The sequence below is a fragment of the Phoca vitulina genome, unplaced genomic scaffold (assembly GCF_004348235.1).
Source record: "Phoca vitulina isolate PV1807 unplaced genomic scaffold, GSC_HSeal_1.0 scaffold10, whole genome shotgun sequence".
Classification (NCBI taxonomy): domain Eukaryota; kingdom Metazoa; phylum Chordata; class Mammalia; order Carnivora; family Phocidae; genus Phoca; species Phoca vitulina.
In genome coordinates, this window is record NW_022589713.1 from 7,768,651 (window position 1) to 7,840,739 (window position 72,089).

General features: G+C 44.4%; 1 protein-coding gene across 1 annotated transcript; it reads left to right on the forward strand.

Moving 5' to 3' along the window:
• Positions 1-22,817: 22,817 nt before the first annotated feature.
• On the forward strand, positions 22,818-43,344 carry SIAH2 (siah E3 ubiquitin protein ligase 2). Its single transcript, XM_032408452.1, has 2 exons — positions 22,818-23,785; positions 41,136-43,344. The coding sequence occupies exons 1-2, from the start codon at positions 23,357-23,359 to the stop codon at positions 41,691-41,693; spliced, it is 987 nt and encodes a 328-aa protein (XP_032264343.1). The 5' UTR covers positions 22,818-23,356; the 3' UTR covers positions 41,694-43,344.
• Positions 43,345-72,089: the final 28,745 nt, after the last annotated feature.

Consider the following 72,089-nt stretch of genomic DNA (forward strand, 5'->3'; position numbering starts at 1 on the left):
TTCTAAACAACTATAATTCTTCATTTCTGATTCCAGATAGAATATACTGTGCTACGTATCCAGGAAAGAGACCTTTGCCTGCTATTGATTCAGACAGAATGCCAATAGCTTGATGGAAATATAAGAGGCCCAGGAAAGGCCAGCAGAAGACAGAAGTAATAAAAAAGACCACTCACTGACACTAAAAGTCTTCTAAATCAAGACCATTAAATAAATTTTTCTTGACAACAACCCGAAAAGAAAACAGAGACACCAAATGCAATGACTCTTGGCCTCCTCTCCCATTTCTGTGTTTCTCTTCCTCTGTCTCTCTCCCTATACAAACTCAGAGACTCTCATTCTTAGTAAGATATGTGTAAGGGATGATGGGTCTCTTAGATTGAGATGATTATGATCAAGACCCCAAACTTCCTCTTTGCTTGGACTTAGCTATTTCCACAAAGGAAAACACAATCTAAATAGTAAAAGCCTCTTCTCAGTTTGCAAGAAGCAGGATAGGGGCGAGGCCAGTGAACAAATTTAATTGAGAAGTCACATCTAAAAGATCTTTAGTCAGTCACGGAAAATAGTGGGTCCATGTGCTTCAGACCTGAAGAAAACTTGGCAGCAGCCTTTCTCTTGTTTTATTTCTCCTCTTCCATTTGGTGTAGAAGCAACACTTTCTACTGTATGCTTGGTGCCTCTACCACCAAAGAATAAATCTGACTAGGGCAGAAATATATGTTCATAACTGAGGAAAACTTAAGAGGTCTGTCGCTATATGTACATCATAGAGAAAGCTGCTTTAGCTACAGATTCACAAAAGCAATTCAGGAAATAAAAAGAACACAACATGGAGGAATTCCACTCAACACGAATGCCATGATGCAGTTTGTGAGGCTTGGTGCAGAGGGCGGTGGCTACAAAAAGTGAGTAAAATCGAGTTTTGTCCTTAAGGAGGTCAGTCTCGTCTGTCTTGGTTGGCTGCTGAAATCACCAGGGAGCTTTAAGAAAATACTGATGCACTGTTGGTGAGAATGTAAAATGGTACAACCACTATGGAAAATCATACGGTGGTTTCTCAAAAAATTAAAAATAGAATTACCATATGATCCAGCAGATTTCCATCTCTGGATATATACCCAAAAGAACTGAAAATAGGGTCACCCATGTTCATAGAAGCATTAGTCACAGTAGCCAAAAGGAGGACGCAACCCAAGTATTCATTGAAAATGAATGTATAAACAAAATGTGGCATAAAACTACAACGGAATATTATTTGGTCTTAAAAGGGAAGGAAAGTCTGACACATGATGAACCTGCAGGACATGATGCTAAGTGAAAAAAGCTAGTCACAGAAGGACAATTGCTGCATGATTCTCATTATATAAGGTACCTGAAGTCCAATTCATCGAGGCAGAAAAGTAGGATGGCGGTTGCCAAGAGCTGGGGGAAGGAGGTAAGAGGGAGTTTCTGTTCAGTGGGTATATAGTTCTGTTTTGCAAGATGAAAAGAGTTCTGTGGGTGGGTGGCCATGATGGTGGCACAGCAATGTCAACATGCCTTAAGACACTGCATTTTACACTTAAAAATGGCCAATATAGGGAGCCTGGGTGGCTCAGTTGGTTAAGTGACTGCCTTCGGCTCAGGTCATGATCCTGGAGTCCCGGGATCAAGTCCCACATCGGGCTCCCTGCTCAGCAGGGAGTCTGCTTCTCCCTCTGACCCTCCTCCCTCTCATGCTCTCTCTCATTCTCTCTCTCGCAAATAAATAAAATCTTAAAAAAAAAAATGGCCAAGATAGTAAATTTTACGTTATGTGTATTTTACCATAATTAAAAATAAATAAATAAATAATAATTTTTAAAAACCAGAACACAGATGCCTGGGCCCCACCCCCAGAGAGTCTGATTTAATTGGTGCACAGCCTGGGCACGGGGATTTTTAAAACCTCCCAGCAGATTCTAATGTGCAGCCTTGCTTGTGAGCCACTGTTAATGGACCATAAAAAATATTGTAAAAAAAAAACTGGGAAGGAAGTAAACCTGGTGTTAGAATACCTGGTTCTTCATCATGTAAAGCCACATTGAGTGCTTTAAACTTTGCTGAGCCTCAGTTGACACTTGATGTGTAAATTTACATGGCAAACCCAGCCCATGGTGGTGGTGGTGTAAGGGGTCAGTTAAGTTAGACTACAGGAAAGGACTTTATATTTTAACAAGCATAAGATATAATTAGGTGAAAGACGATAGCAGGCACAAACAGAGAGCATCTGCTTTTCTCAAAGACATCTAGATCCCTCGCTTCAACACCCAAAGAGGAATGAGTCTGTCCTTCCCTCCCTCAAAAGTCTCACAGAACCTTGTTAGCATTTTATCATAGCACCAACCGTGTATGCAAGTGACCTGCATATATGTACTGCCCCCAGAAATCTTGGGTCCACAGAGGCGGGCCACGACGGATTCACCCCCCCAGGCCTCACCATGTCTAGCACACAGTGGGCGTTCAATAAACATTTGCTAAATTGAGTTGAATTGCATTATTTAACAGCACGTAAACCTGCGACATTCAGTGCATTTCAAACAACATGTCCCTGTCACCAGCAGACTCTTTACTCCAAGGACAAGCTTTATTTCCATAAATAATAAGATGCATAGGCAAAAAGCAAGAATGGTGGCCCCCCAAAACAAAGAGACACTGTGATACGTATGTAGGATCACAATCCACACAAAGGCCCTGCTGTTCCTGACACCCGAGCCACTCAACCATACTCTTCTGCTCTGGTACAAATATTAGTGCTATTATTGTAAACTTGAAGAGTTAGCCAATACCAGCCTAAAATAACAGCATGTTTTTATAAAATGTAAAGGTATTTTCCCTTTAGGAGACATTAAAGCAATGAACTGGGTCAACCCTCCCAAAACATAAGGCCATCCACTGCTGAAATGTAAGGAGAGACAAAATTCACTGTTCCTTCCTATTATTTAGTTATCCTTCTCTCTTTTTTAAGATTTTATTTATTTACTTTGAGAGAGAGAGAGTGGGGGAAGGGCAGAAGCAGAAGGAAATAGAGAATCTTAAGCAGACTCCACACTGAGCGCAGAGCCCCACGTGGGGCTGGATCCCATAACCCTGGGATCATGACCTGAGCCTAAATCAAGAGTCAGAAGCTTAATGACTGAGCCACCCAGGCACCCCTAGTTATCCTTCTCTTAATCAAGGCATTGGTTCGAAAATATAAGTAGCTCAGAAAGGGCTAACGTTGACATATAATATACACAGATATTGTATCATTTCATCTAGGCTTTCATAAACTCCAACCGGGAAAATTAATTTGGATAGAGATGGGAGGGGCATTACAATTTTTTGAGTGCTTACTATATGCTAGGTCTTTTATTTTCTCATTATATTCTTATGGCAACTATATCAGATAGTAACGTGTTCAATTGTGATTAAGAGAAACATTGAGTTAAGCAAATAGAATTAATTTTTCTCACATATAAAAGTCTGGAAGTAGGAGCTACTGGCACTGGCTCTAGGACTCTCTTGGCCTTTCCTTTATGTCTATCACCTCTTAGCCACAAGATGGGAGCCCTAGATCCAGACATCACAGCGATGCTCTAGGCAAGAAGAAGCGGGAGAGGCCAGGCCTGCTGGATATGTTCCCCTTTCCCTTTTCTTTCGTTCATCCGGAAAGCAAATGCTCTCCCAGAAAGGCACTCCCACTGACTTCTGCTTAGGTCTTTCTTTTTTTTTTTTTTTTTTTTTTTAAAGATTTTATTTATTTGAGAGAGAGAGACTGAGAGAGAGAGCACATGAGAGGGGGGAGGGTCTGGAGGGTCAGAAGGAGAAGGAGACTCCCTGCCGAGCAGGGAGCCCGATGCAGGACTCGATCCAGGGACTCCAGGATCATGACCTGAGCCGAAGGCAGTCGCCTAACCAACTGAGCCACCCAGGTGCCCTGCTTAGGTCTTTCTTAGACTGGGTTCTCCAGAGCCTGAAATGGAGGTTCTTATGTGAGTGACTGACAGGGAGTGTTTTCAGTAAAACTTTTAAGGGAGTAAAGAAAGCAGTTTAAAGCAGAAGGAAGGAGCTAGGCCAAGACATGGATTCTGCTAAAATCTCACCGCAGCCTAGGGTCCGCGGCATACCCTTCTAGTCATTTTGCAGCAAGGAGGCTGCCTTTGGTTGAAGGCAATTCTCAGCAGCTGGATTCACCACTTCAACCTGGACATTGTCCCAGTAGGAACAGCAGGACAGGCCACCAACATCATCTTCTATAATTTTATGTTCCAAAGCTAGGTAACATGGCTGTTTTTGGTTACAGTGGATGTTTGGAAAGTATTTGGTTCTTCAGCTTCTAGAGTGAAATGTGAATAATGCCCAGTTATTGACTGAAGCCAGTCAATGGTGTCTTCCAAAACAACTCCTGAGATAGCCTTCTTTTTGTTAAAGAGGGAAAATTTATTTCCTTCCATGTGAAAGGAATTCCACTAGAATGGCAGCTCTCAAACTTTTTGGTCTCAGGACCCCTTTAAATTCTTAAAAATTATTGAGGATTCCAAAAAGCTTTCAATTATCTGGATTATGCCAATAGCTATTTACCACAGTAGGAGCTAAAACTAATAAATTTTTAAATATGTATATATTAATTCATTTAAAAATAACAATAATAAATCCATCAAATATTAACATAGATAACTTGTTTTTGTCAGAAATAATTATATTTTGGGATGGCTGGGTGGCTCAGTCAGTTAAGTGACTGCCTTCGGCTCAGGTCATGATCCCCGGGTCCTGGGGTCAAGTCCCTCATTGGGCTCCTTGCTCAGCAGGGAGCCTGCTTCTCCTTCTGCCTGCAGCTCCCCCTGCTTGTGTCCCTCCCCTGACAAATAAATAAATAAAATCTTTTAAAAAATGAATAATTATATTTTCTAAAATTAGAAAAAGAGTATAATTGTTACATATTTTTACAACCTTAATATCCGGCTTAATAGAAGAGAGTTGGATTCTCATAGCTGCTTCTGCATTTAGCCTGTTTTGCAATATGTTTTTCTTAAGATTTATTTATTTATATTCAGAGACAGAGAGAGAAAGAGAGCAGGGGGGAGGGCAGAGGAAGAGAGAGAGAGAGAGAGAGAGAATCTCCAGCAGACTCTGTGCTGAGTGTGGACCCAACAGAGGGCTCGATCTTCAACCTGGACATCATGACCTGAGCCAAAACCAAGAGTCGGTCGCTCAACTGACTGAGTCACCCAGGCGCCCTACAGTTAGGTTTTTTTGGTTGAAGTATATCAAGAGAACTCAGCCTCACGGAGATATATAGTTGGGAAAGGGAGGAATATTTTAATATTTTCAGATAATTGTGGATATTCTGCTTTGATACTATACCAAAACTCAACAAGTGGTAGTTTAATTGCAATGTAAAATATAAAACCACATCAATGAACTTTTCAAACTCTGTTACATTATAATTCTCTCACCAATCTTGCAGTTTGAATGGCTGTTGATAACATCATACACTGAATATTTAGGAAGTTTGGGTTAACTGAGTTGAGCAGATCTTCCAAATGTTGCCTCACTTCATTATAGAGTATCCCCAAACCACATTCATTAACATCACCACCAATATCATCAGAAAAGTCTTTAAGTACTGGAAAGCTGTTGAGCCTATGGTGGTGTATACAAGTGTTCTAAACTTCTAATTTTTTGCTTAGAAGCACAAATTGTATTATTAGCAACAAATACTATCAGTTACCTTGAAATGACAGACACTTCCTTAGAGAAAATGTTTGCTGAACGTCCCGGTCCAAATAACCATAATTGTTTGTCAGCAGTGGCTGGTGAGTAAAATGGTGTTCGGGAGGGAAAATCTACTTCAGCTCACAAGGCAAACAACAGCCCAAGTGCTCTTCCTGTGGACGAGGCCTGTGTTCCAGAATGCCACAGCAGTGTACGCAACAGTTGGTGTGATAAAATTAACTGTGTTCATTAAAGATATTCTTAAACTCTGGATTTGGGCTTCTTTTCCCTGAGTGTGGGGCAGGAGAAAACAGTGACTACTAGTGCAGTTTGGTGCTTCCACCCTGATTCATGGGAAGACATAAGCATTTTCACCCCGTCAATGCAAATGTCAACATAGTGGAAAAGTCAAATAGCAACTTAGCGTTGTTACGAAAATACTTTTTTTTTTTTTTAAAGATTTTATTCATTTATTTGAGAGAGAGAATGAGTGAGAGAGAGTATAAGCCCAGGGAAGGGGCAGAGGGAGAGGGAGAAGCAGACTCCCTGCTGAGCAAGGAGCCAGATACGGGGCTCCATCTTAGGACCCTGGGATCACGACCTGAGCTGAAGGCCAATGCTTAACCAACTGAGCCACCCACGTACCCCTGAAACTCCTTTTGACCTTGCTGACTCCCTGAGATGATCTTGGGGACCCCCAGGGTTCTGGAGACTATACCTTAAGAACCTCTGTACTAGAATCCATTGCCAGGTTCATTCAGCTTCCTGCCTACCACTGGCTTCCTTCCAGAGAGAAAGGGGAGGCTGAACTCAGTATGCCTAGCTCCCTCTCAGTCTCAACAATCAGAATCCATGTTTTCTCCCCTCCAGGAGACTGAAACAGGGTTTTTGCCAGTATTGAACATCCTCTCAGTCTATTACTGGTTACCTTGTATATAGCTTTTTAATCACTCCATTTACCTCTCTAGGTAACAAGCCACTTACAGCAGTGACCCTGGACCAAGAGGGGACGTCTGACCTGATCTTAGACACTGGGATGCCCTTCCCTGGAAACCTGACACATGTCTGGTTAAATCCTGTGCCCTAAAACAATAGAGATTTGTCCTAAATGTGCTTAACCAATATGTCTGGGAAAGCAGTTCCTCCTGGAACAAAAGGAAGGTCTGACTCGGGGCAGATGTCTTCTTGGCATTGCGCCCCCATCTCTGGAATCAGCATGAGAATTTGATTTTGACTATCCAGCCCCATGGCAGGCAGTAATGGTGGGAATGCCAATCAAGATGCGCTTGCTCCCAGGCATGAGTAAGAGACATGTTAGCAAATTAAACATTCTTCCCTAGAATCTGAACCTTGAGTTAAGTGACTTTGAGGTTGAAAATGAATGATCATTCATCCTAAAAGCAGACCCAAAAAGACTGTCTGATAGCCCTTGCCATCTGATCCGCAGTTCTATCGAAAACCACAGTTCATCCATTTTTATTCCTGTTCTCTGAGGTAACCCATATCCTCCCAATAAAACCCCTTTTGCTAAAATCAGCCAAAGTCTGTTTCTGTTGCTTGCACCAAATGACTCTGACTGATAGAGCCCTGAAGACAAACTGGCAAACTCTACCTTAGGAAGCATAAACTGCTTACAACTCCCCAAATCATGATTTTCCAGGCTTGAAAATGTTAAGATCCACCAGCTGCCCATTATATTTCACTGAGGTCCAGGATCTGGGACTTGTGCATATTTTCGTGGCTGTTGCACTCATTTCCACGCCACCTACCGTCAAGCCACAGTGGGAAACCTCTCTGCAGCTCTTTCCTGGCAAAGTGATGATAGTTCCAGAACCCCTGAGACATGACCTTTTAATGATTATTTGATAAGGAAACATTGCTCGCTAGATTTTTATATCATGCTTTTAGCACAGAATATGCTGGGTGAAATGAGCATTTATGCCTTGGTGCATGGCCAACTGAAGCCATATCAATCTACTTGGTTATTTAAATATCATGGAAAGCAGCAGCCGGAGGAGTCTGAGACATGACCCTCCTGTTGAATTTACTATGATCCTGATGGCACTGGCTAGCCTCTACGCGGGTGATCCTGTCTCTCCCGATTCTCCAGAGTCAGCATCATGAAGCTTCGTATCACGGAACAGAATCTGATACAGCAGGGGTTGCAAATACACCGCACAGTGTTCAGGGTCAGCGAATATCCTATATGCTAGGGTCACAAATCTGGATGGCTAAGGAATCAGGCAAAACTGAAAGTAGCAGACTCATGGGGCAATGACCATTGTCTCATGTCTCCTATCAAGGGAGGAGTCTGGCGTTCCCCTCCAGACAATTGGAGGCCACCCTCGAAAGGGATTTGTGAACTTCACAACCATAGGCAAGTCTCATTTCCCCACTGCCTATCACTTTTCACATCACAAAGGGGGACAGAAATAGAGTTGCTTTGAAGTTCAAATGATGAAAGTTACCATGGAACTCTGCTCTTTCAACAGAGACCCTCAGAGACTTTGATGGGTAACAAACAATTTAGAAGGTCAAAAGTGTTAACACATCTACATGGAGGCAGGGAGACAGAGGGCCAAGTCTCTAATATGCTGACATCACGTTTAAAAGGGTCCAGTGGCAATGCCTATGACAGTAGCTATCGTAGTAGCTGGCTTGCCGTGTCCTAAGGAGTCTATTATTATTGTTACGTTTCCTTCACACATCACGTGAGTGCTATAGTTACAATGAATTGACATCCTAAAACATAGCCAGATCATGGTGAGCAAAGAAGAGAAGACTGAAATTCCTCTGTGACAAGCTGTCCTGTTCATGCTTAGTCTGAACAAAAAGCAGACTGGTAAAGGGCATGTCAAAACCCAGGGGAGGGGCACCTGGGTGTCTCAGTGGTTAAGCGTCTGCCTTCGGCTTGGGTCATGATCTCACGGTCCTGGAATCAGGCCCCGCATCAGGCTCCCTGCTCAGCGGGGCGTCTGCTTCTCTCTCTCCCTCTGCCCCTTCCCCCCACTCATGCTTTCTCTCTCTCTCACTCTGCTCTTTCTCTCAAATAAGTGAATAAATTCTTAAAAAAAAAAAAAAAAAACCCAGGGGGAAAAAAATCCCCCCACACAGAAGTTTTTTTAAAGGATTTGTCTTAAAAGCGATCATCAGAAGAAAAAAAATTATAACTACATATGGGGATGCATGGATGTGAATTAGACTTACTGTGTTGATCCTTTCACAATACATACACATATCGAATCACTATGTCATACACCTGAAACTAATATAATGTTATATGTCAATTATATCTCAATTTAAAAAAAAAGGGATTTGTGGCTGGATTTGACTGGTGGGCATCCAATTTATAACTGTTGGCCCGAAGGGTATATTGGAAAAGAACAAACACAAGTATTGCATTTATTGAACTAAATGCCCAGTGACAAGGTATGCACGCCTTGTCAAATACCTTCTCTCATTCAACATTCACAGTAACCCTACCAAACACATAAAGACACCCTCATTTGCACATATAAGAAAAATAAGCTTCAGACATCTTAAACACTGACCCAATGTTACATAGCCAGTAGGCGGTTTTGCTGAACTTTGTTCCCAGGTAGGTCTACAGCCCTTGTTTTTTTTTCCATGACAAATCAATGACCTAAATGTCCACATTGCACAAAGAGATGTTTTGTTCGGACGATGAAGCTGTAAAAGGTTGTATTCGTTACAAACATTCCACAATCAATAATTGTCACATAAAAATCTGGATTTCCAACTTGAGGGGAAGACCAAATATTGCCCTCTCTGGCCACTCTGGACCTGCTGCCATAGCTGGTAAAAACGTGGACGTAGACTTGCCAGTGGCACGGTCCCCAGGGGCTGGTTAGTGGCTTCCCCTCTTCAATGGCGCCAGGCCTGCACCATCTTATTCTATGAGCTCGTATCAACTGGCTTCATTTGCTGACTTGCCTTGCCTGGCTCCTGTGGACCCTGCAGTTTGTCCCCTCCACCTTCTGTCCAGCATGTGTTTTCATCCCAGACCAAGGGCAGCTGTTACATTCTCCTCTGCCATCCCTGGGCAGGAAGTCCTAGAAGTACTTCGAACTACACCCCCTCAAAGTATAGCTAATTTGCCTCTGGGGTTTATTTAAATCGTATGCCTGTGGCAATGTTTCAAATTTGAATGCTACTTTCATTAAGGTATATGAAATCGGGATGTTCTTCCCTTTGCATCCTGACCAGAAAGGAATGTGCATCTTTGTTCAGACTTGCATCATGGAAATAGCCATTTTATTCCAAGTGTCCCTAGAGGAAGCACAGAACTTAACTGGTGGGACACATGACTCTTGAGTTTGTAGTTGGCACACTATCGGCCATTGAAGGGCCCATCAACTTCAAGCAAGCAAAACCAACACTCCGCCTCCCCACCAACTACAAATTCTAAAAGCTAACAAGATCACCTCATGTAATATCTAATATCCTAAGTCAGAGTCTTGGAGTGCCAAGAATCATTTTGATCTACGTAGGTCAATGGGCTTACAGGTTAAAATACACACACACACACACACACACACACACACAACGTTCATTACCAATGAAATAACTCATTGGTAACTGGCTTTGCCTTACCTCCCCAAAGTCTTCCTTAACTAATCCAATCCCACCTTCATATCATTTCCTCTGAGCAGTCAAGTGTGATTTCATACTTGTTGAATTATTAGCTCTTGGAATTGAATTGTAGAATTTAAGTGCTAAAGGGAACTTAAAGGATCGTTTAATCCAGGCCTTTCATTTTATAGATGAAGAAACTGAAATCCAGAACACTTAAATGATGTGCTCAAGGTCACAAAGATAGCTGATCAAGGCCACACTTGACCCAGTTCCACGTTCTTTACACTGCAATGTGCATCCATTTATTATGCACCCTCCCAAGCACAAGTCTGAAAATAGTGTGGCCTGGTTATGATGTCTGTAATTTACTTTTAAATACTTTAGCTCAGACAGTGTGATATAAATGTGTTTGTTAGTCTCGATGTACACCCTAGGGACAGTTGGTGGCCCTAATCAAGGATCCACAGCTAGCACTTAATCAAAGTGCCACACACCAAAGAGGAGTCTCACAAGGCTTCGGCTACCTTCAACCAACACCAGAGGTTTGCTAATTATAATAAATGTTATTAATAGGCTTCCATTGGTGAAATTAGTGACTCATTTATTAGCATAATGGATACTATAAATGGACTGCCACTGGTAAAATTGCTGAGGTTCAAGACAAAATGTTTTAGAGACATTCCTCACCCTTTCACAATCAAGGTGAACCCTTCACCTTTGCCCATCCAGGGCTAGAAACAGAAATGGTCCTATGTCCAGCCCTGATTTCAGATTCTGGTTGGCTGATACCACCATAGGGACAACTGAATCCTGCCTCTAGCTGGGGCCTCTGCCTCAGATGAATCCTTCAAACAAGATGTGGTTAGAGCCCCTAAAGAGACGAGAACTGGGACTCCCTAAGATTACAGAACAGATTGTGTGAACTGTTCCTGGGCCTACTTACTAATGCATGCTTATTAAATAAATGCCCATATGCATGTAGAATATGGCTGAATACTCATTTTATATATAAACTAGTTGTAGTGAGATTGTCAGGAAGTATCCACTGTCACTTACCCCTATGATTGGCAGCTACTGACATCAGAAAGAATCTAACAGTTGCAAATGACCATTATGAGTTGAATTGTATCCTTGAAAAATTCACATGTTGAAGTCCCAACTTCTAGTACCTCACAGTGTGACCTCATTTGGAGACAGGATCTTTACAGAGGTAATCAAGTTAAAATGAAGTCATTAGGGTGGGCTCTAATCCAATACGACTGGTGTCCTTACAAAAAGGGGAAATTTGGAAACAGATACAGGCACAGAAAGAACCCATGTGAACTGAAGGCAGAGATCAGGGTGATGTGTTTATAAACCAAGGAATACAAAGACTGCCAGCAAACCACCAGAAGCTAGGAGAAAGGCATGGAACGGATTCTGTCTCACAACCCTCAGAAAGAAGCAGCCCTGCCGATACCTTGATCTTGGACTTCAAGACTCTAGAGTTGTGAGACAACTGTGAAACTGTTGTTTAAGCCACCCAGTGTGTGGTACTTTTTTATAGTAGCCCCTAGCAAATTAATACAATGACCAAATAGGCATAGGTCTGTTTGTAAAAAGACTTCAATAATGGTTTGGACTGATAAGTCCAGTTTCACAAGGGTTGAAAACAGTGACTAACTGTGGAATTCCCAAAACATCCAATTGCATTAACTTGTACCCCTGCTTAAAAATCTACCCAACAAACCTGACTGGGGAAGGATGAGGTTGACACTACCTAAAGCCACGGTCAATGCTCTCTAGCCAAAGTCTGCCAGAAACACACCTGCAGTCAAAGTTATGCCAATATATTGTCTCAATGCAATGAAGGAGAACGCACACCAAAGGGAGCCATGGAGGTCTCAATAAGAGGGTGTTAGAAAGAATTTATGAGATTTGGGCTTGGCGGGGGGCGCCTGGGTGGCTCAGTTGGTTGAGTGTCCGACTCTTGATTTAGGCTCAGGTCATGATCTCTGGGTCGTGAGACTGAGCCCCGCATCTGGCTCCAACCTCAGTGCAGTCTGCTTGAGATTCTCTCCCTCTGCCCCTCCCCCTACCCCCATGTGCTCACGCTCTTTCTCTCAAATAAATAAATAAATCTTTAAAAAACAAAAAAGATTTGGGCTTGGTAATTATTTGGGGAATAGTTCAAGGAGACAGAGCTTTGCCCTTAATTGGATGCTGTCAGAAAGCAGGGTGATTCTATTATTGGATATTTTAACAATTCTCATCTAAAAGGCAGAAAGAACAAAATGAAGCTAAAGCTGTAATTGGTAAAGAAGCAACAGCCACTCATATTAGCCTATAAAGGGGGAGTTTTGTAGTTTAGACTATGTTTTTTTTTTTTTTAAGATTTATTTATTTATTTGAGAGGGAGAGAGAAGAGAGCTGAGCAGGGGGAGGGGCAGAGGCAGAGGGAGAGAGAGAATCTCAAGCAGACTCTAAGCTGAGCACAGAGAGCCCCATGTGGGGCTCAATCCCAGGACCCTGAGATCATGACCTGAGCTGAAACCAAGAGTCAGACACCTAACCGACTGAGCCACCCCAGGCGCCCCAACAATGTTCTTCTTTTTACTCAGATGTGATTATGGAGTGATCATGTTTTTCTCTTGCTCCTTATGGTCACTGAGTGCCTTGAGTGCCTCCCATGATATTGATGTTCTGTAAAATTGTTGATGTTCCCCAGAAGAACACAAAGTTTTAGTTGTGTGTACCAACCAGTCCCACTCCCAACAGAACTTGCTTTTCTCTTTCTCACCACTGATCAGTCTTAACATCATTAAAAGTTAGGGCAGCGGGATAATATGTGTTGTCAGATGCAAAAAGAGGTACAATACATTATCTCAGTATACCACATTATCTTGTCAAAAAAGATAAAAACTGAATCTAAATCTAATTAAGCTCTAAACCAGCACTGTCCAGTGGAAATAGAATACAAGCTACGTATGTGATTTTAAATTTTCTAAAAGCTACATTTAAAAAGGCAACAATAAAGAAGTGAAATTATTATTACTATTACTATTATTTTGAGAGAGAGAGAGCAAGAGAGCGGGGGTTGTGGGGAGGCACACAGAGAGAGGGAGAGAGAGAATCTTAAGCAAGCTCCATGCTCAGCAGAGAGCCTGATGCAGGGCTCGATCCCACCCTGAGATCAGGACCTGAGCTGAAATCAAAAGTCGGATGCCTAACCAACTGAGCCACCCAGGCACCCCAAGAGGTGAAATTAATTTTAAAATACACCCTATTTAGCTAATATATCCAAAATATTATCATTTTAGTATGTAATCAATATAAAAACATTAATAAAATATTCTATTTTTTAATAGTAAGTCTTTGAAATCTGGTATGTATTTTACACTTATAGCACATATCAATTCAACCCACATTTAAAATGTCCAATCACCACATGTAGCTAGTAGTTGCCATATGGGCAGTTTAGCTCTAGACCTGACTTCCAGTTTCATGGAAATATGAGAAATAGAGGAAGGCCTCTCTCCATCAAAGAATACAATTAGCCTAATCTGCAATTTGTGAAATTCTACATGGAGGACTCAATTTCTTCAACAAAGAAATGGTTTAAGGGAAAATAAAAGGCAGGACAAACTCGTATAGATTAAAGGATTCCTGAGAGACATACTAACCAAATGCAATCTTTGGACCCTGTTTGAATTTTGAGTTGAAAAATAAACCTGTATAAAGATATTTTTGTAGTCATTTGGGGAAAGTGAATATAAGAGATTCTCTCCTTTTTTTTTAAGATTTTATTTATTTATTTGCCAGAGAGAGAGAGAGCACAAACAGGGGAAGCGGCAGAGGGAGAAGCAGGCTCCCTGCTGAGCAGGGAGCCCGATGTGGGACTCGATCCCAGGACCGTGGGATCACGACTCGAGCTGATGGCAGACACTTAACCGACTGAGCCACCCAAGTGTCCCAAAAGTTGTCTTTTACATGTTATGAAATGATGATTAATTCTGTTGGATGTGATAATATTATTGTGGTTATATTAAAGAAAAAAGTTCTTATCTTGTAAAGATGTATACTAAAGTATCTATGTGTAAAATTGTATCATATCTAGAATTTGCTTTAAAATAATCCAGAAAAGTAGGGGCGCCTGGTCGGCTCAGTCGGTATAGCATCCAACTCTTGATCTCAGGGTCATAAGTTTGAACCCCATGTTGGGTGTAGAGATTATTAAATAAATAAATAAATAAATAAATAAATAAAAAAAATTCCAGAAGAGTTAAAAAAAAAAAAAAAAGTAGGAGGGTGGTAAATGAAACAACAACGACAGAATGTTGACATGATGGGTGATGGTATGTGAGAGTTTATTATACTCTTTCCTCTACTACTGTGTATGTTTTATATCTCCATAATAAAGTATGAGAGAGTTTATTATACTCTTTCCTCTACTATTAGTATGTTTTAATATCTCCTCCTAATATTTCCTCTACTATTGTGTATGTTTTAATATCTTCATAATAAAATATAGTAGCAACAGGGACCCATGGAGGACTCTCTCTCTCCACAAGTATTAAAGAATGCAGCTGATAAATTCCTCTATAGACGTAATTCTATAGCTTCAGGATCAAGGAGCTCACATGATGCATTTATGACTCTATCTCTGAGCTCTTTTGTCTGCTGTGTTGGCATTACTACTCTCAGACCGACTCTTTTATGTGGTACAATTACCTCTCATTGGCCAGACATGGGTCACTCCCCTTTCCCTGATCTGTGGCCAGGGGTAGACTGCTTTAGTTGGCCAGGATCGGAGCAAGTCCGTATAGCTGGGCAGGTTATGCAGTACGCAGAACACCACATGTAAGGAGGCACCATTCATACCAGATACCATTGATCTATATACAAATTACAACAATTTACGACAGATGGAAGTAAAATGCCCTGAGGAGGGTACTGTATGGTTAGTCCTGGCCAGGGCCACGTGTCTATCCCAAACTGGGAGGTGAGGTCAATCCTACCCAAACTAGAATGTTTACCCAAAGTGACACTGAGGAGCATTTCTCAGTAGTGGGAATGGATGCTGGGCAGACAAAAACAACAGATGCTCACTAGAAGCCAGTACTCGTATCCCTATTTTCTAGATGAGGATACAGAGGAACCTGTCTAAATCACATAAAACTATAAGAAGAGACAGACTCAGAGAGGTGTGTCTGATTCCAGAATACACTGAGTTTCCATTTAACCATCCCAATTCACTGTCCTTAATAGGACAAGTCTAAACCTATTTGGTGTTCAAATTCCTCCAATGAATATCCCCCCCCTTACTCATTTAATCTCAACCCTCACCATTCAAAACTGAATCTACCCCAGGAAGGAGAATTTACCGCTCTCATGCATTCCTGCTAGGAACTAATGATCCTTCTATTCTACTCATCTGAAGTAACCATTCTCTCCAAAACTCAAAGCCTTATGCTTCCTTAGAGTCAAGATCAAAACTTCCATCACAAACTCCAACTTCTTTCCACAAAAGCAAAGATTTTACATTAGTTTGAAGTAACCCCAACTCACCACTCAAATTCCCCAATGGGGCTTACATGCTAAGAAGCTAGAGGTCATGGCTTTCCTTATAACACAGATAGCTTTTAGAACATCTAACTGGCCCTAAACTCCACTTCTTAGAATTCTTTCTCTCCAACACCCCCCCCCCCCCAACAAGAGTGGGCAGCCAGCAGCCATGTTTGCACTGAGGGAGGCTGCCAGCCTGGCCTTAGTGATTGGACAGGACATTTCCAGCCTACCTAAGCTAGGCCAATCAGATTTTCATCTGAGACCTGGACTTAAAGCCAAGATCTGGCAGTGCTTCAGTCCTTAGGGGAATGAGCTGGAATAGAGAGAACCATAAACTCAAAATGAACAGGCTAGCTACATCTGACCCTATGCTCTGGAAAACAGAAAGAGGAAGAAAAATAAATATCCTCTTTATGAGGAAGAATTAAAGAGCACAAGTTGCCTCGTCCTGGAGGCCCCACTGTTCCTGATTCCAATGTCAAGGGCTGCTAGCAACTGCCTACCCTTTTGTCCCATGTGAGACCCCCCAGATTAGTCTGAAGTAAGTTCCATCTTTTGCATTCAAAGAGCCTAGGCATACCTGGCCTAAGGGAGGGCACACAGTAAGCACTTAATTTTACACTTGGTGAATGCCAACAATAAGGTAAACGATTTGCATGTTCTCTCTCATCACATGGTATCCAGTCATTCATCTACCAGGGTTATTTATGTTTGCACTTCAGAGGTGGCAAAAGAGGTGCTGCAGGAAGGCTAGTGGCAGGAGGCAGAGTCCCCAGGTGACTCAGGCAGAGCCTCAGGAACGGCAGGGAAGCAGGGATGGCATGGAGGGGTACGCTGTGGAAGACTGAGGATACAGAACTAGGGAGAGGTGAGCAGGACTCCCCACGTCCCAGCCAGGTAAATAGGGGCAATAACGGGACCACTCACCTAGTCTGACCAAGTAGAAGGGGAAGGAGCTCATCTGCAGGGAAGCGAGGAGAACTAGGGAGGAGATAGGTGCACAGGCTTTTCTACCTTCTCTGAATCTCCAAAGCACAGACAGCTGGAGAAACCAATTTTAAAAAATCACCTGCTTTCCATTATGGAGTCAGATTCTTCCTTTTATTACCATCTCTTTTCTCAGACTCAATGACAGCCTGTTATTGGATTTTTAATCTGATGAAATTGATGTTGAAGGAGAGGAATGTATTATTTGAGGCCTCAAGGTTATGTCAATTTTGCTGGTTCTCAATGATCCACATTCCATGTCAGGCCCCTACATGAATGAGGCTCTCTGGGGAATCTAAATGAGGCTGGGGAGGCAGGGAGAATGGGGAGGGTATTCAGGACTCTCTCTCCCCTCTGCCTTTCTTCACTTCTCACTAAGGACTAAACCTGGTTTGTCTCACTAAGGGAGGGATCCAAGAATAAATAGTCCAGGGAGAGTGCCTAACATGCAACTCTACCTCAATAGCTAGCTCAGAAAGAGGGGGAGAGCAGGGGTCTGATTTGGGGCGGTATGTAAAGGGATAGGACAGAAGCCTCCCCAGGGTAAATAAAAGTTTTAAGAGCTCCATACCTCCCTCTCCCTGGACTGCCTTCTTTACACCCTTCTTTGCTTGTCATATTCCTACTCCTGCTTCAAGACCCAAATGAACAAAACTACCCAATCTTTACATTTTTAGTTGTTACATAAAGATATATAAAGAAAAAAACCACTCAACTGAAATAATGTCCCTTTTTCTTAATATCGTCCTCATACTTATCCAAGAAGCACTAGTTTCATCCTCCTCTCTTTTCCCACCTCTATTATGGTATTTATCACACTGTTCTAGAGTTTCAGAAAGATTTCCCGCACGATGGCCAAGTGATTAACAGCACAGATACTGGAGTTAAAACCACCTGGATCCAAATACCAGTTCTGCCATGTACCAGCTGTGTGACCTGGGGCACGATTTAAATCTCCAAGATCCTTACTTTCTTCACCTATAAAATGGGGTAACAGTCCACGCATCATAGGGTTCTTATAAGAATTAAATGTTATGTGGTTAAAAGGGTGTCTGATATACAGTTAGCACTGTGTAAGAGGGAGCTACCATTAATATTATTCCCCCTCTGAGCTACTGACTCCCCGAGAAGTCAAGCCTGGGTCTGATTTTAGCCTTGGCCTCCAAACTAAATAAATCTTTGCATTTAGTCTGCTGACCGATGGCCACAACTACTTGGCTCACAACTCCACCCTCACCTTTGCCCCAGGACTGAATTCTGGCTTGTGCCAGGAAGCATCCCTTGGAGCACTGGGCCCCCCCAGCCTGTCTAGTTTCTTTTCTCCATGGTCTACAAGTTGTACTCACACACTGCCTTTGAGTTACTCTTACTGAATTACCAATTTCAGCAAGTCATCTCCCAGACGCAAGGACCTGACTGAAGCTCCTGGTCCCTTCCATGCAGTGCAAGGACCACCTTCTTTGGCTGTTTGGCCTTTTGCACATCACTCATTCTGGCACCAACCCTACAGCTAAAGCAAGGACAGACAGACAAGAACATCTTTTTTTTTTTTTAATTACACATGAATAAATTCTCATTGCAAAAAAGGGAAACAAGTAAAGAAAAACAAAGACAAAAGAAAAGGTGAAACTACAAAAATATAGAAAATACAAACTAAAAGCTTCCCCACATCCCTTCACACTCCCCTCCCTAGAAACCATCACTGTCATCAGTTCACTGGCTCCTTCTAGGCCTTTCTATGCCCTTTTTGGGCATGCAAAGAAATAGTAGTTTTGCTTGGCTTGGTTCTTTATACATAAACGGGATTTTTGGCGGGTTTCTTGGTTGCAGCTTGTTTTTTCTGCAGAGCAATTTGTCTTCAAGACCTTGTCCCAGTTGCAGAGGATTTTGTAGGATGGCTTTACATAGTCTGTTTTCCTGTTGATGGACATTGAGGCTGTTTCCAAACTAAATGATGATTTCATTTTAGCACATCTTCCATCATATGAAACTATCATTTAAAAAGTATGAATTTAAATCAAAATAAGAAACATGAATTCTTGATTTTTTTTGGTATTCTAATTTTTTATGTTTATAGTTGTATACAACAATAATCATAAAACTTTTATTCCTAGATTTGGTTCTATATACTTAAGCAGCATTATAATAAAAATAATTTAAGATAAAGTAGGGGGTTATACTTTGCATCTCTTTTTACAGACAAGCTTTTGGACTTTGGGCAAGTGTATTAGTCCTATAATGCTATGTAACAAATTACCCCCAAACTTAGTAGCTTAAAACAACACACATTTATTGTCTCACCATTTCTGTGCATCAGCTTAGCTAGGTCCTCTGGCACAGGGTCTTACAAGTTCAATCCAACTGTCAGCCAGTCCTGGAGTCCCCCTTGGCTGTTGGTCAGAGACATCAGTTCCCTGTGGTGTGAGGCTTTCCATAGGGCTATTTGCAGCTTGGCAGCTAGCTTCCCACAGAGCAGACTTAGAGACAGATAGATAGAGAGTGAGATGGAAGTCTTAGTCTTCTTGTGACCTCATCTCAGAAGCAACCTTCTATCACTTTGGCCACAGTCTAGTCATTTCAAGCGAGTTAGGAGGTCCAGCTCTCCCTCAGAGGGGGAAGGGGGATTACACAGGGCACAGACACCAAGAGGAGGGATCACTGGAGCCATCTTAAAGGCTCCTTGCTACCAATATCTTGGCCTCTCTGTACCTGTTTTATCATCTGTAAACATACACCTTATAAGTCATGGTGAAGTTTAAAAGAATTCAGCTATGCAAAGTGCTCAGAACAGTGGCACAGGACACAAAACCAATGCAAATGCACAACATACACCGTGCAATACACAGTACTAAGTCCATGATGGTTGTTCAAGAAATACCCAAACTTACTCACAAGTTTGAGCATGTGGATTTACCCCAGAAACAAAAGTACTTTATAAAAGTAACAGTTCCTACCATAATTGCCAGGAGGCCTCACGGTCACCTCCAGAATTTCCCACAAGCTTTCCCCTTATCAGAAATTTCTGTGCAGCATGCTTCAATGCACTCTTGAGTCATCTTTAAATCTCAACAGAAAAGGCCGACCACACTTTGCTCTGAAAATGCACACCATTTGCCTGAGTGCAGAAGTTGCCCAATGTGCAAAACCACACAATTTGTAAATTACAGAAAGAAGAGCAAGAGCTTGTCTGTCTAGCTGGAGCATTTTTCATTGTGCTCAGCAGTTTAAGGGAGATTAGGGGCTCACCTGGGAGTTGTTTTTTTTTTTTTAAACAAGACCCATCCTGGTATTTTAAAGAAAGAAAGGTTACTCAGTATACCCCTTGTCTTTAAACTGTAACACAAAGGGGGAGAAGGATTAAGGAGAGTGGTCCTGCTTCATACATGTCCCTTTTGTGCAATCCGGACTTAGTGGGTGGGGGATGGAGGCCAACCTGTCCTCCAGCAGATGTGCTAAATGAGTCATGAATCAGGAGATCACAAAAGACTGGGGGACCCCCCCCACCTCCCCAGGCCACAAAGTCATGCATAAAATACAAGCCTGGCAATAGCAGCAACTCCCAAGGACAAACACACAACTCCACATAGCACATATCCCCTTGGGATAGAGAGTGTTCTCGCTCACAGTGCCCATGGTGCAAAGTCCACCTTCCTCTGATTCAAAGCCCCAAAGAAGGAAGAAGAAAGAAGCAGGACCAGAAAGGCCAGTCTGGCAGCCTGGAGAGGTCACTGATGTGGGTCAACCAGCAGGCCTGTCCACTCTTGTCTCCCGTACCTTCAGCAACTGCCCAGAGGAGATTTTTTTTTTCTTTAATCACCCTAGGTCGACCTAATCAAGAGGGCAATGACGTAAAGGAGGAAACAAGAAGAAATTTCTTCATACCACGGGAGGCATCTGACAGGGTAAGAGTGGATAGGTTAGTTGTATTTTTAGAAAAATAAACCAATTGTCTCTGCGGAGAACTGTTTTTCTTGTTCTTTGTTTCAACGTCTCCAAAACCAAATTGCTTTTTGAACCACCATGGCCTAGCTGGCTGGAACACTGGAAGCTCATGCCAACATGGCCAGGGTGGGAACACTGCTTGTCCAGTAAAAGCCAGTATAAGCCCTGGGAGTGCAGGGTACCTGCACTGAGAGGCGAGAGGTGGAGGGAAGGAAAATAAATTCTGGTAATAAATTCTACTCACTTGGGTTTTAAATTAAAAGTGGAAAATATATTTTCTCCAATAAAAGTGAAACCGTGGGTGATTTTTTTTCTATCGGTGTCACTATTATGTTCTGGATGCTCTAAAAAGGTAAAAATGAAATAAATACAATTTAATTTTTTTCCTCGCAAGATCAGCTGAGGAAAGAATTTATGTAAAGTGTGCCCACTAAATTCGGTGCTTTATTACAGGCTCTATAACTGTTTTCCGACCGTGTTGCGAGTGCTAATCTCAACTCCTTAACAAGACTATAAGTAGGAGTTGGGTATAAATGAAAGGGATATAGACTAGTAGTGAAAAGGGGGCTCTGGGGCATTTTCCAACATTATCAGCTGTTTCATCTTGAGCAAATTAATCCCCCTCAACTATAAAATGGGGAAACAACAGTACCCATCATGTAGGGTTGTTACAAAATCCTTAGAACCATCCATGCTTGGCACATAAAACTAGGCAAAACCATTCTCAGAGCCCAAACAATGGCTGGCACATAAGTGTTCAGGAAACATTTACTGAATGATTGAATGACATCATGTCTATTAATTTTTTTCAAGACTTAGATCAAATTTCACCAATTCTATGCAAATATTCTTTCTGGATGCCTTTCTAAGATGAAAGTTTATTTCTTCTGGGCTCTAACAGGATATTTCTTACATGATTTTATTTATTAAATATTCACTAATAGTATTTTTTTAAATACCTGACAATGAAGAAGTGCTTAGGATACGCCAAGTTCTTGGCATTTATCAAACTCATTTAATCCTCGCTGTCCCACTTATAAGGTAGGTACTGTTTTTATCCCACTTTTACAGATGAGAAAACGGAAGCGCAGAGAACTTAAAAGACCTTGCCCAGAGTCACACAGATGGCAAACGCAGGGCGCGGTTCTTCACCCAGTCCTGACTGCTATTCCTTACCACTGTCTGTCCAACAAAGAATCATCCGATTCCTATCTAGGTAGCACCTTTCCCCAATTCCAGCGTCAGTGGCTCATCTTATGCCGAACAGCAATTCGACTGGGCGCATTCAGTATACATTAAATTAGTGCGCGGTTCACTCCGGAGTATCATCACCTCTCTAGGGCTTCGGCTAGTGTGCGGGGCCGCACCTACACCTTGCCTTGGACTTCCACGGGATTTCAAAGACGAGGACGCACCGCGTTGTATTGGAGGGTCTCCCAGTCTTCCTGAGGCCTCAAGACCCAACCCACATTTCTGGCACTCCCTCAGTGATCTCGAACTCTCCTTTTAACCAACGCCTTCCATGATCTCCCTCTCCCTGGCCTGCTATCACGTCAGAGGCGCTCCACTGAACGTCGCCAGGTCCGCCGGTAAATCAATAAAGAGTTTACCTGCTCCCTCCCCACCACCCACCACCCACCACCCCCTCCCCGGGGGACCAAGACTAAGGAGTGGTCCACACCCACCCTTAGCAGCCCAGCACTAGGTCCCGTGCCAGCTGCCGACCCAACCCGAGCCCCTTGCCCTGCTCCCGCCCAAAGCTTCGCGTCCTGACCCAGCGTTCCAGACTCAGCCCGGCTGGCCGCGGCGCACTCCTCCGCTCGCGCGAGGGTGACTCAACCCGGGGAAAGAGAAACCTCACGATTTTTTCCGACCTGTCCAGGGGCGCCGCGTCCCGCCCCGCCCAGCACCCTAGCCCCCGCCCGCCTGAAGCCGTCCTTCTGGTTTGCGCCCGGGGAAACGCCGGCGTGACTCCCCGGGGTGTGGCCTGAGGACTTCGGCGACGCCTTGCCAAAGGGCGGCCCCCTCCTCAACCCGGAAGGCAGAGCCCGCGAGGCAGCGGCGAGCCGGGCATGCTCACTGGCGCGGGCCGGGCCCGCAGCCTGGGCAGAAGAGGCCCGCGCTAGGCGGCCCCCTGCGCTGCCAGCTGGACGCGGGCGGAGTCGGCGCCCCAGCGCAGGGTGGCTCTGCCAGTCCCCGCGCGCCTGAGCGGCCGCACACGTGTCCAGGCGTCACGTCCGCGCGCGCCCCCGGGGCTTGCGTCAGCTGCCGCTTCAGAAGCTGGTGGGCCGGGGTTCTGCGCACCGCTCGGGTTCGGGGCCCGCGACGCCGCCGGGAGGAGGAGTCTGGGGGCGCGGAGGGGTGTTGGGAACGTCGGGGGCCGCGGAGATCGTTGGCGCAGCCCAGTCCCCGGCCTGCCCGGCGCCGGCCGTCTCCGCTGCTCGGTTCCGGGCAGGGCGCGGTGGCGTTGCCTCGGAGCCTGCCGCCCGCGGGGCGTGCACCGCCTTGACCCCGGCGGCCCCGCGGCAGGCAGGCGCCCGCAGTTCCATGGTTGGTTCGGAGCGCGATGAGCCGCCCGTCCTCCACCGGCCCCAGCGCTAACAAACCCTGCAGCAAGCAGCCGCCGCCGCAGCCCCAGCACGCTCCGTCCCCGGCTGCGCCCCCGGCCGCCGCCACCATCTCGGCTGCGGGCCCCGGCTCGTCCGCGGTGCCCGCCGCGGCGGCGGTAATCTCGGGCCCCGGCGGCGGCGGCGGCGGCGGCGGCGGGGCTGGCCCGGTGTCCCCGCAGCACCACGAGCTGACCTCGCTCTTCGAGTGCCCGGTCTGCTTTGACTATGTCCTGCCCCCCATCCTGCAGTGCCAGGCCGGGCACCTGGTATGTAACCAATGCCGCCAGAAGTTGAGCTGCTGCCCGACGTGCAGGGGCGCCCTGACGCCCAGCATCAGGAACTTGGCTATGGAGAAGGTGGCCTCGGCAGTCCTGTTTCCCTGCAAGGTAAGCCCAGGTGCCACCCGCGCACCTTCACCGGGCGATCTCCCGGAACTCCTGTGTCTTCCAGCCCACTCACAGGAGCTGAGAGGCAGGCAGGTGGCATCTCTTATTTTTTAAAAAACAGATGTTTACACTTGTCCACCCTCCCCCATGCCCACCTGTCCACTTTGGGAGTAACTCTGAGCTGACAGTTGCCCCGAGCGCTGACCCCGGACTAATTGGCACGCGATCGTTGTAGAACACATCACAGCTCTCGCCGCCGGGTGCCTGCGTACCCTGCAGAAGTGTGCTTGGTGTGCTCGGTAGGGCTAGGCTGCACCAGTGAAACTTGGACCGGGAAGCTGACTGGGGGGGATTGAGGAGGGAAGAAATGGGCCAGCTAAACGCACCCTTTACCAGCGCTCGGCTTGGAAGGATTGGTGCTCGATTCCTCCTGCGCCCCGCGCCTGCCCTCTGCGCACGCCTGACACGTGGGAGCCCTCAGGAGTGTAGCTAAAAAAAGGGCGCCTACAGCCTGTTTTCCTCCAGCAACAAGAAAACCCTGCAAGCCACGCCTTTCCCTCTCCTAGCCTTCCAAGGACTGGGGAGATTTGTATTTGTACTAAGTGGGGGTGAAAACAAGAGTTGATCAGGAATTTAACTGGAAGGACACGCAAGAGCTGTTAACAGTGCTTCCAAGCCTACCACTTTATTTAGTTTAAAAAGTTATAAGTGCTCTTGCAAAAAATGCAAACCACTCAGAGTCAAGAAAAGTCAAGGGAAAGACCAAGACCTCTCTCCCCCTTTTCCACCATTGTTAGGTTTACTGTGTATTTTTTTCTAGCCATATTTTAATACATTTTCACAGCTGAATATAAAATCGTGGATGTCGGTGTGTGTCACAAAGGTTCATAAGCACACACAATGGACGCAAATTCTCCAGAAATAACTTGTGCAAATTGCTGTTTTAAAGTCATATTATCACGCATATTTTTCTACATCTGAAACGTAGCTCTTTCTCACTGTATTTTAAATGGCTGCATAGTTTTTGTGTGGTCATATTATAGCATCTGTTTACTTACATCTACCACTTGAAAATCTTCAGGAGTAGTTTCAGAGACATACCTCTCTACAGTGCCTCATTATAATCTAGGGCTAGACCATAACGTTCATTTTCTAAACTTAGAAATGGAAATAATGTCATTAATACTTTTGAGTTGTTTTTCTTTTTTCTTTGTAATAGGAACGGTTCTGCCTCTTGGGCCATCTGAGCTGTCTTGCATTTCTCCTTGGTGCTGCTTATTTTTATAGGGCAAGAGCTTATTTTTAAATTAAAAATAGTCCACCAGAGAATTGAAGCTTGGGACTCAAGTCAGTAAAATGAGTGATTTAATTTGGTCTGTGCCCTGCCACAAATCCAGTTTAAAATAGCATATTCAAATAAAGGGTTGAGTCTGTGTTTGGGCTATGGGTTTTCAGTTAACCTTAATAAATTACTCTGCTTTCAACCACTTCTCATAGAATGCTAACTAATTCACCCAGCCCACTAGTTGTTTCTCATCAAATTTGGATAAAATATTTCTATAATTTTTAGGGTCATGAAGAAGGTGGCAGCCTAGTGATCAAGAGAAGATTTGGCGATAGTTGACATAACAGTGGGGGGTATTTGATGTTTGAGATATATTGTGGGGGCTGCCGGGGATGCCCCACAGGATTTCTGGGGAGCTATCTTTTCAGCTCACTTTTTCCCAGAGCTTCGGCAGCTAATAGAAGAAATGGCTGTAGGTGAATTACAGTTCACAAATGAACATTTGGTATCAGTCAGTATTGTGTAATTTATTTTTAAAAAGCAATCTCATAAGAGCGTTTTCTTGGTCCCAAGAGGACGAGAAGGAAACAGTTGTGCTATATAAGGTGTGAAGTTTCACTTTCAGGGTCTAGGATTCTGGTTCCTACTGAAGCATGTTTTCTCCTAATGTGTAATATGCTAGTGAAGCCCTTCTCAAAAAACAGTTCTCTTGGGACTCAGGGGTACTCCGTGTTTCTGACCATGTCAGTGACTCTCTGTGTCCCTATTCTGTATGAATGCAGTTAGGGAACACCATCACTTTGCAAGCTGAAATTAAACAGAGTCAACCATTCCCTTAGAGCCCAGGTGCCAAGTTCAGAAAGTGATCTTGGGGTCACTTCCGTGTGTGAGATTTATGACGCAGGAGAATGCGTGCCTCAACTTTGGTTGACCAATAATCCGAACTATTGACAGGGCAACTCAACCAGTTAGTTTAGATAAACCAAAGTTGGATTTATACAGCAAGCACCAAAGATAGGTCAGTTGAGGAGGACTGAGGGAAAGGGAGTAGTAAGACCTAGGTCAGACTTCAACAAAATAGATCTGTGTAGCTACCTCTTGGCTTGTGCTTGCTCCTGGTAATCACAGGGATTGCCCTGTGACTGCCCCTACCTGCTCTCAGAATCTCTCTCACGTGGGCTGCCTCATGTGAGAGAAACAATGTTGAAGTACCGGAGCCCAGGTCTCCAGAGTAGCCTGGTGCTGCCACTGTTTGCCTGAGAGACCACCTCTTGGGGGCCTTCGTTTCCTCACCTGTAAAGAAAGGGACGAACTGCTTGACTTCTAAGGACCTGTAGCTTCTAGAATACCATGAAAACAAGGGAGGCGGTCCGGACTGGTTATTGGGTGCCCTCTGTATGCCAGCTACTTTGTGAGGGCCATCGTTTTTTAGTTTGCCTTTCTTTTTTTCCAGGTGAAGAAACAAAATGCCTGTAGAGAGATTAAGTGACTTGTCAAGATCAGTAGGCCAGTTCATCAGCCTGCGTCCCAAAGGCACGCATCCTTCGTGCTACATAGTGATTATGTATCTGAGCCTTTATTCCAGGGCTCCACACTGTAACTTAAGGTTGACACCAGTAACAAAACCATCTGATCGGATGAATTTACCAGCTCTGACGGGGACATCCCAATGAGACAACATACATGTTCACTATAAAATTCACTGGCAGGAATTTTATAAGACATGTGGGATGGGAAGGCCAGGGGGAAATAGCCTGCAAACCTAATATTGAGGGGCATGTCACCAGTCCACAGCTCTGGACTGCCCATGCTTCCGTTGGCCCAAAAACAGATTTGTTGCCAAATAGCTTCCTTACAGAGGTATGGGGCCACTTAATTAAAGGCTAGAGTGTTGCCAGCGTCTTTGATAGAGGGCATCACGTGCATTGTTAGCTCAGGTCTCCTTTTAAGAAAAGGATCTCTATCAGAGTAGGGCTCTCTTCCACTTGTGATATTTTTAGTCCATTCTATGGCTTGCTCTGCGCCTGAGAAGTTTTGACATCCTGTTCCCATATCTCAAACCCACCGTCTCTCAGTGGAGCGTGGGTATAGGGTGAGAAGTGAAGGTTGACACATCTGTGCCCCCACTCAACAGTATATTTTATTTTAATATCAGCCAAGTATTTCTCTCCACAACTGTAGGGAATGCTAAACCACTCCAGCCCACTTACACTATGATACATTTTCTCTCCATTTTTTTTTTTTTGGTTTCTTTTCTCTCAAAGTTTCCAGTAGCACATCTCCAAATAATTATTGAACTGGAAAGCCTAAGTCAGACAAGTCTTCCCTGCATTTGGGTTGTGACAGTGTTGTTTTTATTCCTTAAAATAAAAAGCCAGATAACCCCATTGAAAGTTCAAGCCTCTTCAGTGTGGACAAACCTAAATGCCAGCAGGGACAGGTGATGCAGGAGAGAGGTACCTGACTCGTGGCCCCAGAGTTCAGGAGACCTCAAGGAGCAGTAGAGATGGGAGCCAGAGAACACACCTCCGAAGAGGACAACTTGTGCTCAACTCTGGATGATTGGCAGGGGTGGGAGTATGGATGCAGCAGGCCAGACCTTTGGGTTTTTTCAAGAAAAGCCAGAAATCTGAATTTTTAAAATGCGAAATATCTCCATTTTCTTAACATTGGCCGAATTCATATTTAAATCTAGAACTTACAGGCCAAACCCACATGTCTGCAGACCAGATTCTGCCTGCCAGTGCGACCTCTGATCTGGTTCCCTCTCAGAAAGCATTCACTGAGCCTGGAAGTTTTCATTTTACTCTTACCATACATGAACTTTGGAATTCTGAGAGGTCCCAACTGTAAGTGATTTTATAGCTTATTTTCATCTGTGTTTTGCCAAGAGAATATTCTATTCTGGCCCCCTGGGAAACCTGAACTGTTGTCCTAGTGCCTACATGTTTGACTTTGAACAGGTCAGTTTATTTCTTTGGACCTGAGTGTCTTTAAGAGAAAGAGTTGGACTAAATCATTGTATCAAGAATCTTGTGGGGCGCCCGAGTGGCTCAGTCGGTTCAGTCTCCCTGTGGCTCATGTCATGATCTCGGGGTCCTGAGATCAAGCCCCATGTCGGGCTCCCTGCTCAGTGGGGAGTCTGCTTCTCCCTCTCCCTTTGCCCCTCCCCACCACCCATGTGCTCTCTCTCTGCTCGCTCTCTCACTCTCTCAGATAAATAAAATCTTTTTAAAAACTAAAAAAAAAAAAAAAAAACAACAATCTTTTTGTGCCCTGAAATTTCAGAATCTAGTAAACTGTTCCAGGGAAGAGAGCACTAGGCCAGAGACAGAACTGGGTCCCCATCCTGGCTTTGTTTGACCTCGGTCCAGTCACATACTTCCCTGAGCTTGTCTATCTGTCAAAAAGAATGGAGGTAATACCTAGCTGATGGGTGCTCTGAGATCAGATTAGAGCTATTAAGTCTTTTGCTTCATCATTTCAAATGGAAGGTGGGTGGTATCAGGGTGGTTGCTAGGTGATGGGTGATCAGTCACCTAGAAGTCTGAAAGGATACGTCAATTTTCCAGAACCATTTCAAAGATCTTTTCTTCATCTAAAAAGTTCCCCTAAGACGAAGATCATTTACTTGGGATATTATCCCTATGGTCCTCACTAGTGCCTGAAGTTGGACAGGCTTACTCATGAAAGCATGCGCCAGCAAGCACCGGAGTCCACATACACTGATGGGGAGGCTCAAGATTTTCAAGAACACAATTGACAGTTTTTCAGTGTAAAATTAAGAACAGAAGCACTAGGGTGCCTGGGTGGCTCAGTTGGTTAAGCTTCTGCCTTCGGCTCAGGTCATGATCCCAGGGTCCTGGGATCGAGTCCTGCATCAGGCTCTCTGTTTAGCAGGGAGTCTGCTTCTCCCTCTGTGCTCTCCCTCTCTCTCTCTCAAACAAATAAATAAAATCTTAAAAAAAAAAAAAACAGAAGCACTAGAAATGCTGTGTCGGAGCACTAACATTTAATGCTGATTCTTCACATAGTTGGCAGCCACTTTTCACAGGTCATCACCTCCTACAGCCAGGAGTCAATCATTGTTACTTAAAGTTGACCTTTGGTACGACCAGAAAGGGGGAGAACCAAAAGGTACAGCAGGTCTGGCCTATAAAATCCCCATCCTGAGATTAGATTAGATTCTGCTGTTCTGTGTTAGATCCCTTTTTTGAAGCTCCATAAAAAGTGCCATATGTGGGACGCCTGGGTGGCTCAGTCGTTAAGCGTCTGCCTTCGGCTCAGGTCATGATCCCAGGGTCCTGGGATCGAGCCCCGCATCGGGCTCCCTGCTCTGCGGGAAGCCTGCTTCTCTCTCTCCCACTCCCCCTGCTTGTGTTCCCTCTCTCGCTGTGTCTCTCTCTGTCAAATAAATAAATAAAATCTTTAAAAAAGAAAAAAAAATTAAAAAAAAAAAAAAAAAGTGCCATATGTGTTTGACTACAGTAAGACCTCCCTATAAAATGTCTTAAGAGGGGGTGCCTGGGTGGCTCAGTTGTTAAGCGGCTGCCTTCAGCTCAGGTCACGATCCCAGGGTCCTGGGATCAAGCCCCGTATCGGGCTCCCTGCTCTGCGGGAAGCCTGCTTCTCCCTCTCCCACTCCCCCTGTTTGTGCTCTCTCTCTCGCTGTGTCTCTCTCTGTCAAATAAGTATATAAAATCTTTTTAAAAAATAAAAAGTAAAATGTCTTAAGAGCCAGACATCTGGGCATCTGACAAAATTTGCGAACAGTGGCATCTCTCATTCAAACTCATAAGGTCCCCACTCCTGAGAGGGGCACACAGTAGGTACACATTTGCTGAAGTGAATGCCCAGCCTTCGGGGCCATTGTGTATTGCTAGCAGGTTGTGCAGGGCGTGATTATACATGGGGCAGTAGAATGTGACAACACTCTGCACATCCTGAAAAAGAAAATAAGAAAGCTAAAAAGTTTTCCTGATTAAGTGTATCTTTATATTAAACCTGAGAGTGTACTTTCAAAGGCTTAGAAGAGATACTGAAAATTCTCTAGCAGAATTTCATCAGCTTTACCCCAGATACCCATCTAGCTCCATTAGTTTTTTAAAAATTGAGAAACGGTTCTCATTTCCAGTTTCTGCGTGATTTTTAGATGGTATGGTATCTGTGAGTAAAAGGTTACCCGCGCCGCAAAAACCCTCCCCCCCCCCCCCCCCCCCCCCCCAGTTTTCAGCCACAGATACTATAGATGGATGAAAGATACACCTGTGTTAAATGTGTGGGCCTGGGCCCTATTTTAAAACTTTGAGTCAACAAAGGTAGTATTTTTGGGTTACTCCTTCCCGAGGCTACCTCTTACTCTAGTAGTTTGGAGGGAAGCCCTATTTGAACCTCCTAGTCTAGATCCCTGCTCCATCCCCACACTAGGGGTTTGGTGACCTCTCCAAACCTCAGTGGCTCCTTGGTAAAATGGGGTACAGATTGGGTTGCCATGAGGATCAAACACGGTAAGAATTCATGCAAAGAGCCTAGCACAGCCCCAGCACAGGAGAAACACTAAATAAATGTGCACAGTTAGAAGCTAGCAGAAAACAAATGGCGAGTGTCTGAGGTCAGGTCCAAGCATAGCCTTGAAAAAGAAAAAAAAAGAATGTTTTCTCCCACAGATTCCCCCACTGAGCTTCTCTTCCCTCCTCCTAATCATGTAGGTTTTCATACAGCTGGGTACATTGACCCTGGCATTGGTTTTCCAGTGACAAGACTTACTTTTTTCATTTCTTTATTGCTTTTAGAAGAGAAAGCCTAGTCAGATTAGGCAACGTTTTTTAATGTGTATATTTTATTTTATACATTATAAAACATGGGTTTGGTTTGTTTTTTTTTAAGTAGGTTGCATGCCCAGCATGGTGCCCAACGTGGGGCTTGAATTCACGACCCTGAGATCAAGACCTGAGCTGAGATCCAGACTTGGGACGCTTAACCAACAGACACACAGAAGCCCCTATAAAATATGTTTTTAAAAGTTATGATCATTATTTTTAAATGTAGAATATATAAAATATAAAATCTCATAACAATCCTCCCACCTAGAAATAACCACTACACCATTTTTGCATAAGTCCTTACAAACTTACCTCTACATCAATGGAGTTTTTTCACTCAAAGAAAAGCAGGTAAGATAGGGAAACCACATGCTATTTCATAACATTTTTTCGTCTAACACATCGTGACTGCTTTTCAAGATTGGTAACTAGTCTTAAAGGTCATGTTTAATGGCTGCATAATACTACAATAGGACCAGGGTTATTTAACCAAGCTCCCGTTTGTGGTCATTTAAATCATTCTGTTTTCTTACTGTTGAAAAAATTATTTTTTAAAGTACTGCTATAACAATCCTTGTGCATAAGAAAGTAATTATTACCTAATGATAACTTCCTAGAAGTTGGGTGGTAGGGCCCAAGGGTATGTATAGAAATCAAAAAGCTTTTGATAGCAGCCAAATTGCGTTCTCACTTGAGATCCTTCACAATTGAGTGCCCATGTCTCGCCAGCCAGCATCACCTACAATGGGTGTTACCCTTTTGGTTTTCTTAATGCTACTGCCTGCCTTTTCTCCGTGGTGTAACCTCAGGCCAGAGCTGGCTCCTCCTGATTACCTACCAACTTTTCATCACATCCACCCTTGCCTGGGAATCTCCTGCAGCCTCTCCCTCCTACAAACCATCTCAGCCCAGCCAGTCGTTGCCCCATCCCCAACCTCACCCTTCTGAAACTCTGAGTCTAACGGTGGAGACAGACGTGTGAGCAGCGCCCTTCGGAAGTAGTAGGAAGGAGCAGAGGAGTCTGGAGACCTCCCAGCAGTGGTGGGGTCAGAGCTACCTTATGAAGGACAAGCAGCAGTTTGCCCAGGAAGAAGGAAGGGATGTTAGATCCTGAGGGGGTTATGTAGGGAGGCCGGTGGAGCTGCTTGTCAGAAGGTTGTTTACCTTGTCTGAACTAGGTGCATGATCTCATTATTTTCCTATTTACTTTGTAAAGGAAACAGGACACAGTATCCTCTCGGAGCGATTTGCCTGAAGTCATGCAGTTTGTAAGTTCAGGGGACAGAAACTCCAGAATGGGTGTTGTATTACCCACACAGTGTCTCTTCTACCTCAACCTCGTGCCTCTTCCGCTACCCACTTCACCCCACTTCACCCCACTGAGGAACAGTGGTTCCGCCTTCCCATTCCAAAATCACATAATGGCTTTTGGAGGGATGACAGTGGTACCAGAAGGGCCCTCTTCTTGGGATTGCCAGGTAAAACACGGGATGCCCACTTAAAATTGAATTGCAGAGAAACAATTTTTGGGGTAATTTCAGATTTTTTTATTTATTATTATTTTTTTAGTGTAAATATAACCCAAACATCACCTGAGACGTACCGGGCATCTCATATTTTTAGTTGCTAAATCTAGCAACCCTAACACTTAAGTCTTCTGGTGAATTCGATTGCTTTAGTTGAGAGATAAAGACTGTGGAGGGTTGTAGCACGGTTTGAAGCATGTCAGAACAGTTAATGTGATTATGCAGGGGGAGGCTGGCCTAGGAGAGGAAAGGCATATTGAAAAAGAGGGGGCAAGGTACTAGGAGTGTGGCATAAAGCCTTCAACTCCGGCTCTTACGTTAAGGTGCTTTTGTTTGCTTGAACCTACACTCTGAAGGGACCTTACCAAACTGGTTCTCCAAGACAGTGTGTGGTCCCTGGCTAACTCTGGCCATGGTCAGGTGAGAAGCGTATTTGGTCAAAAGTCAACTTTTGTTTAAACCTTCTACGATTAAAAACCAGCCCCTGCCAGTCCAAGGAGTCTTTGTAAGGCCAGATGCACCTTGCCCCCCACCCCCCCCAATAGCAGGATGTTCTCTGATGACTGCGCTAATAATACGCCGAAGTCTTCCACCAAGACACCTTTAGTAAAAAAGCTATCTGCAGCAGGGGGCTTGTCAGGGTTCTCTGAGGCAGGAGGAGGAATTTTTGAGCCCGAGATTTGAATTAGAATTGCCTTCTCAGGAAGAAAGGTAATGAAGTTTAGATGTCAGTATTTTGTTAGTCTCACCACTGTTTGAGGGTCCCGGAGCCCAGTGATACCACCTTCTCGTGTTAGTATCCGTGAAAGCTTTATGGCATCACTGGCAGAGGATTCTCTCTCTGCACCACCTCATCGTGGAGGTAAGGAATCTACCGTTTGGGTTAGGGAAGATCCACCAAGGTTCTTAGAGGAAGGATGCTAGACAGATGCAGGTTGAGCATCACAATTAAGGCACAAGAAGAGAGTTCACTTTCTCCTGTTGCCTGGGTCTGCACTTCATCAGAGTCCAGGGATGAGTTGACGGTTTCGTGGACGCACTCGGAGCTGATGTGGTGGGCTGCATTAGTGCCCACAGACACAAGGCGCCTGAGCTCTAACTATATGCTTTTTTTATATATATCAGGAAGGATATAGAACATTTTTTTATTTAAGATTTTATTTATTTGACACACACAGAGAAGCACGCTCACAAGCAGGGGGAGCGACAGGCAGGGGCAGAGGGAGAAGCAGGCTCCCCGCTGAGCAGGGAGCCCGATGCGGGACTCGATCCCAGGACCCTGGGCCGAAGGCAGACATTTAAGCAACTGAGCCACCCAGGCGCCCCGCTCTAACTGTATTCTACCAGTGGTTGTAAACTCACTTTAAGCAAGAGGAATATATAGCCGTCTGAATGACAACAGTATCGTCGTTTCTCCATCTATGTGAGGTTTCAGAAAAGCTTCAAACACGCCCATCCCAAATAGTTTATGTAAATAAAATATGTGAAAAGCATTTATCAAAAATAACAAACCCACACTGGCTGAAGTCTGAAATAAACATTTTTCCTCATATGATCTTAAGGTCTATTGAATTTTTTAAAATTCTAAGTTCCATAGTAAGACTTCTAATTAAAGTAAAATTAACACACACAGTGGAGAACAGTCATCTTCTGCAGGTAAATCTAATATGTATTCATTTATCTACACATATCAGGTGGGTGGGAAGCAGGCAATAAATCAGTAAATCAATAAACAAAATTAATAGACCCATAAGTTAACTAGAAAATAACCTGGGATCATCATCCACTGATATCTTGAGGGCAGATTAACACACTTTAGTCACTAAGGAGCTAGTTTGAATTGCTAGAAGTCCTTTTTTAAAGTGGTAAAGTCTAAGTTTAATCTCCGGTTAAAACGTAAGTTTCACCATGATTTGATTCTGTACAAGGCTTAGCTACAACTCCCATTTGAATAAGTCGCAAGAGTGTTGAGAAGATAGAGACCTCTACCAGTAGTCCCCTAATTATCTGCTGATCAGGCATAATAAGTTATACCACCGGGAGCTCATCCTTCCAGCCAAACTCATACACAACTCTGATTCCATCTATGGGTTCACCCCCGCAGTAGTAAAAGGGGTTTACCTGTGTAAGCAAAAGGGGGTGTGGGGAGCTTCATTCCTGGAGCCTCTTTCTAACATGTCTGGAGTCAAATAGAGGAGTTTCCCATGAACCACTAAGCATGGTGGATAATGAAACTGCAGTAGCCAGAAACTACATATAGTCCAGGCCCACAGATTTGTAAGGTGCCCACAAACTTTTAAAGGATCAGAGGAGTAATGGAGAAGGCTTTATCTTCCATGGGTTGCAGGGAAGTCAGAGAAGTGTTGGTTATTATAACAACGATGTCTTCTTCATTGAAAAATTTGACTGGTTCACTACAATGAGTTCCAAGAGCTTCTTGTAAAACAAAAACTATTGACTGACTTCTGTTTATCTGTAGATACGCTCTTAAAAGTATATTTTCTTAAAAAAAATAACCTAGTATAATAAAACAATTCATTCAGCCTTCTCTGCCAAAAGAATCTCTATTCCATAAAGGATAAATACGCTAACTTAGTCTCTGAATTTTTTAACACATTTTTATTTTTATATGATTTCAAATGTCCACAACAGTCATAATACAAAACTATTCTTATATACCCTTTATCCAAATTCACCAATTGTTTCCTTTTTGCCTCATTTGCTTTATCATTTTGGGTGCTCTCTATTCTTACATACATTTATTTAGCCATTTCAATGTAAAATGCAGGTGTCCTGCCCCTTTGCCGCTAAATACTGCACTAGGTTTCTCCTAAAAACAAGGACGTCTGCTTGTATAATTATGGTCCAGTTATCAAAATCAGGAAATGTGACATGCATAGATACTAGTATCTACTCCACAGTCCGTATTCAAACGTCAGTTGCTGCCCCAATAATGCCCTTTGTGGCAGTTTTGGTTTCCCAGTCTGGGGTCCTGCATCACATTCAGCCATATGTGTGCATTTCGTGATCATTACAGCTCATCAGATGGACAGAGAAGCTCAGTTTGCTTGTGGTTACTCTCAGACAAGGTCATTGCTTGGATTTAATTCAAAAGTTGATGAGCATCAACAACAAAATATTGAGTGTGCTTTGTTTTTCCTGAGACACTCTCCTTTGAGGCGCCAGCAGATACTTTGCTAATAAATTTCAGTTTCCTAGGAGGTGTAAGCAGGCAGAGGCAGGGCGGTTACCCCACAGTCCCCGAGCAGGGACGTGCCCCTGCCCAGAGCTCAGGGCGCCTCCATTGTAGTAGACTGTTGATTGTTGAAGCTCAGGAAATCCTTCTTGAATTGCACGGACTCACATTTAATTAAATAGATTAAGTGACTAGTTCTAAACCAGTCACAAGATCCGTGACCTTCACTAGCACCCCAGCTAAGCAGGGTTATTCTGTTGATATACTCATTCCATAAACAAATACAATGTGACTGTGTTTATTAGGTAAATAACAGGTGTCTAGTGTTTGTTTTCTGACGTACCTCATCATATTTGTAAGTAAACAGGTTTCTGTGCCAAAAAAGGAAACTCTCCCTAAATTCAACTGAAATACAACCTTCATACCCCATGCCCAGGAAAAGAATTGGCACTATTTACTGCTTTCTACAAAGACTTAAAAAGGAGGCATGGGGTCACACATTGCCCTTTATGGCAGAACGTGTTTGCACAAGACTTTTGAGCCACCGCAACCTGAAAAGTTGCTAAAGAGAAGTCAGAAATGTTATTTCAACATTTGTTTCTCATTCTGCTGGGTCATCTTCCCGCTCCCTATGTCTTCTTGAGCTTTGGGCTTCTGTGCGTGGTTGTGTCTCTGTCCCCCTCCCCCAAAAGAGGTTGACTTAAAGTGAATTCCCTCCTCACCCCACCCCCAGGGGACATGCGCAGCTGTTCCCCAGTGGAGAAAGCTCATTTATAGCTGTGGACGTGTGCCGGGGGCACACAGGCAGCCCAGGTGTGTGCAGGAAGAGCCAGGCATCTCAAGGGAAGCAGGCATCCTCTGAACCCTCCCTGTTTGGTGGGGCAAAGCCCTAACCAGAGTGTGCAAAGTGAAACCTCAGAACCTTCTTGCCAGGTACCAGCGAAGTCGGGAGGGCCTAATTACTGGGTACTTACTGGCGAGGCGCTGCTCCTCATTCCTTAGGGAGAGGCGCTTTCAGGGCTGTCTTTCTCCCTGCAATCCAGGGAAGAAGTCACTATTAGGACCTGCTTCTAAAAGCAATCCATCCGTGGACCCTGGGTCTTGTGTGTGGTGGGTTGGGGACTGGAGGTCCAGGCAGATGTGAATTCTTTCTTTTACTTCAAAATATTCTTTGACTCCTAAGCGATTGTGTACCATGAAAGAGCACTCGATGAAGAGCAGGGGAGTGCAGGGCTCTGCCTGCAGTGTGGCCTCGAACGGCGGAGTAGCCCAGATGAGTCAGTCAGGCTGTAAAACGGGTAGAACTAGCAGCCTAGCCTACCTCCATGGTTTGCAAACAACCGAGTTCTAGTTGTGTGTCTCAGCTGGCGGCTGGTGTCCTCGGTAGCGCCCGTTGGGCAGGGCAGTGACCAGCCTGACCTGCTTACTGGTGTGGGCCCCTCCTCACAGCTGTCATTGTGGCTGCCCAGCCAGGTTTTGTCATCCATCAAAATCAACCCCAGGCCGTTTTGCCCCTCCCCAGACATTTGGCCATGCCTGTGACATTTCTGGTTGTCACAGTGGGGGAGGGGAAGATTGCTACTGGCATCCAGTGGGTAGAGGCCAAGGATGCTGCTAACCAGCCTACAATACACAGCACAGCCCCCACCACAAAGGATTATCTGGTCTAAAACATCAGTACAGCTATTCCACCACTTTTTGAATGTTCACTTGACGTTACTTTGCTTTTATAAAAGACCTGTTTGTGCTAACCAAAAGAAATCCGAAGAGGATTTTCAGTATTACCAAAAAAAAAAAAAAAAGGCAGAAAGGGAAAATAGCATTCAGCATTTCTTTTGCAGTGCGCATCCTGAGCAGCAGGAGTGGCCTCGCCAAGCTCCTTTCCTGGGACCTACACTCAGCATCTCAGCATCAACACTCCGTAGCTTTGAACTGCATCTGTGAGCATCTGTGCTTTATCTCAGTTGATTTTGTGCATCCGTTAGCAAGATGTGTCCTAAGGTATCAGAAAAGCCCAAGAGAGGTTATTTTTTGGAACTAGGAATGCTCGAAAATTTTTCCATATAAGTTAATGGTAATTGCTTCTTTGCCTTCTGCCATTTGTCTTCCGAAGGGTTTCATGGGAACACTGTAGTTTCAGATATCGGGGAAAACCTGTAGTGCTACCGTAGAGAATCCCGGAAAATAAACTAAATTGTCAGTCAAGTCCCCGAAGGAATCTGGACCTGCCTTCTCATTTAGGTTGTATCCCCTACTGTTTGCTCCGCTCACCCCATGCTAGAACCAGATGGAACTGCTCCATCCATCGTCTACTTTGCCCACAGTGAAGCTTTCCGTCTCTCCTCCTCATCCCATCCCCACTTTGAAATCACCTGTCACCCCTCTGGTCATCCTTCGCGTAGCTCTCTGTACTTTTGATATTTGTGAGTTGTTTGTTGCTTGGTGTGGCCCCTCTCGACAGGAACCACCACAAGGGTCTGCAGTGGATTCCCTCTGGGTGCTCTAGGACAGAGGTTGGCAGTTCTTAGGAACCCTTGGCGCCTGTCGGGAAAACGCAAGCTAGGGGCCAGGGTCATTTGGGTGTGCTGCTCAGAGGCACCTAGATAGTTCTGCAATGTCAGGGAATCCATAGACCCCGAACCTTCCCTCCGATCCCTGGATGAAAGCCCCTATTCCAGAACAATGCCGAGACAGTAACAAGGCTGAAGTGTGGCGTAAGAGTGCGTGTGTCTGTGCGTGCATGAGTGCACACCTATTTAAAGTGTAGATTTTTCTTTTTAGAGATCATCTCTTACCTAGTCATCGTAAAAGTAGCACCAGTGGTCATGAAGACATGCCCTCACCCATGATGGAAAAGAGAAGGAATAGATTGGCTTTAAAGTTCAGCTTGTTTAGAAAAAGCAGAGTAAGCACCTCATACTTTAAAAATATATTTATTTAAGGGGCGCCTGGGTGGCTCAGTTGTTAAGCATCTGCCTTCGGCTCGGGTCATGATCCCAGGGTCCTGGGATTGAGCCCCACGTCGGGCTCCCTGCTCCACGGGAGGCCTGCTTCTCCCTCTCCCATTCCCCCTGCTTGTGTTCCCTCTCCCGCTGTGTCTCTGTCAAATAAATAAATAGTCTTTAAAATATATTTATTTATTTATTTATTTAAGTTAATAGAGGCTGTAGCAAGACTTTTTTTTGTAAGGTCATTGTCCACACAAATGCTCAGTAATGCCTTTTCTATTTGTGTCGCTTGGGGGAGGTTCCCTGTTCTCTATATTTGGGTCGAAGGAAGAGTGTCTGGCTTGTAGGGCAAACCAAATAATTCCGAATATAAATAAATATTCTACCTGAGCTACACGAGAAAAAGTTCTAAAATAATCGCTGGACGATAAATATTTGTTGTACATCTGAGTCCGTGACCATGGAGTGGTTTGGGGCTTTGGGTCAGGGAAGAGGTGCAGGTGGTACTTTTCTGGACGCTCTTTGCCAAAGTTCATCGCGTTCCTGGAGTTGTTCGTGGGCAGCTGTGGTAAACAGCCCATTCTGAAACTTCTTCAGATCCAGAGATTAGGGGCTTGTTTCGGCCAGAGAATGTTCCAGGCTTTGGGCTAATTCTTGCTATTTTTATTGTGTGTAATGTGTGCGTTTAAAGTGGACATAAATGCCTCACCCATCACTCACAGAAGAACATCAGAAGGTTCTGTATTCCTAACCACGCTCTAGATTTAAAACAGAGTTAATAGGGATTTGGGTGTTTGAAGGCCTTACTGTTAGAAACACCAAGTAGAAATATATATGGATAAATTAAAGTTTGTTTCTCCTTCTGATGATAAAGTTTTTTATACCCCGTGCCTTTAAAATTAGCCCATGGTTCAGAAAGGCGAATAAGCACTCCCTATGGGCAAAGTAAATAGCAGGGAACTACTTCTACCAGTTTCCACTGAAGGTTGCTATAATCCACTTTAGGTATAGGGGAGGAGCCAGCTGCATTTCTTTCTTGAAGCCACCCCCTCCTTCCTTGCTAGGGGAGATTCATCTCCCTAAGAGTGGAGCCGGCCCTCTCAGTGACTGTAGCTTAGGGTCCTGTATGGAGAAGGTGCTCGGTGCCTGCTTGTTGCAAGTGATAAATTCATCTACAAAGGTTAGAATTTGACTGACTTAAAGTTTATAAGGGGTTTATTCCTTCCGCAGGATATAGAGAACCAAAAACAGACGTGAGGCTTTGTTTTGTGAGCAGATGGACACCGCGTCGTAGGCATAGGACCCGGCCCTGCCCTCATTTGCTGTCTTCCTGTCTGGGGAAGGGGTGGGAGAATCCAAGTGAGGTAACCCAGACAGTTTACCTGCCAGTGCTCCGACTCCCTACTTTCACCCAAAAAGGTGATTCAGCTCTCCTTATTCTTTACAAGACAACAGTGCAGTTCTCTGGGCAAGTGTCTACTTGTGGGCTGATTCCCCATCTGGTATCTAGGAATTAACACTGTCATTCTTGTGAAGGTTGGGAGCAGGAGTCTAATTCCTTTTGGTGTGGTCTTTTCCCAAGATAGGTGTGATTTATTCATCAGAAATGTCATCCCAAGTGCAGGGAGAAAAAGGTTTTGTCCCTACCCTATTATGGCAGCATTGAGGGACTGGCTGTATCCCAATCCTCGCCTGGGAGCCTACCCTGGGACCACTTTAGTTCCCCTGCCTCCGGGGCCTGGCATGAGGGCCTGACCTATCTGGTCATGAAGATGGGCGCTGGGACTTGAGGAAGCGGTCTGGGCCCTTCTCATTTTTAACCTCCACTGGCTGGAACCAAACTAGCCAACAGGGTCCTGAGTTAGTACCCAAAAGTATGTCCAAAGCCCCTTGGGGTTGGGGGGTTAAAAGGTGGAGAAAATGAGGTAATATTTCTAGCGATGTGAGGGGGGTCCAGCCCTCTCCTGCCCTGGCTGGTCACTCCGGCCGGCAAGAGCGGGGACCGTCCCACAGCCTTCCTGCCAGTCACTGATTTGAGCTAGGAAGAAGGCGCAGGGGACAACCAAGAGGGGCTCTACCGCTTTCCTAATTGTCTTTAGGGGAAAACCAGTCTGGAGGCCACATATCCCTTGCCCAACCCTATGCCTAAGCCATTTTAAATTTTACAAAATTCTTTAAATTCACAGAAAACATGGGGCAGGCCAGGTTTTCTAGGGCTGGCTCAGCAATCCTGTTTGAGAGCGCTTCACTGGTACGTTTTCGGCGATGTTGGAACGGCATGCCGTCCCTTCCTGGGGGAGGAAATTCCCCCGATTTTCTGGCCGGCGGTATCGATGACCGGTGCGAACGGAGGCTTGTTAGTCATAACTCTTTAGCTCCCCTGGAGCAGGCTTGTTAATAACTCTTTAGCTCCCCTGGAGCAGGCTTGTTAGTCGTAACTCTTTAGCTCCCCTGGAGCGAGCGTAGTTGGAACGAGGCTGGAGTTCAAGGCCGGGCAGCGCACGTGGGCGAGCCCTCTCGGCGGAGTTGTGCGCAGGCCCGGTGGCTCACGGCGTTTCTTTCCGCTCTTGCAGTACGCCACGACGGGCTGCTCCCTGACCCTGCACCACACGGAGAAGCCAGAGCACGAAGACATCTGTGAATACCGCCCCTACTCCTGCCCTTGCCCCGGGGCCTCCTGCAAGTGGCAGGGGTCCTTGGAAGCCGTGATGTCCCATCTCATGCACGCCCACAAAAGCATCACCACCCTGCAGGGAGAAGACATCGTCTTCCTAGCCACGGACATTAACCTGCCGGGGGCCGTCGACTGGGTGATGATGCAGTCGTGCTTCGGCCACCACTTCATGCTGGTGCTGGAGAAGCAAGAGAAGTACGAGGGCCACCAGCAGTTCTTCGCCATCGTGCTGCTCATCGGCACCCGCAAGCAAGCCGAGAACTTTGCCTACAGACTGGAGCTGAACGGGAACCGGCGGAGACTGACCTGGGAGGCCACGCCCCGGTCCATCCACGACGGCGTGGCGGCGGCCATCATGAACAGCGACTGCCTTGTGTTTGACACAGCCATAGCGCATCTGTTTGCGGATAATGGCAACCTTGGCATCAATGTGACCATTTCTACGTGTTGTCCATGAGGCGCCGCAGTTATTTGGGCCCAGGGCTCTATGGGGAATAAAGGTTTTTACAGATGTTCTATTCGCTGTGTCTTCACGGATCAAGACCCACAGTTAACCCCATGTTCTGTTTGAACAAGCAGCTTCCCATCTGGCATTGGCCCAACAGAGTTCATTAAACAGGGATGAATGCGGTTGGCCTGCTAGTCATTTGGAGTCTGTTCTGTGATCTAAAATCAACTTTGTTATTAAATTTTATTTACTTCCTGAACAGCACTTGACAGGTTGCTCAGGGCTCCTGTAGACCAGTACGTTAGGAATTGGAGGCTCCTTCCTGCCTGACTCCCTCTCTTGGTTCCTCCAAGTGGACAAAAGCACAGTGACTGTCGATAGATTCCTTAACTTTTACCTTTTTAGGGGAGTAGGAATTGTTTTAATGCATTTTAAACAGTGTTCTCAAACTGGATGGCTAGCGAATAGGCATAGAATCACCTGTAGTACTCATCTGAAACATCCAGATCTGGGGAGCCTGTGAATTTAACAATCTCATCAGGTGATTCTGTTCGACAATAAAGTTTGAGAATTGCTGGATTAAATTGTGGAAAGGGTCCAGATTTTAAAGGTGCTTTACGATTGCCCTCTACTGATACTGTTTGTCTTTCTACTATTTCATGCCCCCACCACCTACCATTCCCAAATTAAAACCAGAACTGCAGATCCCCATGAACACACTCCTGAGATTTGGTCACTCTCTTGTGTTTGGGGTGAATTGCCTAGGAAAGCAAATCATATGGCCACTGATAGTTACCACATAGTTTTTGCTCATCACTAGTACAGATGACCTGTTTACATGTGGCTTCCCTCAGAGGCCATCCTTGACTGTAGATGGTGGGAAAGACTAGATCAGTAGAGTTGGAAAAGCTTTATAACCAGTGTCATATGCTTGCTATTTAAAGGTATGTGTTGGATTGTTGTTGTTTTTTGCCACATTCACTTTAGTTTTTTAATAAATATTTTCCAAAAATGAATATTGTGCTTCTTTTTCCCAGTTGTATGATGTTTATGTATTGGGTGCTTACTGTGTACAGGTGCATGAAACCTCACCACTACCTTGGGCTTGCAGCTATCACTATTTCCACATGAAGAAACAGTCATTTGTCCAAGGTCCTGACACGGGTCTGTCTTAGAACTGGGGTCCAAACTCACTTCCCTGAACCATGCACAGTCCTTGGTGTTACTGGTCTCTTCCTTGGAGATGTTCTTTCAAGTGCCAGCACTTGTGGAAGAAGAGTATTTCCCCCGTGTTACAGAATCAGAAGGAAGAGCCTTGGCTAAAGCTGACGTCCAGAGTGTCCCGGGTTTGAGCCAGGGTGACCCACTCTCTCAGTCCCAATCCTGAACTGTCAAAGGAATTCAGAATATTAGCCCCATATGCCTGGTGCGGATGGAAGACTGCTTAACTGAGCGGCCCAATGACATTAGTGTAGCACCCAATGGAAGGGATGGCTTTAAAGTTGTTTCCGTCTTTTAGGTGAGATGCAGTGTTGAGTTTTTATCCAGGATAGAGTTCTGACAGTTAAGGAAGGTTCTAGAAAGTTTCATTGTACACAGCTCGGCCACAGACATTTCTGCCACGAGTGTTTTTGCCACAAACATTTTCACTGCCTAACTAATTGGCCATAAGGCAATTTTGCCATGAAAGACAAAAACCACAAAAAATAAAAGTGGGAGATTCATTAAAAAGGACATAATGAGGGGCGCCTGGGTGGCTCAGATGGTTAAGCATCTGCCTTCGGCTCAGGTCATGGTCCCAGGGTCCTGGGATCAAGCCCCGCATTATTGGGCTCCTTGCTCCACGGGGAGCCTGCTTCTCCCTCTCCCACTCCCCTGCTTGTGTTCCCTCTCTCGCTGTGTCTCCCTCTGTCAAATAAAATCTTTAAAAAAAAAAAAAGGGACATAATGAAGCATGAAAAATAACAAAACAAAAAGACTTTATTGTGGAATACAAAGTATTTTTTTAGAGAGAGAGTGTGGGAGCGGGGTGGGGGGAGGGAGAGGCAGAAGGAGAGGGAAAGGGAGAGAGAATCTTCAGCAGGCTCCATGCCCAGCATGGAGCCCAACACGGAGCTCTATCTCACGACCCTGAGATCATGACCTGAGCCAAAATCAAGAGTCAGACGCTTAACTGACTTGAGCCACCCAGGTGCCCCAGAATACAAAATATTTGAATACATTTAAAACATGTGTAAAACGTGATACTGCACAAATAACTGATTTTACTTGGTGGATTATACCTAATCACTGGTCTTCAAGTCTTTCATTCATAGTATTACACTTTTTTTTGCTTGTTGATTAGTCTCCTTGTTCAGCATCACACTTTTTACCTTTTTGCTAAAATTTCTTCCTTCATTAAGAAAGGTAGCAGCTTCCCAATACTATGGTACATATTTGTAAGCTTTGTATCATGTTGTGAAAGCGTCTATGCTGTTGTTTGTTCTTGGCATCCTGTCACATGTTCATTGCTAGACCTTCCAAAGTTGTATGGGCAATGTGCAAGAAATGCCAAGGGTATAATGCGCTGTAACTGAGCTTTGTTATCATCGTACATGATGGGCTGTCATTTTCTGGTATAGATTGTAATCTGGCTTTACGCTCATTTCACACTTCCCATAAGCTTAATCACTGTACTTTCTGTTAAGTCGATCTATTTACTTGTTACAATCCACTATTTCAAGACCACCACATCTACTTGTCCCTGTACAGACCATTATGAGGGCTAGCTCAGATTTATAGCATACAGAAATGAGAACTTTGTCACTGGAGAAACGAAATAGACAACTAGTTTCAATACATTAACTCTGCCAAAAGCAGTTGATTCATCAATGGAGAAATGAAACCAGTTATTTGATCTTTTATGGCAAAATTGCCTTACGGACAATTAGTTACACAGCAAAACTGCTTGTGGCAAAGCTGTCTGTGGCAAAGCTGTTTGCAGCGAAAATACCAGACACGGTTAAGGAATTGCTCAAGTAACTTATCTTCCAGGCTGTTCTTCAAATAAAGGTGAAAAATTGTGCCCTGAGCAAAAGAAGGTGCTTATAACAAGTTTGGTAAATGAATGAGAACTATAGCTCTTGTTACCAAGAAAAATCACACTCAAGCCAGTACAAAGGGGGGATCTGCGGAGGTGAAACTAGGATCCAGGAGCAGGTGGACTTAGATCCTCAGAGCCAGAGCTGGTCCAGATGCGGCTGTCCAGTGTGTGTACAGCACCCAGGCACTGTGTTTTGGGCATAAACCAGCCTAGCTTGTCATCCCTATCTAAGCCTTCTTGTTCTGTGTGATAGGGAAAATCAGGACTGACTGGTCGACAAGGTACTGAAGGTAAGAAAACTATAATCAAAAGCCCATGAAGATGGAGATCGTGGAATCAGGTTATTCCTAAAGCATAAAGTGTTAGCTTTTCAGCCCCAGGAGGTAAAGTGATGGGCCAGCAGCCATATGGTGCATTCATGGCAGCACTGATTCTAGAATTCACACTCCCAGTTCAAACATGATTCCAGAACTCAACAAATGAAAGTAAAGTTTTAGGCAACAAAACTCTGAACTTTTACTTTCCAGAGTTATTTAGCTCCCTTTAATCTCTGGAAATCTGTAAGCTTAACTTTTACTGTCTGGCTTTTTTAAAACTAAGCATTTTCTGCCCCAAAACAAACAAAAATCCCCAGGTTATTCCCTGTTTTAAGAGGAAGTGAAAACAGCAAAAAAGATTATGTAAATTAAAACATCTTTTTATATAGTTCCAGTTGCACATGCAATTTAAAACACAGTGATAGGCATTTGTCAAAACTCATCACATGGTCCACTTATGTACTATATTGTTTTTAAAAAACTATTTCTTTCCCTTTTCTGTCCTAGTTCTATATTCTAATTTGATAGAAATCAGGCTGAGCAAGCAAGATAGTAGATTCAACCTGTGTCTTCCAATGCCTGAGCCATTCTAAAGAAAAAAGATGCTCAAAATTCTTTGGACGAAAATGTTCATAGTTGTTAATTCTGGGGGTGGCAGGAACCTGAGTGTATGTTATATTCATATTTGCGTTATTCTATATTCTATACTTGCAAAAATTTTTTAAACCAACTAACCTTGAGATCAGGCATTCTCAGCCTTTCTGTGAGCAAGAGTATGTCTTGGTTTACCTGATTCCTTAACATTTAGGGGACTAAGAGGGTGATGTGCCCACAGTCAACTATCCAGCGCACATGATGGCGAATTTCACAGGTGAGGTCACTGAGGGTTCAACCATCGAGTAGGATCTGGAACTACCAGCAGATTCAGACAAATAGCTGAGTGTCTCTTAGCAGCAGAATCATGCAACCTCCCTACAATACCATCCAAGGAAATTTTGCCTGTACCTAACTTCAGGTTTTGGGGTCTTGCCAAGTATCAGCAGCGTGACCTTAGGTTGGTCACTTGACCTCTCTGGTGCCACGTTTCCTAACTTGCAACATTTGAAAGTTTGTTTTCCAAATGCTTCCACTATAGTACTAATTTCTGCGAGACAATTGAGCTATTTAAAGTTGAGGTGAGCAAATCATGCCAACCAGGTTTTATATGAGGTGATTCTGGGATAATTGTGACCCAGCATGTGTCAGTCGGCGTTAGCTGGTGACTCACCCTCCAGCTGCCTCTCAGATTCCCACGGTCTAGAGTAGGCACAGTGGCTGGGCACAGAAACCATTTTTGCTTTGTAGTTCTGTCTTGAGACGCCTGTGGCCTTGACTTTTCCTGACTCATGCAGCCTGTGCTTGAAGTATGATTATAATTTCACTGGCCCAAAAGAAAGCAAGTCAAGAGTACTTAAAGAATAGGAAATCTAACTCTCTGTATTGTTAAACCTGCTTCAGCTACTAATTTGAAGCTCAGAATTTTGTATTTGTGAATTCTTTTAATTTGTATTGGAGTCCCCAGATGATAGGGCAAGGAAAAGTGTTAGAGCCTATTGAGACCAGCACCTGCTATCACCACCACTATTTTACAGAAGAAAGAGAGAGAGAGAGCGAAAGAAAAGAGAAAGAAAGAAAAGAAAGAAAGAAGAGAAAGAGAGAGGGAAGGAAACAGAAGGAAAGGGAGGGGAAGGGGGAGGGGAGAGGATGGGAGAGGGGAGGGGAAGGGGAAGGGAGGAAGGAGAACTACAGAGGGAAAGCCACACATGAGTTAGAATTTGTCATGATGACAACATGGTATCTTCTATATTGAGCAAAAGGGAAACATTATAAAACTATTAAAACTACAAGCCAACATTTTATAATAATTAATGCAAATGAAGGGTATTCTTCCAACTTCTCCCCAACTCCCCTGCCACCACCCAGGCCTGGACAGCTATAAGAGCTCCCCACAGCTTGTCCCCCCTCTTGCCCTGATCCAATCAGAGGCTCTTTTTAGATGAAAGTTGGTGGTGTCACAAGCTCTTTAATAGTTTCTTTCAGGGTGCCCTGTTCTTCTCCTTCATAGCACTTTCCACAGTTACACTGTATATTTTATTTGCTTAGTGTCTGCCTCCCCTCAACAAACTCCAGGGTGATATAGACTGAATTTTTTGCCCATCCCCGTATCCCTGGGTACCTGGGCACACCACGAATATCTGATGAAAGCAATCACTACCAACGTTAGTCTGCTAACAGCACTACAGGAAACACCTCAAGAGTTAACACTGTCTGTTTTTATATCAAAAATAACTGGGGAATTTGCCTCAGGTAGGCAGGGAACGAATATGGAGAGATAATCAAACAATCCAGAGAAGGAAGGAAATAGTCTCTCTGTCTCAGTCATTCTCTAGGCAATGGCAGAAATGCTGGCCTGAAGGGTCCGTGCCCTAAAATTTCTTATGTCAGAGTATCACCTGATATTCATATCAAAGGCAGACTCTTGATGATCCTTGCAGGGGACACAGAGGAGGGTTCCTTTGACCCTATGGGGACCTGTGTTATAAGATTGGATCAGCTTGCAAAGTTCAGCAAGATAACAGCAATTGCCATTTATTGGGCTCCTGTGTGTGCCAAGTGCTTTGTCTATATCAACCCATTAAATCCTCCCCATATCCCAATGGGGATAAGGGTTTATTAGCCTCAATTTGAAGTTGAGGAAATTAAAGTTCAGGGAAACGAAGCGACTTGCCTAAGCTCACAGCTGATAAGCAAAAGAACTGGGATATGACCAGGTGCTGGAGTCCGTGACCCTTCACCATGTGACACGATGCATCGTTATTGCTGTTTAGGTTTCACACACTTTGACCACCAAAAGAAATACTGCTTCTTTGTAACAGACAGGGATGAACAGAATATAGGGATGCAAATGGCTGGTGGATACAGAACACGTGTGCTTTAGAACCGCTTTTCTACTGTCACAGCACGTTAGACGGGGACCGTAAGCTAAGATCATTCAGACCCTCGGTACTCAAAGTGTGGTCCATGGACCAGCAGCATCAGCATCACCTGGGAGCTTGTTAGAAATGTGAGCATCTCCGGCCACACCCCTGACCTACTGAATCGGAATCTGCATTTTAACACAATTCCGAGTTTGAGACACACTGGTGAAGACCGGGGATTCTCAACCCACTTACCCTTCAGAGGACAAAAGTATATGAGGACCAGAGTTAGAATCCCTGGCAGTAGGGATGAGCTTCTGTGGGCTTTTTTAGAGCTTCCCAGGAGAGTCCAACATGCAGTTAGAGTTGAGAACCACTGATCTGGTCCAAACACCCACCTTATTTTTATTTTTCCCTTGTTGTACACTGCAGTTAAAATAAGCGAAGTGACCTACCAAGTATAAGGAAAAGAGTGTGAACTTTAGAGACCACACAGATCAACGTTTGGATCCTGATTCTGCCACTAATTTGCAGTGGGAGGCTTTTGGCAAATCAATAGCCTCCCTGGGCCTCAGATTCCACATTTATAAAATGGAGCTAACACCCACCTTAGAGGGTCACCGTGAGAAACATCCATGCAAGGCACAGAGGCAAGGACGTGTGTGCACAGCAGGACGCTGACCAATGGGGACTACTCTGACTGCCCGTCAGATCACTTGGGCAGCAGGTGGCTGGCAGAGGAGCTAAGTGCTGAAGCCTTGAAATTCCTGCCCCCGGAGTCCTCTCCAAGTGTACAGCCAATGTGTTAATATGACTTTTGTTAAGACTCTGCTGAAAATGGGGCGCCTGGGGGGCTCAGTCGGTTAAGCGTCTGCCTTTGGCTCAGGTCATGATCCTGGGGTCCTGGGAGAGAGTCCCACATCAGGCTCCCTGATCAGGGGGTGAGTCTGCTTCTCCATCTCCCGCTGCTCCTCCCCCGCCTCGTGTTCTCTCTCTCTCTCTCATAAATAAATAAAAAATCTTAAAAAAAAAAAAAAAAAGACTCCGATAAAAAGACGCGGGAAGAAGCAGTTGAAAGGCAGTCCACAGGGAAGGAAGTAAAAAGGGGCCTCCTCTTCCATGTGCTCCCACACCCGCAGCCTGCACCCCTCGTCCCGTCTGTTCCAGCCAGCTGGTGCTAGCGGTCAAAGATGTCTCATCGTTTAGTTAGCATTTTTCAAACATACAAACAAAAACCACTTTCCATACCGCATTTTGATCTGTATTTACTAGAACAGGAAATTAACACGGGTGGAAATAGCCCCTCTGGAGAAATGCCTTCACCGTGACGGAAACTAAGAAAACACAAAATGTGGCTTTGCATCTCTACCTGAGAAAGTCCAGGGTTCAAAGAGTGTGGGAAAGGAAAGGTGTTCTCATTCCTGTGTTAGCAGTGGTTTTTTTTTTTTTTTTAACTTTTTTTGTGGTAAAATATACTTACCATAAAATTACCATGTTAACCATTTTTAAGGGTACAGTTCAGTGGTATTAAGTACATTCACATAACTGTGCATCTTTCTAACAGTTTTCTTCTTATACTTCCTTCGTTTTCTTCTTGCACACACCTACACATATGCATACGCACTATCTTCATGATTTTGTGGCTTTGGAACGTTTCGCATATATAATTAGAAATGATCTGAAGAGGGGCCCCAGGGCAACATGCCTTTTCTTCTCATTGGAAGAAAATTTATTTGGTGAGTGACAATCATGTGCCAGGTGCTTTCACATACTTTATTCATAACAACCTATAAGGGCGGGAGGGGGTGTTACACTCATTTGTAACAGATTAGGTAACTGAGGCTCAAGGAGGCAGATCAGCAGGTACACAGCCACGTAGAAAGGACTATGGCCAGCATTCATACTCGTACCTGCAGGACTCCGAAGGCCATGCTCTTTTTTCCTTCTTCTTTAAAGAAATATTTTTTTATTGGGCACCTGGGTGGCTCAGTCGGTTAAGCATCTGCCTTCGGCTCAGGTCATGGTCCCAGGGTCCGGGGATCAAGTCCCACATCAGGCTCCCTGCTCTGCGGGGAACCTGCTTCTCCCTCTCCCTCTATTGCTCCCCCTGCTTGTGGGCTCTCTCTCTCTCTCTGTCAAATAAATAAGTAATCTTTTTATGAGTTATTATCTTAAAAAAATACTTTTTGATACCAAAAAATGTAAAGAAAAAATAAAAATCACTAACAAACTCCTCCCCTAATCACTGATCCATATTGAGGTCTTCCTGTCCAATTCTTTGCATACACCAGTACATTTATTTCCCTGATGTCCCGTTGAATGCGGGACAGGAGAGGGGGATGGCAAAAGGATGTGACAGGGAGGGATGGAACTTCCATGTATTTTTTTCTCTGTATATGTATATGTTGCTTGAATCTTTTACAATAGATGTATTCGCAAATGAGTTGTGCAGTAAATGAATAGAAAATAATTGGAAGTAAGATCCAGAGGGGAAAAAAAAGAATGTATTGATCAACAAGGGAGACTTGTCAACCTAGAAACATTGAAAAAGAAAAGCCCAAGAGGCAAAGATTGGCTCAGAACCAAGAACTCTTTAGGGTAAACAATAAGGCTCAAGCTGATAGGTATGTTTCTAACATAAAGACAGACGCATCAGGCTTTCAAAGCAGGATGTCATTAAACCTCCCTATCACCTAGTAGTGCGGTAGTTTTGGTCTAATTCTGTGCCTGCCAGACAGCTTTCTAAATACAATTTAACTTCCCATGTAATTTGCTTACAGGGTGAGAATGTTCTGGGTAGATTATTATAAATTACTTGACAATTTACTTGACAATTACTACTTGACAACTACTTGACAATTAAACCTTTCTGCCAATTAAATTAATTGGTTTTCAAATATTTCTTCATTCTCTGAGAGCTCTGTTCGTCAGTCGGCATCACTAAATTCTGTCAACCCAGGATAGCGTCAGTTTGAACTTTCCAAATCCGTAAGTCTGGACTCTGGTTTATGGGAAAGGTCAACTGAATGCCATTCCTTGGAGTACCTTCTAGGCTGAGGGGCAGAAGGATTGCAACAGACATCTCTGGTCTTACACATCCAATATGTGCCAGAAAACACCATTATTAGCACCACTGCTAACATTCCTCAGGTCATGTGGCTAGACAGGGCCAATCTTAGGCCATTTAACAGCAGTACAATGTGGTAGCAGGCCAGGGCAGGTTCTGAAGAGACAGACCCCGGCCACAAACACTGGGGGAAAGCCCTATCCAGCAAGCACAGATGGTATCTGGCTCAGGCATTAACAGAAGTAACTACCAATTTCAACAATCATTCAGCCTCAGGTAGTAGAGGTAGGACTGAGGTGTCATGAGGGCTGAGAAGCGCAATGGTAGAAGGGAATCGAAGAGTAAATGATAGGCAGGGATCCAGGCAGGTGTTGACCTCAGGTGAGTCCACCTGCAGGCATCAATACCTGGTACCTAGGCAAAGACTGGGTTTCTTTCTTTCATTCATTCATTCATTCATTCATTCATTCAACAAATATTTGTGACATACCTCTTGAGGAGACACTCCTCTATGGGACTCTCATGCTCCTGCATACCTTGTTCAGTATACCAGGGATACAAGGCCTGACTACTCTTTACCTGGGCCGTTTCTCAGGGTTGTGCTGTCAGCAAGCAACCTTGAGGGATGAAGTAATGCCTTCCCCAGGGATGAAGAGCAGGCTTGCTTACTGCTTACTATAAAAGACATGAATTCCCCAAGTTCAGCGTTCCACACCTGCAACACAAACTCACTGCACAGACAGTCTCCATCTGACCCACATCATGTCTCCCGTGAGAACTGGGGGCAAAGGAACTGAGGCAAGCATGCGGATGCTATGCTGCTTGCTGTCCTGGGAGTAATAAAGTCCTGTGTTTCTGACCCTGGAGTCTCATGTCTCCTCCAGCATCCAGGGACTAGTAAAAGGCTAACGTACTAGCTTGTAAATTGGGTAAAACCAAATTCCAGACCCTACAGCACCTAGTATGTGTGCTAGGCCCTATACTAGGTCTTGGGGATAAAGCAGTGTACAAAAACAGGCCCATGCCTGTTCTCGAGGAATGAACATTCAAGTGGGGGGGGCGAACAATAGATAACAAAATAAAAAAGAAAACAGAGAGTAAGAAGTGTTCTGCAGACAACATAAATGGGGTGATGTGCTAGAGATGACCAGGTGCCTACGCTAGACTGAGTGGCCACAGAAGGCCAAGAAAAAAGCACCTGGAGGGAAGCACAGAGGCAAGAAGAGAACAGCAAGCACAGAAGGCCTGCGGTAGAACCAGCCAGTGTGGCCAGAGGACGGTAGTCACAGGGGAGACGGTTTGAAGGCAGGTCAGTAAGGAGCTAGATCCTTGCCCTGTGAGGCCAAAGCTAGGGATTTAGATTTCTTTCCAGGTGCAAAGGGAAGCCATTGGAAAATTTTAAGAAGGAGCATAAATGATCTGATTTAGATTTTTAAAACTGGCTCTAGGTGCTCAGCAAAGACAAATGGTTGCAATGGGCAAGAATGCACACATCTGGGATGTTATTGCATTAGTCCACGTGAGACATAATTATGGCTTGGACAAGGATGGGCAGAGGAATGCTAAATAGAAGTGGACAGGTTTGGGCTGAGTTTTAGTATTTTTTAAAAATTTTATTTATTTATTTATTTATTTATTTATTTATTTATTTGAGAGAGAGAGAGCATGTACTGGGGTGGGGAGGGGCAGAAGGAGAGAGACAATTCTAAGCAGACTCCCCACTGAGCACAGAGCCCGATGTGGGGCTCAATCCCACAGCCCTGAGATCATGACTGGAGCCAAAACCAAGAGTCAGACGGCCCTGACTGAGCCACACAGGCGCCCCAGATTTGGGCTGAGTTTTAAAGTTAAGAGTTGGCAAAAGTGCTAAAGGACTGGATGGGGGAGATGGGGAAATGGGGTGGAATAGTAGTTAATAGGAATAAGAAAAAGGGAAGAACCAAAGGTGATCACTCCTAGGTTACTCCCCTGAGAAACAAGGTGAGTTCCAGTTGCTGAGATGACTGAGACGAGGGAAAGAGCTGGTTTAAGAGAGAATCCAGCGAGTCTCATGGGTGAAGGCAGACGCAGACGGTTGCTCGGGTCTGGAGTTCTGAGGGGAGACCAGGCTGGAGGTATCATTTCGGGGGCCACCATCACATGGACGGTGTTTAAGTTGTGAGGGGTGTGAGGGGATGAGAAGACTGGGCGAGATGATCTGGATAGCGGAGAGTGAGACTCAGGCCTGCATCGCACAACTGCCACATGAAGAACCAGAGCCCAGAAATGGGACTTCTAAGAGTGGCTGCCAAGGTGGGGGGAAGCCTCGAGGATTTGGTGTCACAAACCCCCCAGGAAAATATCACATTCAAGTAGAACAGAGGGGTCGGCTATTGAACATTGCTGAGAAGACTGTCCATCTCCAGTTCCCTGAGAGACAAGCCCTAAGTACTGCTCCAGTTACTGCCTCCAGACCCTGGGACAGTGGTATCAAATAAGACGCACAATGCAGCTCAAAGGCAGAGTTTCCATTACACCAGACGAGCGCGTGGGGCTACCTGAGTCCTAGAGTTACAGAGGCTTCTGCTGACAAGAAGAGATGTCCCATCCAGAGTGTGGCACACTTGCCACCCTTCTCCCTAGACAACCCACCCTTCCCCCCTCCCCCTCCCACCCCTGAGGGGCCGGAGGGCATACCTCTGGGTATGGACTCCCTTATCTGTCCAGCTATGCTAATGCTCCTCACCTTTCAAGGCCTAACTTGGTCCTCCTCGTTCAATACACCCCCATCAATTGTTCTGTGCTTCCTTCTGTGCTCCTTACATCCTTGATATAATTTAATTCTCATAGACATGCTGAGGTGAATATTATCATTTTCATTAACAAATGAAGAAAGGCAAGCTCAGAGAGGCTAAGGAACTTGCTTAAAATCACACAGCTTGCAAGTGGTGAAAATGGGATTCAAGGCCAGGACTGTGGCCCTTCCCACGGACCTGCCTGCCTGCACATGTGGCGAGGTTAGGGACTCTAACAGTTTAGCTCAAGGCTGAAAGCAGAAGATAAAAAGGCAAATTACAATCACAAAAGGTGCAACTACATAAACTGTGTCATTACAAGCAAATGACAGTCAGAGGACATGCAAATTGCTATGGAGTTCAAAGGGAGATCAGAAATGCTTCTTGGAAGAGGCAGTGTGTGCAATGGGCCTTGAGAGCTGGGTAGGATTTTGCAGGGCTGAGGAAGCTGGGAGGATGTACAAAGAGAAAGGAGCAGCCACATGGCTCCCCAGTTGCAGTCAGTGCCTAAGTCCAGCCTTGTCCACCTCACCATCCCCTTTACAGGGTTTTCCATCTCTCATATTTCCTTTATCCCTACATCCCCAGCACCTAACCCAAGGTCATGCACACAGGTGTCCAGTGAATATTTGTTGAGTTCAACAGTGTCCTGTCTGATCTCCTAACTAGTCTCTCCTTTATCTAATCCATCCCTGTACCAGCCAAATGTCGTGGCTAACCTGCCCACAATTAAACCTACTCCCTCTAGAGAATTTGCCTAGTTTCTGGAAAACTCTATGGGAACGCCCAATAACTCACACACCCACAAGCTCACAAAGCTGGCCTCAGTTGATATGACCTAACCCAAGGCCAGCCCATTCGTTGGCTGAGCAGCAACCAACCCGATTCTCTCGAGAGAGAGAGAGAGTGGAAGACCGTCCATGGTGGGCACAGCACCCACACAGTCCTGGGAAGTTGGGGCTGTGCCAAGATGAGCCCAGCAAGAGAAGCAGAGACATGGGAGCAAGGGGCCCCAAGAGGTGGAGGGAGCAGCCACATGGCTCACCCTTCCAGGTCCCAGTCCTCACTCCTCACCCCACAAGGCCCAGCGACACTCCTTTTCCTGTTCTGAGCTATCTGGGAGATAGCCCCTTATGCCTTCCCAATGAACTCCCCTAGTTACTTTTTTCCCTTTCTCAGTTTTAGACTGTATTTATTGACTCCCACCCACCACCGTTACAGTGAGTAACACATGCTTTCTCTCTATGATTTTCATTCTATGATTATTATTGTCAAGATTTATAATGTTTTTTTAAAACCTTTTATTATGTAAATTTTCAAAAGAAGGAAGGGAGAACAATGTCATGAATTTGATGTACCTTCACCAACTCCAACAATTATCCACCCTTGGCCAATCTTGCTTCATCTATACCCTCTCCTATATCCACATGTGGATTTTTTTTAAAGATTTATTTATTTTTTAGAGAGAGTGGGGGGAAGGGCAGAGGGAGAGAGAGAATCTTCGAGCAGACTCTCCCTGCTGAATGCCAAGCCCCATGCAGGACTCAATCCCAGGACCCTGAGATCATGACCTGAGCTGAAATCAAGAGTCAGACGTTCAACCGACTGAGCCACCCAGGCACCCTCCACGTGTGGATTTTTAAAATCAAATCCCAGGTATTTATATCATTTCATTTATATTATTTCATCTCTCTGTGTACTTCAGTATAGAGTATCTAAAGATTGTAACTTTTATATGACAATACTGTTATCACACCTATTAAAATCAATAACTCCTTAATATAATCAAATACCCAGTCATCTCCTATTTCTCTGGTTGATGTATTCTGTTTGAATGGGAATCCATGTGAGATCCTACATCATTACTGATGAAATGGTTACATCTCTTTTAATCTATAGATTCTCTCTCCATCTCTTTTCTTTCTCTGAAATTCTTTATTCAAGAACCCAGATTTCCTATAGCACTTTCATTGCATCTCCGGACGATCACTTAATATAATCTTCTGCACCTTGTATTTCTTTTAAATCTGTGGTCAAGACAAGAGGCTTGATCAAAGTCAGATTTGACTTTTTCTTTTTTAAATGAGGCGGCTTCATAAGTGGTGGGGGTATTGTGTCCTTCCATAATAGGAAGGACAAAATCAATCAATCAATCAATCTCTATTGGTTATGTTATCAGCTGCTGATAGCCCACATCCACTTATTAGGGATTACAGAATGATATTCCAAATTCATCACTCAGTCTTTATTGGCTGGAAAACTTCTATAGTAAAAAACTTCCCCTTTTCAACCATTTGAAGGTACATTTTACAAGGGAAAGGTAAGATAAATGCTTATTTTCCTTCATGAGTTTACAAAACAGTGAGATGATTTCTTGGCATCCTCCAAAGTAACCAATGAAGTAACATTTTTTAAAATACCATTATGTATCATGGATTTAAGCATTTTTTATGTATTTCAATCTATTGCAGTTATTATCCTCATTGATGTTCATACCATTTCATCTTGGCCTAGTGAATGCTTATTCAGCTTGATTCCTGGGTCCTTTTCATATGACCTAAATAGTAGTCTTTAATGTTCCAGGCTCATCTCATTCTTTTCCTGCCTTCAACCTAGAATCAACTATGTCTCTGAGGAACCTTCAATTCTTTTAACGGGAAATAATAATTCAAGACCACAGCCTAACGTTCACTGCAGCATTACAAGCATACCTCGGAGATATTGCAGGTTCCGTTCCAGACCACCACAATGAAGTGAGTATCACATTAAAGCGAGAAGAATGAATTTTTTGGTCTCCCAGTGCATATAAATGTTTACACTATACTGTAGTCTATTAAATATGCAATAGCGTTATGTTTAAAAAAAGACAATGTACATAACTTAATTAAAAAATAGTTTATTGCTAAAAAAATGCTAACCATTATCTGATCTTTCAGCAAGTTGTAATCACTGATCACAGATCACCATAACAAATATAATAATAATGAAAAAGTTTTAAATATTGCAAGAATTACCCAACATAACACAGGGACATGAATGAGCAAATGCTGTTGGAAAAATGTCACCAAAAGAGTTGCTCAACACAGGGTTACCACAAACCTTCAATTTGTAAAAAAGGCAATATCTTCAAAACACAATAAAATGAAGCCAATAAAATGAGGTATGCTCATATTTATAATAGCTAAGACGTGGAAACAACCTAAATGTCCATCGATGGATTAATGGATAAAGGAAATGGGGTGTATATATATATACAATGGAATATTTATACAGCCATAAAAAGGAATAAAATCTTACCATTTGCAACACCATGGATGGAACTTGAAGGCATTACGCTAAATAAAATAAGTCATACAGAGAAAGACAAGTACTATATGATCTCACTTATATGTAGAATCTTAAAAAAAAAAAAAAAAAGCTCATTTATACAGAGGAAAGATCAGTGGTTGCCAGAGGTGGGGGTAAAGTGGGTGAAAAGGGTCAAAGGTATGCATTTCCAGTTATAAAATAAACAAGTCATGGTAATATAATGTACAGCATGGTGACTATAGTTAACACTACTGTATTGCATATTTGAAAGCTACTAAGAGAGTAAATCCTAAAAGTTCTCATCATAAGAAAAAATAGTTATATGTAACTACGTATGGTGACAGTTGTTAACTAGACATAGTGGTGATCATTTTGCAATATATACAAATATTGAATTATTATACTTTGCAGCTAAAACTAATATAGTGTTATATGTCAATTATACCTCAATAATAATTTTTTTAAAGATTTTATTTATTTGAGAAAGAGACAGAGAGAGTGAGAACACGAGCTGGGTGAGGGACAGAGGGAGAAGCAGACTCCCTGCTGAGCAGGGAGCCTGATGCAGGGCTCAATCCTGGGACTCCAGGATCATGTCCTGAACTGAAGGCAAACGCTTAACCAACTGAGCCACCCAGGTGCCCCACCTCAATAATAATTTTTTTAAACTAAAATGTTTTTTAAAAAATCACAATCTAGGCAATAGGAGCATTCCCTTTATTCTTGAACCAGTTTGTATGGATTTTATGCCAAATACACTTTGACTAGAATTTTCAATGCTTCCACCAAAATAAATGACAAAGAAGCAAATTAGATCACACAAATCTGATTTTAAAATCTTCCCCTGTTTTTAGACAATGATGCCAAGACAATTCAACATGGATATAATAGCTTTTTTAACAAATGGTGCTGGGATGATTGGATATTTACATGCCAAAGAATGACTTTTGATCCCTACCTCACACCACATGTTAAAATTAACTCAAAATGGATCAGAGACCTAAATGTAAGAGCTAAAACTATAAAACTCTGGACATCATCAAACTGGACATCATCAAAGTTTAAAATGTGCTTCACAGGATACCATCAAGAGAGTGAAACGCAGCTCACAAATTTTTTTTTACAATCTTACATCTAATAATGATCCAGTATTCAAAATATATAAATAATTCTTTTTAATATATATAAATAATTCTTATAACTCAACAAAAAGACAACCCAAATTTAAAAATTGGCAAAGAATCTAAGTAGACATTTCTCCAAAGAAGATATACAAATGGCCAATAAGCACATGAAAAGATGCTCAACATCATTAGCCATCAAAGAAATGCAAATCAAAGTCACAAGAGGAATCATTTCACACCTCCTAAGAAGGGCATAATAAAAAAGACAGATACTGATGATCATTGGTAAGACTGTGGAGAAATTAGAAATCTCATACATTGCTGGTGGGCAGTTCTCCAAAACGTTAAACATAGAGTATCATATGACACAGCAGTTCTACTCCTAGGTGTATATCCAAGAGAAATGAAAACATATGCCCACACAAAAACTTGTATATGAAGGTTCATAGCAGCATTATTCATTACAGGCAAAAAGTAGAAAAACTCAAATGTACATCAACTGATGAATGAATAAACTACGGTATATTCATATAATGGATTATTATTCATCAGTATAAAGAAATAAAGCATGAATATATGCTATAACACAGATGGACCTTGAAAATGTTATGCTAAGTGAAAGAGCCAGATATAAAAGGTCATATATTATATGATTCCATTTATATGAACTGTACAGGATAGGCAAATCTACAGAAACAGAAAGTAAATGAATGGTTGCCTAGTGCTGGGGATACAGGGAGCCAGTGAAGAGTGACTGCTAATGGGCATGGGGTTCTTTTTAGAGTGATGAGAATGTTGTAAAATTGATCTTAGTGATGGTTGCACAACTCTGAACACACTAAAAACCATTGAATTGTATATTTCAAATGGGGAATTGTATGGCATATGAATTATATCTCAATAAAGCTGATATATATGTATATACATGCATACATACACATACATATATATGTATATATGCATATACATATATGTACCTATGTATACATATATATACATTTTTTACATCTCCCCCTGGTGACTTTGTGCCTCCAGGACTTGAAGCTATATTCATTCATTCATCTGTTTATTCAATACATATTTACTAGGTATCCACTATTGAATCATTCATTTATTCAACAAATATATATTGACTACCTACACTGGGCCAGGCACTGTTTCAGACACAGAGGATTCAGCAAAACATACAAAAAAACCTAGCCTTTTCATGGATAATAACAGGCAATAAACAAAATATACAGGAGGATTTTATACAGTGTAATACATAGAAAATAACTGATGCTATGGAGGAAAATAAAGCAGGGAAGGCATAAAAGTAAAGCAAGGTCAGTGGGGAAATAGCAGAGGGGAAGGGTTGCAGTTATAAATAGGGTGGTCAGGAAGGGCTTCACTGAGAAGATGAGACATTTGAGCAATGATTTGAAGGAGGTGAGGGAGTGAATCACGGCAGACTTCTAGAGGAAGAACATTCTAGGCAAGGAAAATAGCAAGTGCCAAGGTCCTGGGGTGGACGTGCCTAGTATGTTCGAGGAATATCTGGGGAGCAGAGTCAGTAAGAAGGAAAGTAGACTATGAAGTTAGAGAAATAAGGAGAGAGACAATCTCTACTATTCTTTTGAGGTAGAGCTGGGTGGAGTACGTCCATCTAAGAAAAGCAGAGATTATTCTGGACACCGGTCCCATGAGGGGTGCATATGCAATCACTAAAGTTACAATCACTGGTGTACTGACACACGTTTTGAGTGAATTTTTGAGGAATCCGGAGATTCAGTTGATAAACACAGCTATTATTAAAAATCAAATTTATAATAAATTTACAATTAAATAAATTATGTTAAAAACAGAAGCATTAAGTACTCCCACTTTCCCAATTATTTTGGTACATTTAACTATTATGTAGGCTGCTGCGGTTATTCATGTCCATTGTATCTGTATGGTGGAGATACTAGAAAGGGTGAGCTATGTAGTGCTTCCCCTCTCAACTCTGCATCACGCTCAGTGATGGCGCATTAGCTCGCTTGAAATGGGTCATGGTAGGAGTATTTATACCACAGAAATCAGCAAACGCTCCACATTGTGGTTTGATTTATTGTTTTGTTTTGTCTAGACTTTAAAAAGTGAGGGAAAAAATGCTAGTAGTACAGCTTTAACAAAAAAGTATGTCATATTAGGAATCGTTACATAGCAAACAGAACAAAATAGTGAGGAAATACTTTTCCAGTATTTTGAAAACTATTACATAATTTAGCAAAGAAGTCACTCACATCATTGATGACACTGATAAACTAGTGAAATTCTGACATGTGTCTTTGTTTCTTCACTCTGACCTCACTAGTGTCAACCTATACGTAAGCTGTAACTACACTTGCTCGTCAATTTCAACCTCAGGTTGGTACAGATAGGTGAGCTCAGCAAACAGCAATGAAAACATTCTGAGGGAATCAACTGACTATCTAGAATTTACAGTAAAGAATACTGTATATTGGGATGCCTGGGTGGCTCAGTCGGTTAAGCATCCACCTTCAGCTCGGGTCATGATTCCAGGGTCCTGGGATCGAGTGCCACATCGGGCTCCTTGCTCAGCAGGGAGCCTGCTTCTTCCTCTGTCTCCCACTCCCCCTGCTTGTGCTTGCTCTCTGTCTCTCTGTAAGTAAGTAAGTAAGTAAGTAAAGTAAATAAGTAAGTAAAGTAAGTAAAATAAGTAAGTAAGTAAATAAATAAATAAATAAATAAATCCTTTTAAAAAAAGGGGAGAAAAAAAATTCCCAGGGAATCAATTGGCTATATCGAAATCACAGTAGAGTACTATACATTTTTCTTTGTAACTTGTGTGCTACAGGTCATTGCTATCAGTAAGATGTGTACTGTGTGTGTGTGTGTGTGTGTGTGTGTGTGTGCTTACATTTATTTTTGGAGAGCTGGTTGTTAAGCATTTACCAGCTACCAGCACTGCTCTGGCTCTAATCCAATGTCAGATCAGTGATTACAGATCTTAGGGGCCCAACAGATAGAGGGAAGAGAGGCTTCTCAGGACAACCAATCAACTGAAAGGGATGGAGTTATTTTGAAATCCTTCTGCTCTGATATTCAGTCTGCCAGGCTGGAGGCCAGAAACCCCTTTGCATTTCTAGGGATGGTTCCCTTATTTAAGGTAGGTGAGTCTCGCTCTCCATTTATGGTAGTGATACAGTTTCCTTTTCAAATGAAAACTGTTTAAAGTACCAGGGGGAAAAAAGGTCAATTTCCAAAAGGAAAACATTCAGTCAATGATACAGGTAAAACACAGAAGGGACAAAAATTCATATGGCGGCCTGCAGTTGACCACACTTTGGGCAACACTCACTCAGTGCTGAAGAACAGGCTGTGAAGAGCTACACCGGGACTCCTATCCAGGCATTCCTAACGACCCCTGGCGTTTTGAACTTACAGCCTTCATGTCCTGGCCTGGACCACAGGGACCTGAGTCGGTGAGAGGCGGGAAGCCCAGGGCCTGGCACCGGTGCAGCTGACTACAGAGGGGCCCCGGGGAGGAGCCTGGGCTGGGCCGGGCCTCCTCACTGACCCACACCAGGCACCGCCTTCCACCTCCTCTCCCCGAGCTGCTGCGTGAGGTCCATATTCACACACACACAGCAGTTTTGCTCCGTAATCTGTGATGGCCTGGACACAGCGGCCGGCGCCCTCTGGCCGTGACTCAGCATGCCCAGACCAAAGCCGCCTTGCTGCTCGGGGCTGCTCGGGGCTGCTCGGGCAGCCGGCTGCCCCCACGGGACAGAAGAAAACTCCCACTACCCCCCCAGTGCACTCTATGAGTTCCGCTTTTTCATCTTTTTTTTTTTTTCTTTTTAACTTCCCTAGGTGGGGGATTAGGTACTCTTCAAGTAGGTAAAGTAAACTTTAATAGATAAATACAGTTAAACATTGGTTGTAAGAGATTTCATCCCTCTGTCTGGGCTTTAAGGGTGGGAGACATTGCTTGTGGTTTAAATAAAAAGGCCTAATGCTTCTCCCGGGTTCCTTCAGCGATGGCCCATCAGAGCCCTGGGGGACGCGTGCCCAATGGCCTCCGTCCCTGCCCGCGGAGTTTTGGCCAGCTAGGGAGGGGACCAGCTGTCGATAGCACAGTGCCGTCTGACTGCCGCCAGACCCGGTCTCCCCCTTTTGCTCTCTGCTGGCTCTTCTCTGTGCTGGGCAGTTTGGCTTGCAAGGAAGGGAATCAGTTGAGTTCTGAGGTGACAGGCATTTACTGTCATCATCACGACGGCGGCAGCAGCCGCGTTAGTGGGCATTTGTGCCAGGTAGACCCCATTGTCTCCCCACCCTTCACCCTACCCGCCCCGCCTCTGGGCCGTGGCAGGCGGACTTCTGTATTGTGCACCCACCTCCCTGCCTTGCACGCTCGCCTCCAATTGGATTGGTCTTTGGGTGGCATGGGCAGGAGATGAGAGGGAGGGAGGAGAGGGCTTGGGGTTCTGTACCCCCTCCACTTCTTCCCTGGACGGCCGACTGGCCCAGCTGCACGCTCGTCCAGAGCCCACGGTTCCTGTCCCGCCGCCCTCTCTAGGGACTGGGTGTCTGGTAACTGCCCCTTCCTCGCGCCCTCAAGCCAGGAACGGCAAGGGCCCCTGCAGGGGCTAGCCCCAGGGGGCTCCGCCATCCCTTGCTGCTGTCCCTGCACCTCACCCACACCACTTGTCAATGGTCCATTCCACTCTCCTCAGTTACCCAACGGAGGGTCCTGCCCAGACCCAGACTGCTCCCTGGGCACCTGGCTTCTCTCTGCATGCTCTATCCTTTAACTCATGCAGTCGTCACAACAATCCCACGAGGTGGACACCCATATTAGCCCGGTTCACAAAGGAGGAAACTGAGGCACAGAGAGGGCAATTAACTGCCCGAGTTCACACAGCAGTAGGTGGCAGGGCCGGCACCCAAACCCAGGCAGTGCAGCTCCTGACGCCATTCGGGGTCAGGACGTGTAAGGGAATAGCAGCGTAGGTGTCTGTCTTTGGCCCTGAGAGCACAGGGCCGGCCAGACACATAGGCCGCTGGAGTCTGGGGCGGAGTACAGAAACGGAAAGATCCTCCAGGCCACTCTGCGGAGCGCTCCCTATCTCACAGCTCCCAGGACTGCCGCATCACTGTGACTCAGCCACATTGCCTCTGCCCACCCTGTCACCAGCACCCTGCTCCTCTCCGCTCTCTGCTTTTTTAAAGATTTTATTTATTTATTTATCTGAGAGAGAGAAAGTGCATGCGGGGGGGGGGGGGGGCAGAGGGAGAGGATCTCAATCTGGACCCCACCCCCGCCCCCACTGTGTGGAGCCCGATGCAGGGCCCGATCTCAGGACCCTGAGATCACTACCTGAGCCGAAACCAAGAGGCAGTGCTCAATCCACTGAGCCCCGCAGGCACACCTCTGCTTTCCTTCTCTTGTCCTCACTGCTTCTGCCCAGGGCCTTCTCTGTGTGTCCTTTAATTTCTACCCTCCACCAACTGCTGCTGACACCTTCAGGGGAGGGTCTGCTTGATTGGGCCAGTCACCAGTCAGTCTGTTCTGCTCCGAAAGTCACTGGCCTGGCCCTGGGTCAGAAGCTGCGTGGTTACCACAAGGGGATGGGGGGCCTGTGGAAAGCCACCAACAGCCCCCACTGCAGGATTGCTGCACGCAGAGAACACAGGAACATACAGAAGCTAGAGTCTGCACAGCCGGCGCCGGGGCAGAGATCCGGGCTTCTCATGGGGGAGGAAGAACAGACCTTCTCACCACTCCTCGGGAGGCCCTGGCTTCATGCTGGCTCTCCTTGAGAGCAAGAAACTGACGCCAAATAACCCTCGCACATTACCATGAGCTAGGTGAGGCAAGACTCAGCTTCTCAGAGCACCCCAGCAGACTTAGGCCTCAGGCCTGTCCCAAGTCCATCCCTGTAGACATCTACCCGGGTCGATGGGTATGGCCAGAGTGGGAGGGTCACCTAATACCGAATGACAAAACCAGGCTGGTCGCACATAAGAAGCCACTCCGGGCCCCTTCTCAGACCTCTCCAGGTGTAGCAAGCACCCAGATCCTGATAGATTCCTCTGGGTACATTCCTCATGCGCCCTCCACTCCAGTCTCCCCAAACTTTCCACAGGTTCTAGACATAAAGCATTCATGACTCGGGGTGCCTGGGTGGCTCAGTCGGTTAAGCGTCTGCCTTTGGCTCAGGTCATGATCTCCGGGTCCTGGGATCAAGCCCCATGCTCAGCGGGGAGTCTGCTTCTCCCTCTCCCACTGCCCCTCCCTGTTCCCCTCCCCCACTTGTGCGCACTCTCTAATAAATAAATGAAATCTTTATTTAAAAAAAAAAGCATTCATGACTTCCTGTCTGCCCAAACCATTCCCTTAGCCCCGAAGGTCTTCCTCCACTTACTTCCAGCAAATTACTTTCTATTCAAGAAAACTCCCCAGATACCCCAAACTGGATCAATTGTCCTATCGCCTGTGCCCCCACTTCTTGGTTCTTTGGAATAGCACTCACCATGTCCCACTGCCAGGTTTTAGCTGCCTGTCTCCTCTCTTAAACCACAAGCTCCTCAAGAACAAGGCTAGTGTCTGATTCATTTTTATATTTTAGGGCCCCTCCCCAGACCATGAACATACTAGATGGCCCCCAAGTGATATAGATAAATAAGTGATAAAGAAAGATAAGTGATATTAAAGAAATGAATAGATGAAGAGCCAGGAACATAACCAGAAAGTAGCAAATAGGAGGGTGACTGTTATTTCCCTGCAGGGAACAGTGGTGAGGGATGGGGAGGAGGGGACCAGGCAAGGAGGGAAAGCCAGCGCAGGGGTGCGAGATCAGCTGGTCACCATGTGGGCCTCGGGGGCCTCATCTCGCTGGAAGCTTCTGAGGAGCCACACAGAAGGACCTCACAATTGCCCACCTAACAGACAGAACGGGGTGGGGGGAATCTTCACCCTTCAGTCCCATCCCCCATTGATTGAAGTTTGCCCCACAGCATGGCGGGTCCCTCACACATCCAGAAGGCAACCAGGAAGCAAGTGTGTCCACACTGCATGGTCGGGGAGACACCAGGCAGCAAGTGAGTGATTCTCGGCGCCGCTAAAGTGAGAGCTGTTGGGCCGCAGGTGCAGAGAGCTGTCTGCCACAGCAGTGGCTAGAGCAGCAGCTGGGCCAAAAGGAGGCAAAGCATCCATGCGGGTCTCTGGAAGGCATAGATATTAAGGCTGGAAAGGCCTGGTGAAGGTTATACTGCAGAGGGCCTTGAAAATCAGTCCTTAAGGCTTAACTGGGTAGGCTTCCCAGAACCGCTGCGAATTTCTGTGCAGTGCAGAATATAAATGGCAGCACCAAGGGGTGGCTTGAGTCAGTTGTGGTCCCCTCCCTCCTAGGCCAATCTGCCCTCTCCCCAGACCTCTCCAAATAAACCTAGAATTTAGTGAAAACCAGTACAAGTGCTGTACCCTTACTCCCATCAATCAATGGCCATGCCTGAGCCCCTCGAGGAGACAGAAATACTAAGCCCCAGTTGGAGCTGCTGCCTCCCCCCTCCCATGAGGAAATCCCTATATTTTTAAATACTGAGTTCTCTGTGTACATCTTTAAGATCTAAAGAAAGAGGAGCTTGGGAACCTTTAAGAAAAAAGCCAGTCACGAGAGATTCCTGGTTGCAACCCACCAGGGTTGTTACCTGCTGAAGAAATAGTTCCATTCTAATTTCCAAAAAGGTTTAGAGAAATGATAGGTGAAAGGGGGAAAAAAAAAAAACCTTCAAATTGGTGAAGAATCAAGAAGAATGCACCTGGAAAACGCCATGACATTAATTTTTCAACTTCTTAAACAACTCTATTAGGACCTATACAATGAGAGCTGGCCTTTGGTGCACCGAACACTTATGCATTCCCCTATCTTAGCTCCGGACTCTGGTGGCACATTCATCTGAATCTCCTCCACAGTAGCTTTCTTTGTCCTTTCTAGATAAACTGGATTTTCCTGAACAGTCCAAGATCAAAGGCAAGAGGAGAGATTAAGATGTATTTTCTTGTGTGAGACATCGCCTGGATCACCAAACACAGAGTTCACCAAATGTTTTGAGTGGTGATGACACTATGCAGACAAGATTACAGAGTTCTGGTGTGATGTTTAATTAAAACTTTTCATCTGATCAAGGGCACCGTCACTGTTGGTGACAATGTAAATTACCCATCACCCAGAAATTCTGCTTCTGGGAATTTATCCTAAGGAACTAATAAAGAATGTGGGGTAAGATTTAGCCACAAGGATATTCACTAGACTGCTCTTGAGAAGAAAATTTAGAAACAATGTAAGTCCCCCAAAGAGGGGGATTAGCTAAAGATAGTACCAACATACAGTGGAATTCTGTGTTCCCTGTTGCCATCAATGTAAACACTGTGTGTGTACATACACACTGAGAGACATGTTTATAAATTATGCTCTGACATAGAGTGAAAAGAATCTGTGGTATTCCCCAGATTTGGGTAGATGGGATTAGGAGCATGTTAAATGTTCTCTTTGCTTGATTTTTTCCATTCTGAGCATGAACTGCTTTTGTACTATAGAAAGAATAATTAAAGAATAGTCCTACTCAGGGGAGTCCCATTGCTCGTGGACAAGGTGGTCAGAATTTCCCTCTTTTTCCAGGCTCAGCTCATGGACTAGTTTAGTCTAATAGATATTTAACCAGCTTCACTAGGTCATGCCAAGCCCTGCAAATTTCTGGGGACACAATGGTGAAGGTGAGGTATGGTTCCTGGCCTTGAAGGACTCCGGTCAAGTAGGAGCACATATACCTCAACAGAAACTCATCAGCAACCTAAGGGGAGCCTAGGATTTGAAGCGCAACTGCGCCCCCCAACCCCCAAGATCAGATACTACAGTAAAGTGCTTTGAAAGGCAGCACTGTACTAACGTAGGCTCCCAGACTCCTCCTCCCATGAGCCTCCCATCAGAGGGACCAGCTCGCAGGAAAAGCTAAGTGTTCCCATGAGATATAGTATATAGAGTGTACCCCATGTGAGGAAATGGCTATAAGCCTCTTTTTGGCAGCCATATGTAGGTAGAATTTGAGTAATGCTGTGGTCAGCCTTCTAGCAGCAATACCCTTCTGATATAGTAATATTTCCCTCCTATAGAACAATACTACAAGACACTATATTAAAGAAAGATATTCCACTTTCCTTTATACTAGATGTTTTAGATCTGGTCTGAGTTTCAAGTGTGCCATTTTTTTTTTTTTTTAATTGCAGTTGCATGTTGCCCCCTCGTGTTCATCTGTATTATTGCACCCTGTTGTAAGGTGTGAGGAAGAAGTGGAGGGAGGTCTGGGCCCTTGACTTCCCAGAAGGGGAAAAATAAATGTAGTGGATATGTGATAGGGCTTGCAAAAGTACACAGATAATAGCCACTTAAACTGTAAAATATAAGCCATGGCTCTATTTTTTCTGTAACAATATAAAATGTTCTAGTTTTTGGTTGGAATAATAAGAGGTAATATTTAGTGTACACTTACCTGGTGCCAGGCACGAAATTAACTGCATTGCATTTGTTAACTCACTTAATGCTCACAGCAATCCTGAGAGGGGAGACCTATTAGTTGCTCGGAGCTCACAATTCAAGGGAGGAGATAGACATAAAATGTCACATCAAAACAAAGCAAACAAAGCCAAAGGGCCTATGATCTGCAGAGAGAGTACTGGAATGAAGAGCCAGAAGCAGATGGCAGGGGCTGTGTTCCATAATCTTGTTACATTCACTGTTGTGGATGATGCCTGGATGATGTGCTTTCAGTCTACCCTCAAAAGTAAACCATCTTGAGGCACCTGGGTGGCTCAGTCGGTTAAGCGTCTGTCTTCGGCTCAGGTCATGATCCCAGAGTCCCGGGATCGAGCCCAGTATCAGGCTCCCCTCTCTGCTTCTCCCTCTGATTCCCACCCCACCATGCTCGCTCTCTCTCTCTCAAATAAATAAAATCTTTATTTAAATAAAGTAAACCATCTTTTCTTAACAGCTTTACTGAGATATAATTCACTTATCATACAATTCACCCACTTAAAGGGGACAACTCAATGGCTTCTAGTATGTTCATAGAGATATGAGACACCACAGTCAATTGTAGATCATTTTTATCACCCCTAAAAAAACCCCACATATCCATTAGCAGTCACTCATTTCCCTAAACCCCACTGATCCTAGACAACCACTAATCTACTTTTTGTCTCTATGAATTTGCCTATTTTGCCTATTCTATATTCTATAACAACAGAATCACATAATACAGGGTCCTTTGTGACTGGCTTCTTTCACTCAGCATATTTTCAAGGTTTAGCCATGTCACAGATGGGTAAGTACTTCATTTCTTTTTACTGCCAAATAATATTCCATTGTATAGATATACCACATTTTATTTTTTTTAAGATTTTATTTATTTATTTGACAGAGGGAGAGACAGAGAGTGAGCACACAAGCAGGGGGAGCGGCAGGCAGGCAGAAGGGGAGAAGCAGGCTCCCTGCTGAGCAGGAAACCTGATGTGGAACGTCATCCCAGGACCCTGGGATCATGACCTGAGCCAAAGGCAGACACTTAACCGAGCCACCCAGGCGCCCCGGATATACCACATTTTAATGATCAATTTACTGGTTTATAAACATTTGGATTACTTCCATGAATAAGGCTCATATGAACATTCATGTACAAGCTTTTGTGTGGACATGCTTTCAGTTCTCTTAGGCATATTTCTGGGAGTGGAATTGTTGGGTCATATGGTGACTCCATGTTCATCATATCAAGGACCCGCCAGACTGTTTTCCAAGGTGACGGCACCATTTTGCATTCCCACCAGCAGTATACACGAGTTCCAATTTCTCCACGTTCCTCCCAACACGTGTCTTTTTGACTACAGCCATCTTAATGCGTGTGAGGCAGTGGCTCGTGGTGGTTTTGTTTAGTATGATGGCTAATCATGTTGAATGTATCAAACCATTTCCTTTTGATACCAGTAATATGGTAGCCACACAGGCCAAATTCACATAGTCTAGTCTGATTTTTATGAAGGGTCTCAACATATTGGTAAAATAGGACTAAGGAACAATCAGAAGAGATGGAGTTGAAAATTCTAAAGATGGCAAGTCATGAATTCATTCATCAATTTGAGCCCCTGTTAGAGAGAAGAGACTGTGTGGGGTGCTGGAAACAGGGCAGACAGCCACACAGAAATAGTTTCTGCCCTTGTAGAGCTTCACATTCCATCAGGGGACACTGACCAAGCAACTATGTACATAAGGAAGTGATTACACTCATGAACAGCTCTGTGAAGGAGAAGTAGCAGAGACTCTGAGATATAGCAGAGGGTCCTGACCTCGTCTAAGGGCTCAGGGAAGTGACGTCTGAGTGGACATCTACAGGATGAGTTCAGGGTCAGAAGAGGGGGTGGTGGTATAGGCTGAAGTGGAGGGGGCCATGCGGGGTGGGGAAGCTGAGCAAGCGGGAGGGACAAAAAGGTGGTCGGTATGGCCTGTGGCCGCAGTACAGACATCAAGGAAAGGAGGCTGGAGTCACAAGCCAGATCACAGGAGGTATTACAACTTGTGTTCAGGGTTTGACCTTTCTCCCAAAAGCAGTAAGAAGCCACTGTTTGAGGGTTTTAAGTTGGGGAGCTGGATGATAGGATTGGATTTGCACTTTTATTTTATTTTATTTTTAGAAACATGAATTATTTTATTTTCATTTTTTTAATTTAAATTCAATTAACATATAATATATTATTTATTTCAGGGGTACAGGTCTGTGATTCATCAGTCTTATATAATACCCAGTGCTCATTACAACACATACCCTCCCCAATGTCCATCACCCAGCCACCCCATCCCTCCAACCCACCTCCCCTCCAGCGACCCTCAGTTTGTTTCCTATGATTAAGAGTCTCTTACGGTTTGTCTCCCTCTCTGGTTTCATCTTGTTTTATTTTTTCCTCTCTTCCCCTATGATCTTCTGCCTTGTTTCTTAAATTCCACATATGAGTGAGATCATGTGATAATTGTCTTTCTCTGATTGACTTATTTCACTTAGCATAATTCCCTCTAGTTCCATCCACGTCATTGCAAATGGCAAGATTTCATTTTTGCACTTTTATTTTTTTTTTAAAGATTTTATTTATTTTTGACAGAGAGAGAGGGACAGCGAGAGAGGGAACATAAGCATGGGGAGTGGGAGAGGGAGAAGCAGGCTTCCCGTGGAGCAGGGAGCCTGATGCGGGGCTCGATCCCAGGATCCTGGGATCATGACCTGAGCCGAAGGCAGACGCTTAACGACTGAGCCACCCAGGTGCCCCTCATTTTTGCACTTTTAAATGATCACTCTGGCTGCAATTTGAAGAATGCAAAAATAAGAAGGAATGTAAGCAGATCTTTCAGAAAGGGATGTTAACTAATCCAGGCCAGAGACAAAGGTAACTTAAGTCTAGAATTGGGGACACTAGAGAGATTTGAGAAGAAACTAGGAGAAATTTTGAAGAAACTTCGTGAATGATTGGATTCAGGGGCTAGGAAGTGGAAGATGTCAAGGATGACTCTGCAGTTGGATAGATAATGGCGCCACAGACTTGATAATGTGGAAGGAGCAGGCTGGGGATAAGGGAGCTCATGAGTTCATTCCAGAGAAGCTAAATTTAGGTGCCTAGGAAACACCGAGCAGAGAGGTGGAGTGGACAGTCTGATATACAAGTTCAGAACTCAGGGGATGCTCAGGGTGCAGATGGTAAATGTGGAGCCTTGGGTGGAGATAAGCTGATTTAGGGAAAAGGTGTGGAATTAGAAGAGAAGGAGCCTATTGATGAAGCATGAGTCACTGCAATATTTAAAGTCACATAGAAAAGAATTCACCAGCAGAAGAGGCTAAGGAGAGTTGAAAGAGGTAAGATGAGAATTGGGAAAGTTACTTGAGTCAAGAGATAAGAGTTTCAAGGAGACAGTAATCAACAATATTAGAAACAACACGACAACCACTGGATTTAGCGACAGAGAGATCACTGGTGACCTCAGCAGGATCTAATGTGTTGAGTCGGAGGGGCTGAAGTCAGGCTGGAGTGAGGTGAGGAAATCGAGAGGAGGCGAGTAGGCAACTCCTTTAAGAACTAAGGTGGTAAAGGGCAGAAGAGGAGGAACAGCTAGAAGGAGATGTGCAGTCATGGGAGGGTTGCATTTAAGATGGCAAGCTGAGGCATATTTAAATATGGAGGAGAAGGACTCACCCTATTGATAGAGACAAGAGGATGAGGTACAGAGGTGACAAAGCTGAGTGACAAAGATCTCAGCTTCTGGAGCCAGACCACTTGGGTTCAATTCTGGCTCCTCTATCTGCTGCCTGTGTGGCTTTGAGTGGGATGTTTGGCCTTTCTGTGCCTCAGTTTTCTCATCTCTAAAATGGAGGAAAAAGGGGCACCTGCGTGGCTCAGTTGGTTGAGCATCTGACTCTCAGTTTTGGCTCAGGTCATGATCCCATGGGATCGAGCCCCGTATTGGACTCCGCGCTCAGTAGGGAGTCTGCTTGAGATTCTCTCCCTCTGCCCCCACCCTCAGCTCATGCGTGTGCTCTCTCTCTCAAATAAATAAATCTTTTTTAAAAAAGAAAATAAAATGGAGGGGGGGAAATGGGACTACTGTTGGAAGGGTTAAATAAGAGAACATATGGAAAGGGATGAGATTTGGATAGAGTTACTTTGCCAATGCAGGATTCCAGAACCACACTGATCA

What these genes read in the sequence shown, in the direction of transcription:
- SIAH2 (XM_032408452.1), top strand. Translation starts at nt 23,357, where the DNA reads ATGAGCCGCCCGTCCTCCACCGGCCCCAGCGCTAACAAACCCTGCAGC. An exon ending in CAGTCCTGTTTCCCTGCAAG is followed by an intron (nt 23,786 to 41,135) that starts GTAAGCCCAGGT and finishes CCGCTCTTGCAG; the next exon opens with TACGCCACGACGGGCTGCTC.